This window comes from Kogia breviceps, chromosome 17 (genome assembly GCF_026419965.1).
Source record: "Kogia breviceps isolate mKogBre1 chromosome 17, mKogBre1 haplotype 1, whole genome shotgun sequence".
NCBI classification, from domain to species: Eukaryota; Metazoa; Chordata; class Mammalia; order Artiodactyla; family Physeteridae; genus Kogia; species Kogia breviceps.
In genome coordinates this window covers 57,299,674-57,371,762 of record NC_081326.1, presented here as the reverse complement: position 1 = coordinate 57,371,762, position 72,089 = coordinate 57,299,674, and the positions used below count along the sequence as shown (strand labels likewise).

Below are 72,089 nucleotides of genomic sequence, written 5' to 3'. Positions count from 1 at the left end.
TAGAAAAAAAAAAAGTAAAATAAAAATCTTAGATCAGATTTTCACACTACTACAAATATTTTTTTTCTCCAAACTGTTCTGCATTCTCCTTTCCAAAGCAAAATCTGAGAAAATTATCCATCATGTACATTGGGTCAACACTAGTGTATCATGCTACATTAGGTGCCAATGAGTAAACTGACACCATCTGGACTGAAACATTTTGTCTTTGCTTGCTGTCAAAAGAGCAAAGACAGCAGAAGTCATATTTAGTGAGCTGAAAACTTCTTAGTATCAATCCACAGAAGGCTTCTGAGGTTGAAAAAGCAGAATCCTGATAGTCACAAATAGCTGAGAGTCCTGGAATTGGCCAGGAAGCTTGATGGAAGAAATGGACAGAGAACACATCTTGCAGTCTTAGGAGACAACAGTTTCCTACCCTGTAGGCAAGAAGTGGAAAAGCTGCATTTGTCCTCAACCTCTGGCACAGACAGCCTCCAAGTGGAATTTGTGAGACAAGGGGCAAAGTGGAGGCCTGAATTCCCTAGTTATGATGGGGGGGTGTGGGGCATCTAGAGCTTACTTTGGGATTACTGCCACGCTATAATGACTCCAGGCCCCAGTGGGCTTAATCCAGTGTGTAGCAGCTTCTGTTTCCCCATCTTGGTTTGAAATGGTTTTAACCATGTTTTATTGACTTTGTAATAAATAAATAACCTCTTTGGTGTTTATTTTATATGTGAAGAGTGTTCCTCTGTATCAGAAATCTCTGACTTCCAAGAAAGTAACTTCTGAGTCATCAGAATCATGTATCCCACTGAGCAATTGGTCAAACATGCATTAACCTCCCTGAGACTCCCAAGGCCTGTGCTGAAGCATGAACGTTTTTGAGAGTGTCTGAGTTTTTTGTACAGTGGGCAGGTACATACACCAAATCGTAGATAATTCTTAGAATCACAGAATGGAACACACATTAGACATTACTTCTCCAAGCAGCCCTTTTTAATTTTATTATTATTTTTTTAGCAATCAGTAAAAATTTACTAATTATATTACATATTTTTACACCATTAGGAAGACATTGTATGTGCAATTTCATGTCATATTTTCACTTTCCATAGTATTATAATGTATATTTTCCTGTGTAATTTTTTAAATTATAGTTAATTTACAATATTATGTTACTTTCAGGAGTACAACATAGTAATTCAATATTTTTATAGATTATACATCATTCAAAGTTATTATAAAATATTGACTATGTTCCCTGTGTTGTACAATGTATTCATATAGCTTATTTACTTATTCATTTATTTTATTGAAATATAATGATATACAATATTATACATTAGAGGTGTACAATACAGCGATTCACATTTTTAAAGGTTATACTCCATTTATAGTTATTATAAAATGTTGGCTTTATTTCCTGTACTGTACAATATATTCTTGTAGCTTACTTTATTTTATTTGTTTATTTATTTATTTTTGGCTGTGTTGGGTCTTCGTTGCTTCCTGCTGGCTTTCTCTAGCTGTGGCGAGCAGGGGCTACTCTTCATTGCGATGCGCGGGCTTCTCATTGTGGTGGCTTCTCTTTTGCGGAGCACAGGCTCTAGACGCATGGGCTTCAGTAGTTGCGACACGCAGGCTCAGTAGTTGTGGCACACAGGCTTGGTTGTTCTGCAGCATGTGGGATCTTCCTTGGTTGTTTTGCGGACCAGGGATTGAACCCATGTCCCCTGAATTGGCAGGTGGATTAACCACTGCACCACCAGGGAAGTCGCTGTAGCTTATTTTATACAGTACATGATAGTTTGTACCTCTTCAACCCCTACTCCTATATTGCCCCTCCCCCTTCTCTCTCCCCACTGGTAACCACTAGTTTGTTCTCTATATCTGTGACTCTCTTTCAGCTTTGTTATAGTCATTTGTTTCATTTTTTTAGTTTCCACATATAAATGATAACAAAGTATTTGTCTTTGTCTATCTGACTTTATCTCTATTTCACTAAGCATAATACCCTCCAGGTCCATCCATGTTGTTGCAAATGGCAACATTTCATTCTTTTTTATGGCTGAGTAATATTCCATTGTATATATGTACCACATCTTCTTTATCCATTCATCTGTTGATGGACAATTAGGTTGCTTCCATATCTTGGCTATTGTAAATAATGTCAATATGAACTTTGGGGTGCATGTATCTTTTCAAATTAGTGTTTTCATTTTCTTTGGGTTTACACCCAGGAATGGAATTGTTGGATCATATTCCAAGTAGCCCGTTTTTGAAAGTGGTAGGATTTAAAAGTAATTTTAGTTATTGATACCCACATTCCTCTCTCATTTTACATTCAACATAGTAGAAAATTAAAGGGTTTTGATGATCATCTACCCCACTGACAATTATATTTTCTATCTTGTTTATAGCTCTTTCTCCAAATTTCTATACACCTGTATATATCAATATTGCCACAATTATGCTATAAAAAACTTAGTAACTCGAAACAAGCATTACTATTTCTCACAAGTTTATGGATCATCTGGGAATTTCTCTCTGGGCTTGGCTGATGGCGGTTGGCCTCACCCTGAGTCTGCAGTTACCTGGTAGGTTGTCTGGGGACCTCTGATCTAGAATGGCCTCTCTAACGTGATCAGTGCTTCACTGAGATGACGAGGTTGGCTGTTCTGCTCCGTGTGTCTCATCCTCTAAAAGACTAGCCTGGGGAAAGGAGGAAGAAAGAGAGCAGAAATCCACAAGACCTTTTAAGGCCTAAACTTGGAACTAGCATTTCTACATTTCCAGGACTTTCTGTTGACTAAATCAAGTCATAGGGTCAATCCAATTTCAAGGACTGGTGGAAGAGACTCTACCTCTTCACAGAAGAGTTGGAACATGTTCATTGCAAAGGGCATTGTTATCATAAACCACTGATAGGTGCTACAGTTGGTAATGTTATCCTTTTGTATACTGGAAATCTTTACAACCATCTTTTATTTAGAGATTGAAACATTTTAGCTTATTTTGACTTTCAGAGTGACTTTTCAGAATGGGACTTAACAAATCCCTAAGGCTCACACTTTATTAGATCCCAGAGTGGGGCATACTGATTGTGCTAAGCAAGATTCAGATGAAGCACAATAGATCAGACTGCCAGGGCCCTTAAGAGAGAGAACTTCTCAACCAAACCAACAGCTTCTAGCCTCCAAGTACTACTGTGCTTGAACAAGAGTGCTCATAACAGTACACCCTGACTTAAAAGTTATCTGTAAGCTTAAGTACAAATCAGCATGATGGTGGGAGGGTTAGCAGGGAAGCCCCACAGGTTGATGAGGTAAAGCTGACCCTAACCTGAGTCTCACATCTGGGATAGGTATTCAGCACTTGAGCCAATCACTTTACCATCACACTCATGCCCAACTGAGCAGATTAAAACTTCAAACAAGCCATCCAAGATGGAAAATTCTCTATGTGCCTCTCTATCTTGGAATTCCACAAGAAACACCCTTACTAGTGGGTCCTTAGCTAGGAGCCTAAAGTGCTGCTCGAATTTACCCTGTCACCAAGAGGAAAGTCCTCCATTTGAAAGCCACAAGTCGGGAGTTGACAGGAGGGGGGGGTAACAACCGCATGTAAAGAAGGCCACCATGCCTCTGTCTCTGTTCTCTGCTGGCCCCAATAGTCTTGGGGCAAAGTGGTCTAGTGCTAACAAATGATAACTTAAAAAAATCAACCCCCTTATAGGAGCCTATATATTGATATTTGTACAGAAGGATATATCATATGTGTGTTTATATACTTATGAAATTGTAGTATCCATAAGAAATTCACCAAAATCTTGCTTCCTGCTGACTTGCTAGCTGGTGGAGCTAAGCTTTTTGGAAATTTAAAAAGCAAAGTAATTTTCAAAATAGATACCAAGGGCTTCCGTGTTATTCTCAGGTATAACTTTCAATTTACAAGTCTTTCGTCTGTCCTCACTTTTTATCTGCCCTTCTTCCTTTCAACGTTATTTGAACCACAGCATTTCCATCAGCATGAAGATTCTGAGGAATTGCCTGAAGGCTTCCCTAAGGAGTACAGAACCATCTATTCAGATATTTTAGGGCACTTTTAACTGTAGGACAATGGTCTCTGGACACCTGCCATATGTTGTATCAATCGGTGAAATCCAGTCAGCTCAGGATTAACCTGAAATAATAATAATCATAGTACAGAGTAATAGTAGTAGTAGTAATAATAATAGTTGTAAGGGTAATAATAATAGTAAGAGTAGTAATCACATTCACCACCGTCTTGATCCTTTTATACACATTGTCTCACTAAATGCTTTTGACAAGCTGTAAGATAGCTCTTTTAAAAGCCGATAAAACTGGCTCTGATTTTTCAAAACCATACAGCTAACACATGGCAGAGGCAGGATCGAACCCAGGTTCATCTCACGCTCTTAACTCCTTCTCTGTGTTGTTCCTAGGGAGACAAAAATCACGCTAATTTGCATTTGCACGAGTGCTAGGCTGACATACTGGACCAAGATTATTGGTGGCTTTACCTAAAGATGCTCAAGCTGTGGCTCATAGGGAACGGAAAGGACACAAGGGCAGGCCGAACACGGATAAAGGAGAACCACACACCTGGCAGGAAGCCCCATAATGGAGCATAGATCACGCCTGGGCAGAAAGACACATTGGAGTGTGTGCAAACTTGAGACAGGCTGACTCTGAGCGGAAAGCATTTTCACAGCTACTAGGGCAAAGGAGCAGAACAAAGTGACAGGTGACGTGCCACAGCAGCCATGGCTGCTTATCGGGAATGTGGCGTAGGTAGGTGAGGTGCCACACTCTTCGCCTTGGGCGCTATCGGCACTCAGATAATTGTAAGTCACAACACCCCCGAAGTGTCAACTTCTAATTGAGATCATGCATATTAGACATGCATTCATAGCTGTGATTGTTGTTCACTAGGCCAGGTGGCTGTGTAGAACAAAGCATAACCAACCCTTTTATTATTTTTCGTTAAATACTTTTTGTTAGATTCAATATGTTTCCACCACTGGCTTCTGTCTTTGAAGACTGTAGAATCTACTGGGGAGTTAGACACATAAACAACAACTGGGATCTATAAAGCATGTTAAAAGTATTATAGTTGAGTTTTTTAGAACCATGTTCTTGAGTTATGGTTGACATAATGAATAGCTGTACATATTTAATGGATACAACCTGATGAGTTGGGAGATAAGTGTACACCCATGAAACTATCACCACAATTTATGTAGTAAAGCTATCTATAATCTCAAAAACTTTCTCCAAAGACTTGTAATAACAGACCCATATTGATGAACTGGGAACCATATTTACTATTGCATAACACCAGCCATAGCCAAATAGCATTTATTTATTCATTTATTCAGCCAATACCTATTTCTCAAGCCTCTATTAAATGTCAGATACTATGTTCGTCACTGGTGTATACTTACAGTCAACATAGGGTGGCAGGAAAGAGATATTTTAAAAGTCTGTGTTTAATTATAGATGTGATTAGTGCTGAAGTTCATTAGTGAGAAGTTCAGGATGCTATGGGAATGTAGTGCCGGGGATCTATACCAGGCCTAATTGTGTGTCATTTAAATCAAGACTTGGATGAGAATTTAGCCCTTTTTTGTAAGAAAGAAGGTAGGAATCTTCCAGGCAAAGGAATAGAATATGCAAAGTCCCTGAAGGAGAAAGCTGGGATGAGTAGAAATATGGCTGGAGAGAGGGAAAGAAAAGAGCTGCCAGTTGAGGCCGAAGATATGGGTCATGGAGGACATTGGCAACCATAGTTTATTCTATGGTTGACATAGGACTTTATTCTAAGGACACTTTATATACGTTAACTCTACAGGTGGAAATCTGATCGACCCTCTTTTATACCTGGGGAAGCTCAGACCTTAGAAAATTTCAGAGAGAACTTGGATTCACACCAAGGCAGTCTAGCTCTAGAGCCCAGCTGAACTGTTACCTGACACGGCCTCTAACGATTAGCTTTGTGTTTCAGAGGGGAGTCATTGGTAAGCGTGTTCCATTCGTCAGTCATATCAGTGGGATACATGAGTGAACAAGAGTAGACTAAGATTTCAGGAAGAAATCACTGCTCATCTATCTGCCTTGGGTACATACAGCTGCAGGAGGCCTTTTGACAAATGCAACCATCACTAGCACAAGTACTTTCTGCGCCTATTAGACATTTTGCACTAAGAGGCTCTGCAAAAATGGGAGGTAGAGTCCATATTTCAGCAACTTCCATTAAGCTGTCATATACCTTCCCTGCATTCCCTGCCTTATCACAGACCTTGGATTAATAAGATCTTTTTCACTCAGTAAGAGTTTTCCCCTCTCAGCTGCGCAACCATCGGGCATTCTACTCCTAAAAACAGTCTACTGATTTTAATGTGAGGTGCACAAGGTCAAACCCAGATCTTGGGCCCTTGGGTGACTGTGAATCATTTAGCAACTGTACCCAGTCTTTAATGAAGGCTAGAAAATGTTGAACGTTTTGAGCTTTTCTTTTCCCCCAAATGAACTGTGCACTAGAGCAGTGATAATCACTCTCACAGGCAAACGTGCCTTTTCTGAAATTCTAGGTAAAACTCTGTCCCACCCAATCCCTGAGTATGAGAAACAAGGGGAATATAATAGTAGAAAAAGCTAATCGTTTAATTTTGTTTTGTGTATTTTTGTATACGGAAAGTCGACAGACTATAGTTGTAGAGCTCTACAGATGTAAGTGTATTTTAATTTAGCACTTCAAACTATTGAGAGTGACTGGTTTTCAAAGTTTATTTTTTATTTATTTATTTATTGCGGTACACGGGCCTCTCAGTGTCGTGACCTCTCCCGTTGCGGAGCACAGGCTCCGGACGCGCAGGCTCAGCGGCCATGGTTCACGGGCCCAGCCGCTCCACGGCATGTGGGATCTTCCCGGACCGGGGCACGAACCCGCGTCCCCTGCATCGGCAGGTGGACTCTCAACCACTGCGCCACCAGGGAAGCCCCAAAGTTTATTTTTAAATGAGTAATATATTCACACAAACACAATTTCCCACCCATCTCACTGAAACATTATACGTATATATTTATATCCAAATACATATATATATGTATATACATACATACATAAACAAAATTCTAGTTCTTCATTCTTTAAGTAGAAAAATTGAGGCATATTCAAGATCAGCTGGTTTCTTAGGACATTCAGTGTTCTCAGGACATTGCATGTGAGTTGTATTTATAATTCTATAGCTAATGAACCTTGATAATCTTTTGAGTATTATTCGACAGCTGAGACGATTTTCTCTGAAGCTATGTGGTCATCATCACCGCCATTATGCTTAGTATAATTGCCATTCTCAAATGAGACAAAATTCACTACTCCTCAGGGTAGTGGGTCCAAGAGACAAAATGCAAAAAAAAAAAAAAAAAAAATAGCATCACTTGACTTTCTTCGATTCTAGCCCCCATCTTGTCACCTTACTGAGAAATTTTGCTCCTTTGGTGTCAAATGAGGGAATTGAAGGCCCCCTCTTGACCCTCAAGTCATTTTTCATGTTATTCATGTAGCCATAATGAGCTGGGGTGGGGGGAGGGTTATAAAGTAAAGTTTTAGAGCATGTGTTCTGGAATGTCACAGACCTGGGTTTGCATCTTAGTTCTATTACATGTTAGGTTTGGGAAGGTCACTCATACAGTTTGGGCTGTTTCCCATCTGTAACGTGGAGGTTATCATACATACATCATGAAATTTGGTTGAGGGTCAAAGAAGAAAATGTGTTTACTTTCTCAGCCCAGTACCTGACACCTTGTCAGGCCCTGTTAATGTCATTATCAATATATCACTATTATGATTTTCCTTTATAATGAGGAAAAGGTTGGACCCTATTCTCTCCTTCCAGCCATCAATTCAGTATCTCCTGTCCCCTGTCCAAGACTTTTGAAGGGATATGCCAAGTTTGGGCTGTTATTGCTAGTTTGATTATTTAATATTCACTGAGCACTGAGATGGTGCAGCATTTGTGGGGCACATGAGGAGGTAGGGGCAGCCTCTCCTGCTCTGAGTTGAGCTGGGAGCATGAAGCTGGCTGGATGTGTGGTTGAGGGTGGCACAGCCAAAAAAGACCATCTGGACCAGTGCAGTCAGGGCTCTCAGGAAACCTGTAGGGGCTCTGACTAAGCCAAGTTATTTGGCTTCTAATCAACTTAACATTAACATTCCCCCAGCCCTCCTGTCTAAGATGCTAATTCCTCCTAAAGAGGTATGTGATATATAGACGTGCACATCAATCAGGATGCTGATTTTTCTTCTGCCTCATCTCACTCCTGTCAGCTGGATTGATCCACTGGAAAACAGAGACTTTTCCTTTATAATAAAGCAAAACCCTGACTGAATGAACACCACTGCCAAACTCTTACTTTAAGAGATGCGTTTGGCGGTTTATGGCTTTGTCACTCCAATAATACTTCTCCTGGAACAGATGCCAGATTCTTCTTCTTGTTAGGATAGTGGTCAAGCTTTCTTGAACCAATTGTACCTTCTAGAACCACCCAGCCCTCAACTTCCAACACTTCTAAAAATTGTCTGAAGGCCAAGGGTGTCCTGAATTCCAACGTAACAGTACTACAGAAGCTGTCTCCTCTATCATCTTCATTAGTGATAAGATTCTATTCTAAGTCACAAAATGCATCCTGTAATTGCTTTCTTTACTTCATTACCTGCTTCAGCCAGGTAAATGGCATACAGAGAAGTCTAATTGTGCCAACATGCTCACAAAAAGTTAAGCAGGACCTTCATATTAAAACCCTGTATTATAAAGTTGGCCTACAGTGCTGGGGCAGGGGCGGGGGGACTTGAGATGACTCTGCCTTATTTTCCATTGAATTACCTTGAGTTCCCCAGATACAGTGCAAGGCATATAAAGCTGCTCAGCCCATGTTTGCTGAAATGAGAACAACGGTTACCACCAGAAGAATTCTTTCTCAGACTCCATGGATTTGTGTTTGCAGCCCTCAGTCAAGTACTCTTACAGGAAGATCTCAATAAGCGACTCTGCACAGCTCAGACAAGCAGAAAGTGTGTGTGAGTGTGTGTGTGTTCTCGGTAGTTGAAGGTTGGGGAGGGGAGGCAGCTATACTCTTGTGGACACAGGTAAATCTATTGCATAATTTCGACAATAGAGTGCCATGCAGTAACCACTGCAGTTAATAATCAAAATAAAAATAATAATATCTGCTGATAACAGTTCATAAAGTGCTTTCACCTATGCTATCCCATTTGGTCTCTGTAACAACTGAAGGAAGAGTCTTATTCCCATTTTACTTGTGGGGCGACAGAGCTCCAGAGTTAGCTGTGATTAATTTACAAGGACAGAACTGGCTCTGTTGACACCTGTCCTGTTACACTTCCTATCACCTACTCTCATCTGCCCCCTACACTCCACTTCCTTAAGGGCTTGATCAGAGATCACTAGCTGCTCCTATATTTCAGACGTTGATATATTCCATTATTAGTCATTTGACAAGCTATCCCACGATTACTTAGATGCTAAGCACAATGACAGTTTCTAGGGGAGGAGAAAAAGCTAAATAAGACAAAGATCACTGCTTTTGAGGGGCTCAAAATCTAACTGGGAAAGTCAAAATTTAAATATTTATGTAAATAAACATTTTTTGTGGAATGTCATAAGTTCCTACAAAGTGTTGAATAAACAAGGAAGATGGAGGAACTAACTTCTGAAGGAGGAAGGCAGAGAACCTTCAGAGTCAATCTTTGGCAAGACTTTGGAGGATGAATAGGAGAGTTTTTGTTGTGGTGGTTTTCTTCCAGTTTTATTGAGGTGAAATTGACATACAATATTTTATAAGTTTAAGGTGTATAACATAATGATTTGATATATGTATATGTTGCAAAATGCTCACCACAATAAGTTTAGTTAACATCAACATAGTCCCATTTTTTTGTAATGAGAACTTTTAAGATCTACTCTTTTAGCAGATTTCAAATATACAATACAGTGTTGTTAACTATCGTCACCCTACTGTACATTACATCCCCAGAACTTATTTGTCTTATAACTGGAAATCTGTAGACTATGAGATTTGGGGGGAGGAGGAAAAGGGAAGAGAGGGCAGCTCAGGAAGGGAAATGAGCCAAAGAATAGAGCCGTGAACTGTGAAGGCCTGCTTGTGAACAGGTGAGACTCTCAGTATAGGATCCTTGTGAACAGTGATCATAGATGGAACTGGAAGGTGAAATCAGGCCAGATGACCTCAACTGAGCAGTCTAGCTTTTAACCCTGTGTGTGATGTATATGTTCAGAATGTAATTGTTTAAAAGGCAACAAGGTTTGTAAATAATAAACTTTAAAATACCTTCTCTGGAGAAAGGCCAAGATTGTCCCAGGTCAGGTATGGACAAGATATGGGCCTTGAAGTCAATGGTGGGGATTGTCTAGGTTCCATGCCTTTTCCTTGGTGGCTGCATGAAGGAAAGGGACAGCTCCTACAGACCCAGAGGAGGAATTCATGCCTTAAAAGCCAAAACAAAACAAAACAAAGAGAAAAAGGAAACCAACTTTGGGTTTATTTTATCATAATCTTGTTTAAATGTTGGTGAAGGCAGATAGGAGGAAAGTTTCCAAGGAGAGATGCATCCCAGGAGCATGGAGTTTTACTCCTCATCTCATCATCCTGTCTCCCCCTCCCACCTGATGATTCTCTGCACACTGATCATGCGGTGTGTTTCCCTGAGTGTAGTGTTTCACTTTCTCCGTGTGTGTGTGTGTGTGTGTGTGTGTTTAAAAATGAAGCATTTCTTTACAAAGGATTTTTTGATACTTGGTAAATCTTTGATGAATTTGTCTGAAAGTGTATTTTGCAAAAACACAAAATGCAAAGCTATAGAACTGTAGCAGACCAAGTTTCTGGTGTAGTTCCCCCTTCCATCCAGTGGAGATCTTTGCATTTACTAAAATTCCAGCTTTTTTCAGCACGTCCCTCTCTCCCTGGCCTTGCTCATATGCTTAGGCACACTGACTTCTTTTCTTCAAACATGCCAAGTTCTTCCTGCGTCGGGCCTTTGCACATGCTGCCCTCCCCTTTGCTCCACCACTTTGCATGGCTGCCTCCTTCCTAACATCCAGGCTCAACCCAGATGTCATCTACTCATAAAGGACCTACATGATCACCCTGTATAGATAACTGCCCCCCTCTATGCCACACCAGTCATTACCATATCATCTGCTTTCATTTTCTTCTCACTACTTACCCCTATCTGAAAAATGTCTTATTTAGGTCTTTGTTTATTTCTTTATTGTCCATATCCCCTACTAGGATGTGAGTATCATCATCACCCCTGGATCCCCATGTCTGTCACAGAGCCTGGCACGTATTAACCATTAAAATCTCATTAAATAAACAAGTGGATAAAAAAGCAAAGGCAGTTTTAGGTGACTTAAATTCTGCCCTACATTGGCATTAGTATTTAAAATACCCCAATTTCTATTTGACTTTGCTAAGAATGGAGGGAAACGGCCATCTTTCATTACTTGCATCACATTATTTTGATGTCCTCCATCCAGGATATGTGTAATTTATGAATCAGTTTTACTCTATTATCCTCAACCTCTTACCCTTCTCTCTATCATATCCCATTCTCCACCGCATATCTCCACTTTCCCAGTTTATTCTATTTCTGTGCACAATAGGAAAGTAATTTACACTTATCTTATTATCTGGGCTAGCGCCCTAGCAAAACAGGCACTGTGCTAAGCATTTTAGATGCATTATCTCAATGCAATTTGCTTTGAATACCTTCCAAATATTGTCAGGTCCTACAGATTTGCATTATAACTCCTTTTGAGGTTATATCCAAAAAAGTTATTGCCCAAGCCAATGTCAAGCTTTTTCCCCATGTTTTCTTCAAGTAGTTTTTCAATTTCCGGTCTTACCTCTAAGTCTGTAAACCATTTTGAGTTGATTTTTTACACACTGTGAGATAAAGGTACAGTTTTATTTTGCTGCATGTGAATCTGCAGTTTTCCCAATATCATTAAAGAGACTATCCTTTCCAAATTGTGTGTTCTTGGTACCTTTCCGAAGATCAGTTGACCATAAATGCATGGATTTATTTCCCGGGTCTCTATTCTATTGCATTGGTCAAATGTCTGTTTTTATGCCAGTACCATACTGTTGATTCCTGTTGCTTTGTGATATATTTTGAAATCAGGAAGTGTGATGCCTACAGCTTTTGTTTTGCTCAAGATTAGTTCGGCTCGTTAGGCTCTTTTGTGGTTCCATACGAATTTTAGGATTGCTTTTTCTACTTCTGTGATAAATTGCAATGGAATTTTGATATTAGTTACATTGAATCTGTAGATAACTTTGGGTAGTATAGATATAGTAACAGTGTTAATTCTTCCAATATATGAACACATGATATCTTTCCATTTATTTGTGTCTTCTTCAGTTTCTTTCATCAGTGTCTTATGGTTTTCAATGTACAGATTTTTTCACTTGCTTGGTTAAATTTATTCCTAAGTGTTTCATTATTATTTATTCCAGCACTAACATTCCAAGCCTATCTAACCCTCAAGTCATTGCCCAATAATTGCTATTGTACAGTGAGAGACACTGATATCTCAGTAATTGGAGAAGGAAGTGAAGTGAAATACTTCACCAAGTTTTAGAACTGTCAGTAAAATTTCATTAGGAAATGTGACTAATTTCATGATTTGATTGCACCTGAGCAATATCTTTATAAAATACATTTTTTAAGAGAGAGAGAAGCAATGCAGGTGTGCTTACTTCTCAGAGTTGATGTCTAGCATGTAAGTATTAGGATTTTTTCAGGACCTCTAGGGTTTAGTTATTCAGTCATTTCTTAATCTTTGATATAAATAAAAGTCTTCTAGACTAATATAAATGTATCTGACGAATATCATACTCCCTTACACTGTGCCTGACATGTATTTGATCAATAAGTATTAGTAAAATCAGTTGAAAAAATGAATCACATGAATTAATGAGTTAATGAAAAGTTTCAGGATAGGGAATTAGAAGTTTTCTTTAAAAATCTATATACTGCAGTAAATATTGTGCAATATTTATACCCAGGTAAAACATCCTCCATAGTTGGGGTATAAGTGGTAAAGTCCAGGGTGTTTAAAACCTATCAAAATAATGTTAATTATGAGAAGAAGGAGAAGGAAAATAATTGCATATTCTCATCAGCTATGTTTGATCGTAGTGCCTCCTTCAGAATTTTGTCTTTAGTCAACATTAAAGATGATCTCAATCTAAGATCCTGAAAAACCTTCTTCATGGTTTTCTGTTTATAAAGGATTAGAGATTGAATGGAAAAAGAATCTGCTTCTTATTTTATGAATTCAGGGCTTACTGAGCCAGGGAAATCTGAACTGTCCTTTCCTCATCCAGACTCATACAAGATGCTGAACTCTATGAGAAAGTGGAAACCAGAAAAGGAGGCTTCATCTTTCTGGGCTATTAATTACTCATAGAAGGTATTGCTCTAATGAAATGTCAACACAGAGTACTCATATTTTTCTGGTTGTGACTTCTGCCATGTCAGAGACACATTTGGAGTGGAGAATGGGACAGTAAAAGAAATCCTTGTTGATAAATCCCATGTACAGGCCAAAGAAAATCCCTTATTCATCTCTGTAAAAAAAAAAAAATAGGGGAGGGGATGGAAAAGAAGCAGGGTATTAGTTTATGACGTTCCTGCTGAATCCCATTTGAAGAATTTGGTTCAACTTCAAAGAAGACCCCAAGGTCACATCTGAAGCTGATTCCATTGTACAGGTTAACTCACCATGGTTTACAATACCTTCAGTGCAGCTGGCACCCTTTCTTCTTCTGTAGTACCCCAAAACGCTCCTAGACTCTACAGGTCTAGGGAAATAGCATGTGACGGTGCCATTGGACTGTATACGCCACCCGCGTGGTTTTAATGGCTGCAAATAGGACAATTATGTTTTCAGCAAATGGGTACCCCTTTGAAGAAAGGAAATATAGGGCAATTATACTGATACATTACCTCCTGGGTCTTGCTTGACATACCTGAAAAGAGTGCAATTCAGTTTGACATCTCTCATCACTTCCTGGCCTTTATGGTTGAAGAAACACAAGTGTGTTTGATTTTTCACAACTGTCAAGGGGCCACCGTAGCCTCTGACCACCGTCCTCTTCCCCCACTGGGGTTTCATAGCAATAACCAGGGTGATTTCAGAAGTGCCTCTGATTCTTAGGTCACCTTTGATCTCTCTTAGACTAATCTGCTCCTCAAATGGGTTCTTCCCTCCAATAAAAGACTGAGGGTAGATGTGTGTATTCTCAATACAGTCCTGATTGGTGTCATGAGAAACATTTTCTGTCATGATTTTAGTGATCAAAAGATAATGACTTAACCCCAATTCTCTTTTTCCTCATTTTGTTTTAAACATATATTAACACTTTAAAATAGAATTTAAACAGATGCCCAGTAACAAAATGACAAACATGAAGTGCGAAATCTGAAAGTTAGGAAACTGAACCACATATGATCACTGTTTTTTTCTTAACATCCGCCTGAGCTGGACTATTAAGGGGTTTCATCACTTTCCGGCCACGCAGGACTTGTAAAACTAGGGAGGTGGGTATTCAAAGACAACATTTGCTTGGTGCCTTTAATGATTTCTGTCATTAGTCCTTTAAGCAGATTGCCCTGTGATCCCAAACAGGGAGTACAGGGAGATGAGCTGAGAAAATCATTTCCTTAAGGTACTTGAAAGCTAATTGCAGAAAATGAGGTCTCTCTCTTTGCGGGGTTCTCTGGCTCCCGTTTCATTGGGTGGGGATGGCGCAGGAGAGCAACATTCTCCAAGAATCTATAAAATGTATATGCCCAGGAGCACTTTTTTTTTTTTTTTTTTTTGACACCAGAGTGCTAAAGGCCTTTGTTGGCTTGCAAAATTGAACAGGTAAGTAAATGATCTGAATATGACAATGACAATTTAGAGGCCAGCAGAAGGAAATGCGCCTGGTTCGAGCAAGTCTCAACTCCATGAGAGAAAGAGACACCAAGAAACCAAGGAAGTGATGTTTCATAGGAACAGGGTACAAGGTCTAGGGGGTCTGTGACTCTGCCTGCATTGAACTGGACAGTTAGACTTTGCTAACAAACGCACTTTGAGTGACTCATTCAGCTTTTACTTCAAAGATAAAGGTAGAAGTTTTCAAAGCATGTCAGAAAGGGACTTAACTATCTTAATGAATCCAGGACTCCCTTACTAGGTAACACTCTCTCAGACAAGGCTTCATCTCAGCAAGCCTCAGTCGCTCCCTGTGAGAGAAAGCCCTGTTTAATTCTCACCAATAACTTGGCCATTCTCTTGTGGGAGTGTGTTGATGACTCAAAACCTTTTAAAAGTTGGCATATGATATAGGAGATACGGGGACCGATGTTTACGTAGAGCTGATTCCCTTTGTTGTAAAGCAGAAACTAACACACCATGGTAAAGCAATTATACTCCAATAAAGATGTTAAAAAAAAAATCTCGGTGCACACATGCATACAGACTCATTTTGTATATAACAATAAATAACAGTTAAGATTTACTGAGTGCTAACTACCTACTATGCACAAATGCAACTTCCTTAAGTGTCCTCATTTATTAAATTCTCATGCCTCTGCATAGGGAAGTTTTGCTGATCAGGAAACAGGGACAGAGCATTTAAGTAACTAGCTTGAGGTCACAGAGCTAATAAAGGGAAGAACTAAGATTCAAACTCAGGCAGTTGACAGAACTGCTGTTCAAAGGATGAGCATTCTTTCCTTCATGTCCTTCAACATTCCCATTTTCCATCTCTAACCAAACATACGGAACCCATACATTTCTTTTATGGGCCCTAACATCACCCTAGAGTCCTAGGTAAATCTTGACCGAGTACTGGATAACAGTGAAGCATATTAAGGATGGAGGGGGGTGGCAGTACAATTGGCCTGATTTTAGTATTCTGCTGAATAAAGCATGTTGCTTTGAAAGTCATGAAGGATCATTAATGTTTCAATAGCCAGAGAGAGTACAATGCCACGAAGTAAAGAATTCTACTACACTATTCCAGTAACTTCAATGGCCTGGAGGTCTGACCATGCCAAGGAGGCGGAAAAGGGAGCAACAGACCTTCAACAGTGATGCCTGGCACATGAAGTCCTTTGGCGGCAGCTGCTCTTTCATCTCAAATCCTTAAAATCCCCATTGCAGATTGTCTGACTTTAACACAAAAACGTCTACCATCCAGAGTTTTCAATCTAGTCAACTAAAGAAGCAGAATTTCATGGGAATAGTAGAAATGGCTTGGAGCCATGGGCCATTCCTTTGGTTGACATACAAGTCCATCTCCCTTATGATTACCTGGCATTCAATGTGTTTCTGACATAAAATCGAAGATTATCACGATTTCCAAAAAAAGCAGAGCAGACAGTGCCACTAGAACTTGTGTGCTTGCCAGGTCATCTGTCCTTTAGAACTCTGTCCTGTACAAAATATAGAAAAGCGAAACCATTCAGCGGCCCTTCAGACAGGAGACATGAGTTGGCGTGAACCATCCCTTCTGTTCCGAGAACCAACTGAGGCAGGAGCCACTAGGAACCTGAGTGTCCCTCATTCTGGTTGCCTAAGCGCGCTTCCTGAGGTGTGGGACATGTCTGTCTGTCTCCACTGAGGAGGGCGAGCCGTCAGCAGAATGCTAAGTAGCTCTTTCAGCGGTGCTGATTGATTTGCAGAGATGGCACAGATGTGACCTCCTCAGTCAAAGTCCATGTTTTCTTGGCCCTCAAAGTTTCAGAAAAACACAAATGTAAATGAAAAGTAATGACAAGGCCCACATGTAGCCCCAGAGTCATTGCCTCAGCAATTATTAGTGCCTGCTAGGTTTCCAGCCCCCTGCTAGATGCTGACAATGACATAAAAATCATCAAAGGCAGAACTCCTGTTCTCCTCAATAATAATGACGAAGTAGCAAAAATTACATCGTTTTAAACATCACAGAGTTGATTGTTTTCTTCGCCACATATATTCTGCTTTTCAAATTAAAAACCAGCAGAAAAACACAAGCAGGACTTACACGCAGTCTTCCCTTTGTCTCAAATGCCCTTTTATTCATCTGCCTGGAGGACCTCCATATGTAATTCAGAGTCTAGCATGGCTGTCAGCTCAATGGCATGAAGTCTCAATGGCCGTGTCCACACTGCAATCCTCACCATTCTGTGCTCCCTTCGTACCCCATCCACATGGCTGCAACTTAAGAAATCATCATAGGTATCTGGGTATGTGTCTGAATCCCCCACTTAATGACCTCCTTTGGCTGAGGTTCTTCTAGACTCTGGCTGTTCTTTAGAATCATCTCCGGGTATGTGAAAAAATACAGAAGTTCAGGTTCCAAAGCAGACCCACGGAGGCCGGCACATCTTTATTTTACTCTCCACAGGTGAGAGCCACACAAAGAATACTAGCAGAATACAAAGCAAAATAGTACGTCCTTAATATCTGAGGCAAGATCCAATAACCCAGTGAAATGTTTCCACATTCAGAACACGGTGCTCTAGCCGGAGGCTGAAGGGAGCCTTCCATTTCCTTCCTACTACTTAAATCTAAATCTTGAGACCAGCACATTCAGTTCCCCCTGTGCAAAGACGGGGTGGGAAGGAAAGATGGATGGCCAGATCTGCACAAAAGGCCTTGGCCTATCTTACCCACTCAGCTGTCTGCTCAGGAGAGTTGGAAAGGAAAAGAAGAGAAGCATGCCTGGCCTGGACCAAGGAGACACACTGTGTCTGGGTTTATTTACCATGAGGCAAGGAGAGAAAAAATGAGATCATGTGTGCCCGGCTATAAGACACAGTAATCCTGTCTAGGAGAAGACCACAGCCCAGAGAACGTCCTAGTCTCAGACAAACCATGTTAAATACTCCTCTCCCCTTGTTGGAGGATCTGGAAAGTGAACAGAAGAGGACCTGGAATGTAAGGAGCAGCCTCAAATTACTTCCTCTTATCCCATTGGCTTCTTGTCAAAAGGCAGCCATCCTGCGTGCCAAGACCTCTATGCCCCACTCAACTGCTATATTTTCCCTTTTAGTCTATAAGTGTGTGTGTGTGTGTGTGTGTGTGTGTGTGTGTGTGTGTGTGTGTTGGAGAGTGCTAGTAGTAGCTAGTGGGTAGAGCCCAGGGATGCTGCTAAACATCCTATGATGCACAGAAAAAACTTTCTGCTGTTGTGTTGGAACAGTTCGTCCACAACAAAGAGTTGATCCAGCCCCAAATATCAATAACGCCAAGGTTGAGAAACCCTGGATTGGAAAGAATATCTATGGAGCACTCACTTTTGACCACACAAAGAACCTTGTTCTTTTTTAAAAATATTTATTTATTTATTTGGCTGCACCAGGTCTTAGTTGCAGCACGTGGGATCGTCGCCGGCACACGTGGGATCTTTTAGTTGCGGCACGCGGGCTTCTTAGTTGTGGCACGCGGGATCTAGTTCCCTGACCAGGGATTGAACCCAGGCCCCCTGCGTTGGGAGCTCGGAGTCTTAACCACTGGACCACCAGGGAAGTCCCAAGAACCTTGTTCTTTACATTATCCCGTGTAATTCTAACAGAAATTATCCCATGTAATTCTGACAGAAACCCATTGATGTTTCCATGTGACTTGGGGTAAATACTCTGCCTCCTCGTTTTCTTTTATTATTAGGCCACACCATATGAAAACACTCAAAAAGCAGCAGTGTCATCCTTTTTCATTTGTACGGGTGCCTTTTATACAAGGAAGTAAAATATAATTCAGCAGTTTCAGACATAGCACAACATAGTGAGCAAGCAAGATAAAGAGAGGGAATTCTATCACTATTTAGATAAGGAGTAGAAAGATAAGGCCCCCAATTATATTACAGCTTAGGAGGAAAGTCAAGCTCTAAGGGAGTATTAGACCTCGAAATTCTCTTTTACCCCTGAGTTGGCTCCTGTCATTTTTGCTTTCCATGTTTTGGAAAAAAAGTGTGACTCTTTCCTTGCCACTGATCCCTGGTAAGATTTTCCTGAGTTCAATGTTACCCACTCAGCCTTGGGATGCGTTATTGAAGGGAGGTGAACTTTTCATCACCTGTGGTTACAAACAGCTGTTACTTCAGCCCCATTCAGGAATAATCTATACACACATTCCTGGAATTGAACACAGCTACTGATGGGCTGATAATCCAATGGACCGATGAATCTAAACGCACTTTCATTCATGGTGGATGGAGCTAAATAAAGAAGGATAAAATGTGCATCGAAGTGTATCATGAATTTCTCAAACTTCTTCCTTTGGTTTCTTAGAAACTGCAGAGCAGCACGCAGTGGCCTGTCAAACTTGGGGAGCTGGCGGTGCGACTGAGCTAGTCCCGGGGATCTTCACAGAGAAGGCAGTCGGGGTCTTGGTCGGCTAGAGGTTCCATCTGGATGGTGAGTGAGTACACAGGAAAGCTATTGCTGAGGGCTTTCGCAATTTCTCTCCGAACCACCTGGCTGTCCCGGCTGGCTGCTGTTGATAAACAACCACAGTGAGATTGGCACTGATTGTACACACGGGGGCGACGTCTCCTCTCCGGCTTTTGTCTTTGACCTGGTGGGGTGGGGCACGGGTGGTGCACTCAGGAGGAGCCATGATGGCTCTGACAATCAGCTACATTCACACAGACAAGACAGGGGACATCCTAGTGCTGCAAAGCACCCCGTCACTATGGGAACTCTTCTCGCCCACAGCCTCTCTGGAGTCTGGCACTCCTAGGAGCTGAGTATGAAAGTGGAGATAAGCCATGAAAAAGCCAAGTCAAAACTATCATTTCTTATACAGCCCTGCTCACCAGTTCCCTGGGTTCTCTTGGTTGCCACCCTCATAGCTAATCACAATTTATATCAAGGATCGTGACAAGAGCCAGGAAGCATTTAGAGCAGCAAACCTCACTTCCATCTTTTCTCTTGTCCCAAAAGGTATCAGGAGGCTGTAAAGTTCCCTCCATAGTAACCTGATTGTTTACTAGATTCTTCCATTTGCAGTGAAATATTGGTGTAGTAGAGGCTGTAAATTCCCTGCAGCCAGATCCATGCTTCTCAGAAAAGATGAGGATGTCTGAGAAAGCACAGTCCTCAAATGACTCTTCCTGTTCCCTGCCTCTAAGTAACTTCATGAGTTATTTCTTAGCAGCCTAATATGTCATCCTTAGCCTGAGCTGTCTCCCGAGGCAGTGCCCATTTTCTCAGCCCTAGGATGTACCACGAACAAAATCACCTTCTACTTGAAAAAGTAGTTTTTAGGATAAACCCCAAATCCTAAGAGTTATCTCACATGGTTACAGAATTTCTAACCATTCGGTAAAGGAGCCAGCATTAATTCTGACTAGAATATCTTTTAAGTTTTTAGAACCTTAAGAATGGGACCATCTTTCTCTCTTTGGTGATAGGCAAAGCATCTTACACACCAAAGATACTCAATGAAGATTTCTTCTTAAATTCTTCCTCTTATTTAACCGATAGAACATCAAGTCAAACAGAGTTTAAGGCCTTGAAGTTTGGGTGGCATTGTAGCCTTTTGTTCTACTCTCTGACCCTCTGGAATCAGCCTCCAGGCTTGTCATAAGTATCACTGTTGCCATGACGACGCTGGCACGGGGGATGATTTTCAAAGGCCCTTTTGGTCACACACAACACTTTACAGTTGTTTTGGCAGGGGCAACAGACACTAAGGGCTCCTCTACCAAAAGGAGGGAAACTACGGACTTTACGGGACAAGGACTGGATTTTGTCCAGGGTGTTTACAAAACTCACTGACCTGCAGTAACGTGAGCTGAGAGAATCACTTGGTTCATTGTTAGCGACCAGACGTGCAAGCTGTGCACAGACACCACCCCATCCACCGCTAAAATGAGCTCTTTCACACCATTGTAACTCAGGTTCTTTGGCACACCTGCCAAGAGGACAGAGTGGGAGGCTGCTGTTATTTCACTAAATACAGCTCAGTGCAATGGCCAATCGAGGATGCAAAGTCCTTAGTAAAATATTAACTTGCCCTCTCCATTTATGGTTTCTTATTTCAAATATTTACAAAGCAGATTCACCTGACTATTTCAGAGGTTTTACCGTCAATCACAGGTTCACAAAGAATATTTGCAGATTTTACTAGGCAATCATCAACAACAGTCATCACCCTTCATTTTCAGAGTGTACGGTTTACCCAGTTATCTTTGAAATTATCTGGAAAGCAAAAGGAAATCACATAGGATTTGGTATCACATTATCGTGGGTTGGCATTCTGACTACAACTATTGTGAATTTACCCAACTCTTGGAACTTGTCTAATCTTTAGAACTTTTGTAGTAAAACAGGGATGATAAGAACAATATATAGTTAACAGAGTCCTTTTGGGACTCTGAAAATATCTCAGAAAATATCTGTCTTTGTAAACTCTACTGCTATACAAATGTTAGTTATCCAACAGGTCACTTAGTGAATGGTGTTAAGAGGGGATCCTAATGTTGTAACACCATCTCATTATTCAGTCTGTAGAATTTCTATTATTTTAGGTATCTTAGGGTTTAATATTTGGGCCACAGAATGTAGTAGTTTTGACTTTCATCCTTGTTTCTAAAGGAGCAGTGTGGGACACACAGGAAGGTGGGAAGTCTGGCAGCCAATCAGCTATTCTTTGGGGCTGAAGGAACTGGGGTGTCTCTAGCCTCGAGATGAGAAGGCTAAGGGAAGTAGGATCACTGTTTTCAAACATTGCAAGGATCGTCACATAGAAGATGACAGAATGTGAAAGCGTAAGGGCCTGAGTCAGTGGTTGGTGAACGTCATGGAAGACATCAGTTTGCTATAAGAATTTAAAAAGAAAATCAACTCAACTAGTACAAATGTGGTAGAGCCATTTGATACAGTAGGAAATCCTTGTCTACGAAAGGTGATCCAAAGAGGATGCTGTAGAAGCGATTTCTAAGGATAAACACTTTTTAGCTTCCACTTCAGTTGTATACACACATCACAAACATCTGGTGTGTTCGTTAAAAATAAATATGCCTTGGCTCCGTTAAAATGCTCCTGAAGGAAATTTCTATGGATGAGGCTCTGAGATCTATATGCCTTCATAGTGGTTCTTGACCTTGGATGCATGTTAGTGTCACCGGGGAGTTTAGAAATCCTGATGATTTCTAAAATGATCAGGAAATTTAGAAATTTCTAAAAGGATTTGTTGGGTTACACCCAAGACGGATTAAGTCAGATTCTCTGGGGATAAGGCCCAGCATCAGTATTTGCTTAGCTCGTTTGGTGATTCTGAGTCAAGGTAGAGGACCATTACACTAATATTTACCAGCTACTGGGCAGCTCTACCTTGCAGTGGTTCCCAAGCTTGGCTGCATGTTGAAAAACATCACAGCCAGCCCCTATTAAATCAAAATCTCTGGGTCTAGGGCCTGGGTGCAAGTATTTTTTAAAAGCTTCCCAGATGACTGTAATGAGCAGCTAGTAGAGAACCTCTTACTTAAAAGGAATAGGGAATCCTTAACTCTCCTTCTTCAGCATTTAAGAACCTTGATCATGGGGATTTCCTCCATGAGGCTAATTTAAAATTCGCTAGAGTTTGAGTTTAGTTTAGTCCCACTTCATATTTCATAGAACTTGTCAACATGGTTTTTCACTCTGTGAGCTGCACAAAGCTCAGGGTACCAGAAACAAAGAAATTCTTGTCTCAGATCAGCCGTAGAATGTGCATGGAGTCACGGGTGAAAATGTTACATCATCATCATAATAACATCTTTATTGAGAAGCTACCTGTCAAGGTTTGTATTGAGCACTTTATTTATAGTGATTATTTTATTTAATAGTTATAAGAACCTTAAGAGCTAGTTAATGAGCGTTACAACTCCTGTTTGACTGGAGAAGAAAGTGGGAGTCAGAGAGGTTAAGAAGAATTGCTAAGGCCACATAGGTTAAGTGGGATGTCAGATTCTAAGGTACGTGCTCTGGGCGTGGAGTGTCATGCAAATGCTCGACTCCACGTACTGTAACCCAAAGTTGACTGTTATGCCCAATGTGTCATCTCTGGAGAGTTTCATTTGACCCTTTGAAGACCTGCTGTCATTCATCTATAGGACCCTTGAGATGAAGTCATGATACCACTATACCTCTTTTTCTCTTGCCTCCTTTATCACTTGACTTTTATGAAGAATGCAAGTCCACTGTTACTTATTTTATGCTATGAAATAACATTGACAAGCAAAAGGATATGTTACCATTGGCCTCAATGTTTCATCACACCTTAGAAAGCTTTTTGTTTCTGGGGGAGAGCCTGAAAAAATATTAATGCATCCAGGAAAATACCTAGATTCGTTTTCAAAACCCAGGCTAATAAGTATATGAAAAATCACTCAGTATTCTTCATAATTAAAGACTTGTATATGGAATCAATAAGATAATATTCACCTATCAGATTAGAAGAGAATCAACAGTTTGACAATACCCAGTGATGGTGAGGATGTGAGGAAATGAGCACTCTCGTATGCTGTTGGTAAGAAGGAAATTGATATGGTATCTTTGGTAGAAAGGGCAAAAATATCTATCAAATTTTTAAATGCACATAACTTCTGAAACAGCAATACACTTCTAGGAATTATTCCACAGATATACAAGTGCTAAAAATATAATTGCAGCATTATTTGTAATGTCTGTCAATAAGCAGGTATTACAATACATGCTTACAGTAGAGTAGAATACTTTGTATCCATGAAAAAGAATGAGGTGTTATCTTATGTATGTACGAATATGGAAAGATCTCCAGTTGAAATAAGCAAGGTGCAGAACAAAATATGTATGTAATCCCAGTTTGTATAAAAAAGAACTATACACACACACTATATATATACACACATGTATATATGTATATTACATGTACATATATGTGTAAATGCATAGATATTTTTGGAAAGATATATGTCAACTTATTAGTAGGTGTTACTCCTGAATAATGGGACTGAGAATTCAAAGGTGGAAAAATGGAGAGACTTTTTCTTATCATTTTATACCTTTCCATCTTTTTAAAAAAATTTTACCAAGTATTATTTTATGCTAACCTAATTTGAAAATCTAATTTAAAAATTAAGCACCTTCCAGATAGGAGTTACCTGCCAGTTTCAATAATTAGCTTAAATAATAATTTGCTTAAATAAAATAATTTGCTTAAATAAAAAAAAAGATAATCATGAGAGAAGGTCTGTACTGAGAGGTAAAGTGGAATATAGTCATCTCACATTGTACACACATCTGTCTCTTCTCCACCTTCAAGTCAGTAAGTTCCGTAAGAGCAGTAACAGCTGCAGCTCAGCACATGGCCCTCAGAAAAGGAAATGGATGCATCTGTTACTTGACAAACCAAATATTGTCCCCTTCTGAGCGAGGACATTCACTTGTTACTCAGTGATGTTTGACTCCGTTTTCTGTTTCACTGTGGTCAGTCAACATTATCACCTAACAACGATTATCATGCCCTCTGAGAACAAAACCTTTAAACGTGTACTGGGCAGCGGATGCTAAGCTAGGGAAGGGCGAGCTGTCATGAAGGCAGCTGTACTCTGAGACTGTGTCTACCTTCGGTCAAAATGTGCTGGACAGGAAAGAGAAGCTCAGCCGACGTAGGGCTATTTTTGATCATCTGAATGTTTGATAAGATGCAAACCTCTGGTTGTGATTGACTTTTCTAAGTGCCGCTCCAAGGGCCCTCATGGAAGAACCCTTTCATGGGTATGAAGAGACTAGCCCAGTGGTTCTCAAAGTACGGGCCTCCGCCCAGCAGCGGCAACATCTTGTTAAAATTCAGATTCTCAGGCCTCACCCCAGGCCTACTGTCTCAGGAACTGTTGGGTGGGCCCAGCAGTCTGTGTTTTAACAGACGCTCTGAGTGGTTCTGATGTCACTGTCTGAGAACTGCTGGCCTAGTCTAATGAGCATTTTAGGCGAGTCCTTCATAGTAGCTATAATGCTGCCTGACGGATAGATCTATTCAATATTTCTTAGGTATTTGCCACATATTTTGGGATAAATTTATATTTTTGCTGTATCTCCCTCACTGAATCACTCATTCTAGTGTTTGTACGTATTGTTTTTATACTATGCTGTATCATTTAACAGTTGCTGAAGAAATCAGAAGCCAATCCTTTTTATTTATGTATTCCCATTTGAATAAAAATCATAATTTTTTTCACAAAAATTTCTTGTAAGTTTACACTTTCCCTATAATGCAAACTCACAGTGAGCATGCCTTGAGGCCATTCCCTTTTGTGATTGTAAGGAAGAGAAAACACGGATGCTGGGAATAATAAGAAAAGCATTCCTACCTTCCATGAGTAAGATGGAGAAGTCCTTTAAGATAGTGATGGTGCTGGCCAGAACCAGGACGGAAAAGACAAATGTGCAGATCGGGTCAGCCATTTTATAGTCTGGCTAGAAAATATGGGGATTGCAGTTAATTGAATCCAGGCCTCCCGTGCGGAAAGTCTGACTGATAAAATAAGTAAACCTTCACGCCTGGTTCCCTCCCTGTCACCCATTCACCCTCCTGACACTGAACATCCAACTCAGAGGCAAGACTCCCTGAAGACTCAGTCCTTCTTCTGAGCTTTCAACTCTCAGTGACTCAAGAAAGGGAGACCATAGGACATGCTCTCCCCACAATTTAAGAAGTAAAAAGAGAGCTATCCTTGAGTGCTCTCTCAAAAGGCCTGATTTAACTTCTCTCAAATTAATAGAAGTACAGAGAATGTGATGAAAATATGCACACATCTGTACAACATTCAATGACTTTTCAGCCTTAATTATGATGAAAAGAAAGGATATCATTTGTTCAGAGGTTGCATGTAACCAAGGTATAGCCAGAGCTTGGTCTTGGCAGACTGGGTTAGTTTACTTCTTTCCCTCTTAAATATGACACATACTGAAGGCAACCATCTTTGATACAGTCCAAAGAATATGTACTGAGGCCTCATTCTCGTGTCCTCTCACCACTGGAGCCCTTGGCCTCAGGGTAAAACACCTGCTGTTCTGCCCTTGATGAAGTTTTGTGCCACAGAAAAATGTGTGCCTCATTACTTCCAAGAAACCCGGCGAGAATAACCTTGGTAAGAGTACTCTCCAACTTCACTCACCCTACAATTTTGAACGATTTTGTCTTAAACTTAAAGCTTTTAGTGAGGATTTGCTCAATTGAATTCAGACATGTCTTTGTAATTTTTATTTACATGTTTTCATTTTCCAGTAAAAATAAGAGAGTCCTTGCTAACTGGGCAGTTGTGATGCGAACAGACAGAGCTATATGCTCCTCCCCTCCATTACCCGCCTACCTCCACGCTTACCCAACTCTGTTGGTTCTTGGTATTACCAAAGAGAGATTTGTAGTGAATATTTGTTTGGGGTCAGAGGCCCACTCAGGATCTATTCCAAGTTTCAATTGACACCCTGACTTTTTGGAAATAAGTTACCTGTCTCCCATGGTGGGAGAGTCAATCAGGTGCTCTACCCTCCCCAGCCACACAGCAGATACAAGAGCCAACCTATGTCAGTTGGGCTCCATTTCCCAGAAATATGAATCTTCAGCAGAGTGACAAGAACAGGAAAAAAATTAGTTGAGTCACATTCATTTCAGCATGGTGCCTAGGACAGAAGTTGGATAGTTTCTGAAATCTAGATACCAAAAGTTGCTCTTTATTCTACCTTGATTTCTGTAGAGGAGTACATCCAATAAATTTCAGCCAATGAGTCTACTTTTTGCTTAAGTGAGATAGAGATCTTTTCTGTTGATTACAACCCAAGAACCCTAAGTTATTCATGGTTCCATTGCAATCCATCTTAACCGCAGAACAGAAGGAACCACTTTCTTGAAAGACTGGCAGCCCTACAATTAAAGACATAGCTCTTAGGAATTTGGAAAGTCTAAGGTTTCAAGCTTTGAAAGTTTCTTTGTTTAAACCTTGTAAAGTAGTTTGTGTAGGCAAACCGGCTGTCCACCCTCATTTAAGTTAATAATGGAGGGTCAGCTTCTGTACCACCTAATCTATAAAATCACTAAGACAGTGAGTAAACTCAAACATACTCACCTTAAAGTAGATAATAAGTGCACTGATTAACACACTGATGCTCTGAAATAGATCTCCAAGGGCATGTACAAAAGCAGCTCTGACACTGGCATTAGCTTGCACTTCTTTGTGATTATGGCCAGGGTGTCTCTGGTGCAAAATCACACTTAGTCTGGAAGAGAAAACAATGTCCTTGGCCCACGAGATTAACCCTTAAAAATCTATGCTGCCCAATCAGGGAGCTGACGACAGCACGTATTACCCAAAATGGCAAAGAGTTGAAACATTAATGCTTTATAGTGGACTATTTTGAACTAATTTTGAACACAAGGGTATCATGGAATTTAAAAAATTTCACACAAGGATAGACAATGAAGATTCACCTCAGTTTTCTTTTCCATATAATTAATGCTACTCTGTTTCATTTGAAAACTGGAGGGCTTCCCTGGTGGCGCAGTGGTTGAGAGTCCGCCTGCCGATGCAGGGGATACGGGTTCGTGCCCCGGTACGGGAAGATCCCACATGCCGCGGAGCGGCTGGGCCCGTGAGCCATGGCCGCTGAGCCTGCGCGTCCGGAGCCTGTGCCCCGCAACGGGAGAGGCCACAACAGTGAGAGGCCCGCGTAACACACACACACACAAAAAAAAACTGGAAACCATCACCTCTTAGGTAAATGCCAAGTATTTGACAGTGAAGAAGGGAAATATCATTTATTGAGGGTCTGCTGAATGTCAGACACTGAGCTAGGCTTAAAGCTGAGCTTTGGTGGGAGCTTAATTAAATGTGCTGGTTTCAAATGCAAAAAAGCAGCCGAAAACAATAAAACAAAATAAGTAGTGGATTTCATCAAAGTTGGATTTTTAAATCTTTTATTCTACTTAATTTTGTTCATTTCCATGAGAATTGGAAATTTGAATAATTCCCTAATGGCCAATGATGAGAGTACTGTGCTTATGTATATGTAGCTATTTATCAAGAGACTGAAATATATTAATGTATTACAACGTATATAAATGTTATATGTATATATAACATATTGTAAAATTTAACAGCTCCAATCCAAGTCAAAGAGACTAATAGTGGGCCCTATAAATTATGTACCTGATTCTATTTATCTACAAATTTAGGAGTAATATCTCTTATGTTTTGCCTAGAAACGCTTTCTGTACATTTTGGAACAAAGGTTTAAAAAAATAATTTTTCAGTACTATGTATCCCAGTCTATTTGCAGATACAGTGTCTGTTAAATCTCAGGCCATCATCACAAAGCAGAGAGACTGCTATCCACCAAGATGTGAACATTACATAATTTACAGTTTTAGATTGTCAGTGTTTGGGCAGAAATTCCTCCTCGATGAGGAGTTACCATTTAAAGTTCTTCAGACAACCTAACGTGCCTGGCAGTTAATAGACTTTCTTTCTAGGTCTGCCATGTATGCTCATCACATTGTTATTCATTCTTTTACTCATTTTATATTTAAAAAAAACTTACTTAGGGATTCTTATATGCCAGGCACTATTAAATGCTTGGGGCATAAAGGTGAAAATAGACATAGTCCCTCCCCCATTGTAGCTTTAAGTATGATGGAGGTGGCAGAGAGTTTAGAAAGACACACATAAATGGAAAATTCTAATTATACTAAGTCTATTAAGAACTGGAGCTACAGATAGTACAACAGGGGACTCTGATTTAGTTAGACAGACAAGGCAATTGAGTTGGGTTTGAAAGGTTGTACTAGAGTTAAATAGGCTAGGAAATGTTGCAGGCAGAGAAAAGCTTAGCCTTAAGGCGCTGTCAATAATCTTCATCCGAGAATCCCTTAGCAACTTCTGTTAGAACTTTCTACCTTGATTTGGGGCTCCCAAGGAATAGATTTATTCCCAAATTATGGTTCTGATATCTCTGTGGTCAGACAATGCAGCATCTAGCAGAACTTGAAACCTGTAATCCCGGCTCTGGGAGTAAACATTTTCCTCACCCAGTACCCTTGTCCGTAAATAACTGCCTGCTTACACAGGGAAGGCAATGCGCTTCCATTCCCTGGTCTTCGTAAGCATGAAAAGCACATGCAATATTAGGGTCGAAGTTCGAAAGCAGTTGCAGTAAAAAGAAGATTTGGATGGTATCTATTTAGAAAGTCACACTCGATCATCAAGGTGCCAGATTTATGTGGTAGTTAACTGGGTGCATTCTTCATCTCTATGCAGCGTACGCACAACCTATGTGACATATGACTAAGGAAATTATTAACATTTCTATTGTTCCTGCTGCCTTGGGGACATATTGTTCTTATGCAAAGATGATGATATTGATTCCCAGTCAGCAGGCCATGTGGTCTGGCTTATTTGTCTCCTAGTAGTGATAGATTTGCATTGATCTTCCCATACTTTTTCTCCCAGTCCCAATATGAAACACATTTTCAAGTTAACTGGGTAGAAATAGTGATCCTAGTCCGTGACAGCAGATCAGATACCACTCTTCTAATTGTTTAGCTTAGAGATTTTGAGCAACGGGTCCCAAACTGAGGGATGAGGAACTGAGGCAGGTACAAGCTAAGGACATGAAAGTGCCTGGAGGAACTTATTCAAAGTACATACGCTCAGACTACCCTCTAATTCCAGGGATTCCTTTGTGCCCGCTCTCAAAAAACAAAAACAAAAAAACGCTGTTAAAAACGCTGTTTAAAACACTGTCTTCTTCAACTTCCATTCATGAACCTACCTCATTGAATGTATCACGTTACATCGCAAGATAGACAGACAGGTGATACATAGATGGTTTTCTATTGCTGCTGTAACAAATTACCACAAAGCCGTTGTGGCTTAGAACAACATAAATTTATTATCTTATAGTTCTGGAAGTCAGAAGTCTAAAATGAGTGTGCAGGACTGCATTCCTTCTGGAGGCTCTAGGGGAGAATTCCTTTTCTTACCTTTTCCAGCTTCTAGAGGTCACTTACATTCCTTGGCTCCAGGCCCGTTCCTCCATCTTCAAAGCCGGCAATGCAGCATCTTCTCTCCCCTCGGACCTCATACTTCCCTCTTATAAGGACTTTTGTGGTTACATTGGGCCTATCTGGATAATTCAGGATAGTCTCCCCTTCTCAAGGTCCATCCTCAACCACATTTGTAAAGTTCCTCTTACCATGTAAGTTGACACATTCAGAGGTTCCAAGGATTAGAATGTGGAAATCTTTGAGGGGCCATTATTGTGTCTACCACAGATGATAGGTAGGTAGGTAGATGGATGGATGGATGGATGGATGGATGGATGGATGGATAGATAGATAGATAGAGTTTTAAGTAAGGTTCCCCAAAATCAGACTATCAAATAGGAAAGATCAAATCAACCAGAAAGGATCAAAGCCCTGGCTTCAACTCCACATTGTCATGAGCAATCAAATAGTTCATCTGGGAAGACCAGAGCAGTATGGCGATGATCACATATCCAGCAGGGCATGATCACATTTCCTCTAAGAATGATTTAAGACTGCCTGGATGGGACAATGGACCAAAAGATGGAAACTAAAGAGAGAGTTGAGCTAGCACAGCTTAAGAGTTTTCATGCAACCATAATGATGCAAAGATAAGATAGACTGCTTTTGAGAGAAATAAATTCCCTATTATTCTGTTAAAATATATGAAACTAATGACCTCTTCATGGGGATATTGCAAAAGAGAATTCAAAAGTAGAAAGGGGACTGAAGTAAATAAAATTTATGATCTCTTCTAACCCAGGTCTCTGGGAACTCATAATGTGTTCATGTAACAAAAAGAATAGGAGTAAAGTCACATCCCACATGGAACCATCAATTTGTGTGAGAGAGTGGAATGGCTAGAAGCTCAATTCTGGGTTTGGTGGGTCTATTTTCAAATCCTGCTCTGCACTGCCTCACTGGCAGTTTGTTTAACCTCACTGAGCTCCAATTTCCTAATCTGTATGGTATGAGTGTTGTGAACATTGAGCTTGATAATGTAAATAGGTCAAAAGATCTCAGCGCAGTCTCTGACACATAGGAAGCATTCAAAATGGTAGCTATTAGAAGCCACTATTAAAACACACTGTAACTTAAACTAGCACAACCAGCCCTATTTTCAGTCTTAGAGCCATTTGAACGCTCTGTCAGGTCTCTACCATCCTCACAAGTGTAGGAATTAAAAACAAACAATAACAACAACAACAAGCCCACAAATCTATGTCCAGACAAGCTTCATGGGCGGTGTGTGGGGTGACTTACATAATGTTCGCTGCCACCGCACAGCTCGAAACAATGGTCATCACAGTCGCCTGGATCTGGTAATTGGAGTACAGCAGGCGTTCACACGCTAGGTACACCAACACACCAGTCACCGCCCAGACACATAGGATGGACAGCAGGGCACCAAGGATCTCTAGGGATTCAAGCACACAGACACGCATACACAAAGAATTTGTGAATCACCTTAACCTCCCCAAGAGTCATAAGATATTAATGCTCCATCCCCCTCCCCAAAAAGAGAGGCTTCACACTAGCTCACTCGGTGATTCGCAAAGCAAAAGCGCGGATGGATTTTAGCACTAAGATGAGACACTTTAATGTTGTATTCATAAAACACCAGTGTCTGAGTTCATTATGCTCCATACTACTAAGTAATTTTCAGCAAATTTTTAAAGCATATTAATGGCTGCCTGCCCTGGCTGTTTTCCTGAGGGATTTTAATTTAAGCAGGTGCTAAAATGATTGAAACTTGCTAGGAGATGAAATAATGGGACACAAAGAGTAAAATGTGTTTAGAAACTCTTAATTTTGCCATAAAACATTTACAACTTGCTAGCACTGTAAAATAGTAAAAAGGGAAGGCTTCAGAGACTTAATGAAAATGAGTTTCATATGCCAACCCAACATATTATAAACACAGAGGCAAACTCCAAGGTGTATCAACACTCTAACTGCATTTTACAAGCAAGAGTAAGGAAAAGAAGTGTCAGAATGGAGACATTTACATGAACATTTAAAGATACGATAGTGTTCAAGCTTCCCTCTAAGGGAAGTATGTTTGCTCACTTAGAAGTTCCTTACACCTCACCTTGATCTTTCACTCAACCTTGTAATTAGGTTCTAAAAGCCTACAAGACTCTAGAAACATTCTGTGAGTCAGTGGTCAGACACATTTCATAATTCCGATCTTCCCCCTTTTAAAGCAGAGCAATGTAACATATTATTTTGCAGACTTCAGTCATTTACATACACTTTCATGATTTTTACCATACTCACATGCCCCCTGTCTCATTGGCCACTTAACACTCTATTTTATTTTTTTATTGAGGTGTGGTTAATGTACAATGTTATGTAAATTTCAGGTGTATGAGATAGTGATTCAAATTTTTTAAAGGTTATATTCCACTTATAGTTATTATAAAATATTGGCTAGATTCCCTGTGTTGTACAATATATCCTTGTAGCTTATTTATTTTATATATAACAGCTTGTGGCTCTTAATTCCCTATCCCTATCATGCCCCTCCCCTCTTCTTTCTCCCCACTGGTAGCCACTAGTTTGTTCTCTACATCTGTGAGTCTGCTTCTGTTTTGTTATATTTACTAGTTTGTTGTAATTTTTAGATTCCACATATAAGTGATATCACATAGTATTTGTCTGACTTATTTCACTTAGCATAATGCCCTCCAAGTCCATCCATGTTGTTGCAAATGGCAAAATTTCATTCTTGTTATGGCTGAGTAGGATTCCATTGTATGTGTATGTATACGTATGTATATATGTGTGTATATATATATATATATATATATATATATATATATATATATATACACTACATCTTTATCCCCTCAGCTGTTGGTGGGCAGTTAGGTTACTTCCATGTCTTGGAAACTGTAAATAATGTTGCCATGAACATTTGGGTGCATGTATTACCATTGTCTTTACATAAACTCACTTTTTGTACTTAGCTTCTTCCTAAACAAAGTTATCGATGAATTTACATGTTTGATGTAAACGGACACGTGCTAGTTGATTTGTGCTAGTTGATTTTCACCTATATGTCTATGGAGGTGCTGCCTAATATGGTAGCCATCAATCACATGTGGCTCTTTAAATTTAAAATAAGTAAAATTAAAAATCCAGTTCTTCAGTAGAACTAGCCACATCTAACGTGCTCCATGACCACATTGTATTATCTATTATACAACATTTCCCTTGAAGCAGAAAGCGCTGTTGAACAGCCCTGGTCTTCTACAGTGTCAATGCTCATGGACTTCCATCACCAGGATGAGAAAGTTCAAGCAGCAACCTAAATTCTGAGTCTTCCCTGTGTTTACAAAGCAGCTTTGACCAATGGTATCAGAAAGGGTAAAATACATGGAAAAATTTATGCAGATAAATGATGGGTGCTCGGCCAAAAAAGGTACATGTTTTCCAAGTGTAGCCCTATTCAGGGACTGAAAAGCATCTTAAATCACATTGTCACCAAGTCTTTTTATTGATGTTTATTGTCTCACCTTTCTCTCTCTCTCTCTCTCTCTCTCTGTCTCTCTCACTCAGTGTTAAAGGAAAGGCAATCCAAAACACCTGTGTTGATAAGTTGTTTGACATGAAATTAGAACTTCCTATCATTCTAAACTTGAAAAACCACAGTCCACAATTTTCAGCCTACAAGCTGTGGTCTCTGTCCATTGGCACCTTTCAGTGAAGGCTGGCCGTGTTAGCATGTTGCCCGAAGCTCTGCCCTCAGATCTCCTCCACATTGATTTTCTCAACTGGTGTGAAAATATGGAATTGTAACTCTTTGTACACATGATTTGTACGTTCAGCCAGTAGCTCCTCCAGCTGATATAAGGAATGATACAGAGGAGGAGAAGTGGAGTGACAGTATGTGTTGGAGAGAGGGGTGGATTGTAAAAATGAGCCAAAGTAAAAGCTTCCCAGGTAGTAAACCCTCATCATACCTGGGCCCATTCCTAGACAAGAGCAAGCCATCACTCGTCAAAGAACCAGATCTAAGGAAGAGGAAAAATAAACTTTCATTTCCTCTTCTTCCTCTTCCTTCTCCTTTTCTTGTTGTTGATGGCTGATTGAACAAGATATCCAGCTGAGCCATTCACTGAATGGCTAAATGTTGTGTGAGCAGGAAAGTCCATATTCTATTCCCAGCCCCCCTATAAGAAGTTCTTCAATCTCTCCAACTCTCTTGGGCTCTCTGTGCTTTACTTTGCAAAATGGTAGAAGCTTCACCCCACCCTCTCTCCCAGATGCCGAGTCATTTCATGAATAGTATCATGGCTGTTACTACACACCGAGATTCTTGGACTGGGGTGGTTGCTAAAGTGATGTATGTGTTCCTGTTGTCCCATTGGAGTAGAGGTAGCACCATTAATCTGGCTGTTAGCGGAATTAGCACTGAGAACACACATTACCACGTACACATCTATTTCACTCTGTGAACCAGAGATGTGCCTCTAAGGGATTTTCAGACAAGGCTTTGCACTGTCCCTTCCATTTTTATCCTCGGTTTGACTCTGCAGCATTACTCTGTGTCAGTGCTCAATTGATGAACTGTACCTGCCCGGTGCCATCCAAATGTTAGCCGCTTGGAGGGGGGTTTCGATGACAGCCACAAAGCGAAGAGACTGAGCAGGAAACTGGTCAGGTCAGTTAAGAGATGGGCAGCATCTGTGATGACAGCAAGACTCCCAGCAATGTGTCCACCTAGGGGATGCAGAATAGGATATGGGGTTAGGGCCCCAGAGTGCAACTAGATCACATAACATACTAACCGCAGTTGGTGAAAATGCCACAGGCTCACAGAACTGAAGACGAGAAAGGGTCTTCACTTTGATTTAATCCACCTCTTTTTCCCAATTTGACAAGTAAAGAAACCAAGATCCAGAGAGTGGGTAGGATTTGGACATGTAGAAGTGAATTGCACAAGAGAGGGCCATTCCTGGGAGAGCTAAGGTACAGAGATAAGAAAATGTGGGGAACATTTAAAGAACATCCCAGTTAGACTGGGGCATGAGGATTCAAAAGAAATATAAAAAGAGGGGGCTGGAGAGGTGCAGGCCAGATTGAAAGGGTCTCCAGACTGAGGACCTGGACTTTGGTCTGTAAACCAAATGACACAGTCTGGCCCACTGATGTGCTGTCATTTGACTTGTAATTTTACCATCGTCTTTACCACTTCTTTCTGCCCCGCTAACTTATGTTATCCACCTGGTTTTGAGATCACTGTTATGAATAGTGGGGAGGAGTAAGAAGAAAGGGCAGGTACCTTCCAATGAGATTCTTTTTAAAAAATTTCTGTTTTGTATTGGAGTAGAGTTGATTTACAATGTTGTGTTAGCTTCAGGTGTACAGCTAAGTGATTTAGTTGTACATATACATATATCTATTCTTTTTCAGATTCTTTTTCCATATAGGTTATTGCAGAATACTGAGTAGCATTCCTTGTGTTATACAGTAGGCCCTGGTTACTTATCTATTTTACATATAGTAGTGTGTATATGTTATATATAGTAGGGTGTATATGTTATATGTAGTAGTGTGTATATGTTAACCCCATACTCCAAATTTATCCCACCCCGTTTCCCTTTGGTAACCATACATTTATTTTCTATGTCTGTGAGTCTGTTTCTGTTTAGTAAATAAGTTCAATTGTATCATTTTTTTTAGATTCCACATATAAGCGATATCATATGATATGTGTCTTTCTCTGTCTGACTTACTTCACTTAGTATGATAATCTTGAATGCACCAACAGTCCGGTAAAGCACAGGAAGAGAACCCAAGCCGTAGGACACCTGCCTTGATTTTCTCTCCATTTGGTGTGTTCCCTGTACTTCTGTCTAGTTCTCCTTTGTGAAAAGACCTCCAACCTCTAAAGTAGAAGTCAAAAGGACAACCTTGTCTTTTCCTTCTGGAACAGGGCTTGTTGTTTGAGTGCAATAACCTTTATTGTTGTTACTACATCCTCCCATCAAAGAGCTTCCGCTGACTGATTCGTCCTCCCAGAAGCTGTTTATTGCCTTGTGTGCAACAAAGCCACGGAGACTGTCATCAGCCCCTCCATCATCAGACTCACCTTGTCTCAACTAATGATTTAAAAAAATTGCATATAAGGTTCATAATTGCACTAAGCCCCACAGATTGCTGGCTCTAGCTACAGTGAAATATCTGGTTTGTCAAAGTTTAATGGTCTGAAGCAAAGTAGTCTTTAAGCTTGTTACTGAGCTGTCAGGGCAAAAATCAGAACGATTCATTAGCCAAAAAGCAACATTTTGCTAACAAATCAGCTGTCCTTCCAATTATCCTCTAATGTTGCTCTGTCTGCCAGACTTGGGCCTGATAATAAAGCTGTGTTAATAACGCATTATTTCTTGCCCAGGGAATGACTATATTCAGATAAGCAGCATGCCGCAATCTTAGCAATGAATGATGGTGCTGAATGATGGTTTTCTGGGCTAAAATGGTAGCTTAAGTCAAGGAAATGAAGTCTTACAGGGGTTCTTCAACAGGCTCAGCTGAGTCAGGAGGTAACTGGGAAAGAAAAAGGGCTTGCTTTGGAAGAAGCATGTTTATATGGAGACCCAGGAACTGAGAAGCATTCTGCAACCATCCAAGCTGCTTATAAGAACAATCCAAAAAACTGTGGGGAATCATGCTGAATCCTATGGAGTAAACTGTTTGTAAGAGGTAGCCTGTGACTGAATTTGCATTTGCTTCTGAAAGCATGGGGTATTCTTGACAATTAATTCAATCATCCAGCCAGGATGTATTGAGACCTTACTGTGCACCTCACAGGGATAGGGTATACAAAAATAAACAAAGTTAAACAAAGCACAGCTCCTCTCTTCAGTGATCCCATAGCCTTAACACTCACTGTATAGAAAACAAGCATCATGCGCTAGGCGATCAGAAAGCCACTCTCACTGGGAGCCCTGAAGAACTTTCCACAGCGGGGAGGGTTAAGAATTAGCTAGAAAGGAAGAGTTTCTCACAAAGAGATAAGAGCAAGAACAAAAACAGAGAGAAGTGAAAGAACAGGGCACCTTTGTGGAAAAGTAGGAGGTGTGGTGTGTTGGAGAAATAACGGGAAACGAGACTGGAAAGGTGGCTTGGGGACCCTTGTGTACTGTGTCACACGTAACGCTAAAGGATTTGAATGTTATCCTGTGGGACAAAGGGATCTTTTTGTGATTTTGAGGCAAGGCTGTGACATGTTCAGATCTGGTTTTTTTTTTTTTTGTTTGTCTGTTTTTTTGCGATAACGCGGGCCTCTCACTGTTGTGGCCTCTCCCGTTGCGGAGCACAGGCTCCGGACGCGCAGGCTCAGCGGCCACGGCTCACGGGCCCAGCCGCTCCGCGGCACGTGGGATCTTCCCGGACCGGGGCACGAACCCGTGTCCCCTGCATCGGCACGCGGATTCTTAACCACTGCGCCACCAGGGAAGCCCGAGATCTGTATTTAAGCGGGAGATCTTTGCCAGCAATAGGGAGGATGACTTGGGCTTGGAGGGGGGGGGGGCGGGGGAGGGAGAAGCTGGAGGTTAAGACACAGCAGAAATAGCCAAAGGAAATTGAGATAAAGGCATGAAGTAAGGCAGTAACAGACATGTTCCTGGATTACCTGGCAAAATGCAGAGAGTGATGTAGTTAGAACAAGATAGGGGAGGCACTAAGGACTAAGTCCTGGAAAGAGACTCTTCTAGGGCCTGTGGGATGAAGATGTAGGAAAGTAGGAAAGCAGGGGAGCCACTGGCCCTGGGTCTCATATTCACCCCAGCTTTGGAGAGTTACTGTTAAGTACATGTGACGTTTTCAGTGGAGAACAGACATGCTAACAGGATTGGGAGAAGTAAATATTCATCTGACAATTGTAGTCTTGTGTCCCATTTCTAGACAACCCCAGTGTATGCTATTAATTCAAATTTTTAAAATTCTTTGTTTTATGAAGAGCATTATTACACTACCTATGATGTTATGTCAAAAACTCATGAAGTCATTATTTAACATGTATTTAAAACACACCACAGGGCTTCCCTGGTGGCGCAGTGGTTGAGAATCCGCCTGCCGATGCAGGGGACACGGGTTCGTGCCCCGGCCCGGGAAGATCCCACATGCCGCTGAGCGGCTGGGCCCGTGAGCCATGGCCGCTGAGCCTGCGCGTCCGGAGCCTGTGCTCCACAATGGGAGAGGCCACAACAGTGAGAGGCCCGCAAAAAAAAAAAAAAAAAAAAAAAAACACCACAGTTTGCATTGGCACATTTTGACATTGCTTAAAATTTTAATACCAAGAACCTCAAAAAAATAAGTAGCCTAAGCCACTGAGACGCCCTGGCTCTAGTACAAAATAAGCACCCTTAGCAATAAAGCTTGTGTGGTTATCACATCACTCAGCTTTAGCTTTCTCTTACTAGGAGAGAGGTTTTTTTTTTTTTTTTTTTCCTCTGAGATAATTACCATCTTCCCCAGCCTGCTCCCAGATCTATAACCCTGTCCGGCAAACTAGTGCTTCCTTCATTCTTGCTTAACTCTAAATAGTCCTGCTTCAGGATGTCTTTTCCTGACTACTCTCATGTTCTTCCAGAAATGGCCATACTGGAGCTTGTTTTGTGAGTTCTCGGTTTCTGTATGTCTGTCTTCTTAAAAAGGGATGCATGTTTACATATGTAGTGTAACTCCTCTTTATGGCCTTGCTACAACAGGAATTTTCACAAGCAATCAGAGAGTATCCCAAGTCATTGGTTCAACGCCTTAGCCTTCTTTAATTCCTTCTTCCTATTGTTCTGCACCCTGTGGCCATTTCTTTCTCTAAGCACAGCTCTATGACCTGGTTCTCCCCTGTTCTAAACGTCAGTTACTCCCCAAAGCCTACAGAATAAATCCAGCTTCCCCAGCCAGGCCTCACAACCTCCTAGGACCCTCAGCCACCATTCTAGTTTCATTCCTCACTAAACATATGTTTTATCCCACACCACTGCCTTAGGTTCTTTCAGTTGTTAAGTCATAAATGCACAACTCAAGCTAACTCAAACAACAACAAAATGATCATTTATTGGCTCCAATAACTGAGAACAAATCTGGGTGGGGTTGGATCAGGTTCAGCCTAATCGTAAGGTTCAAAAAATTTTTGTTGGGGCTCTGCTCTGTCTCCAACTATGGCTATTTCTTGTTCTGCTGAAGACAGAACAAGCAAAAAAAAAAGGTGGGCCTCTGAGTTTATATCATTTCAGCATAATATTTTAAAGGAAAGAGAGAAAGCTTTTTTCCCAGTCTCCCTATATAAAGACCCAGAGACTCTTGATTAATCCAGCTTGGTGTCTCACATCCAGCCGTGCCTGTGAACGTGAGGTACTTGGCCAGGAGGACCAGAGCTGCAACCAGGACAGTGAGTATGAGAAAACTTGCTGGGCAGGCAATGCCAATCCACTGCAAAAAGTGTCACCCAAATGTGGCTAACACATCAGAATCACTTGAATTTCCTTCTAAGAATACAGATTTCTTGTCCTATTGCTGACCTAAGAACTCAAAATCTTTCCAGGTAAGGCTGATATTTACTAACTCCTGGACCACATTCAAGCCCCTCCATCTGAAAGGCCCTTCTCATCTCCCTCTTAGTCACCTCTCCATTCCTACTCATCCTTCAAGGCTTTGCTCAGATCCCATATCCTGCAGGAGGACCTCCCAAATTCCCAAAAGTCATCTGAGACTACTACCTGCTTTCTCTGACATGGTCAAAAATGGTTTTAGGAAGGAGGTGAGTTGTGGGTTGGGGTCTTGAATGATGGTCAGGGTTTTGATGACTACGGAGAATGAGAGAGTTTTCCATGTAAATCAAAAGGCATAAGCAAAAGTTACAGAGACCTTAAGGTGCAATGATTATTTTGCATAGAATGAATAAATAGCTGAAACAGAAGAAGAGTCATATAGGAAGTAGTAAAAGAAAAAGATTGATAGTCAGTTTGGCAAGCAAATGGTGGAATAACTTGAAAGCCAAAGTAAGAATTTTTCATTCTGTGCAGGATGCCAGAGTTTTCCAGTATATTGATCTCTCTTCACCTGATGCAGCTGAGTAGGGCCTACCACAGGGAGGGTCCCTGAACCAGCCTCTTTCTGCTACAAGAATGTTTGTCAGTTTGCCGCTGTGCTCAGTAAAATTTCCTATGCTTGACATGATGGGAAAAAGGTTGTGAAGGACTGAAATGGCAAAGGTGAGCCACTGAAGAATTTTGAAAACAGAATTAACACGGTGAGAGCAATGTTTTAGGAAAATTAGCACAACATCAATACGGCTCAAATTCCAAATGATTTTCTGTCAGTACCCACTTAATTCCTTTACTGACAACATCACTTTCTTCTGACCCTAAAGCCAGATTTGAACTCAGAGACTGATTATTAGGAATGAGAAGGAAAGGAGGAGATTGATTTGCTCACTCCAAGTGAATAGCTTCCCATTTCACCTCTAAGAATTTTAGGAACAAATGGACAGGGCAGACGGAAAGGTACAAGGAGAAAACTGAGTTTTGTGAATGGGACGCCATCTCAGTTCAGAATATTAATTAGGTATCAGCTGGGGAGAATATGCGTCTATTCTCAGCATCCACATGATTTCCGGGAAAAGCAAGAGAAGAAAGTTGTGCAGAAAACAAGCCAGTTTATACATCCTGCTGAGCTGTGTTTGCATGGGCTTGTGCCAGTACTTTATTTGGTAGGCTATGAATGTCCAGAACGTCAGCTTTTCAAATCATGTTTCAAATGGATTATGTTTTTTAGATTTTCCGTTCTGTTGATCTCTTACGTGAGCAATTGAAAATTGTCCATAGTCTCGTGACTTTCAATAATAAAAAACAATGCCCCTCTACTATAGATATCAATGGATTTACAGAGGGAGTTTTCCAGATTGGAGCTGCTAAAAGTAAATTCTTTGCAGCTTTATCAAGCTATTAAGTCTTTCATTCAAAAGACTCATCCTGGCTCTGGAAATTGTGTGGTATCAATTTTTCAACTGGAAAAGGTTGGAAGGTTATTTACCAACTCTGGATTCGTCTTGGACTGGATTGGGTCTAAGCTCTCTTCCAGTTTTCAAAAGCTATAAAAGTATATGTGTATAGGTCAGAAGACTCCATAACTTGAAGAAACTAATTCTAATTGCTTGCTATTATAGTGCTAAAAAAGAAAAAGAGCATAACAGATTCTCCTCCACTCTCAGATTATTATTAATTTAGCACTCTATTGGGGTAATAAAGAGAAAATGAAGCCAAAATATTGGTAACAGAGTATAACAAGTTATAGTGGTAAGAGTGGTAGTAGCCTATGGTACTATATAGGTAGCTTATAGTGTTCTTGTTAATTTTTTGGTAAAAAAAATTATAAGTAAGATACCACAGCATACCAAAACCTTTAGATTAAGTTTATAGCTGTACATAGCTTTATTATTAATAAAAAGAAAGGATACAAATATGTTAAATAAGGATATAACTTAAGATATTCAAATATGCAATAAGACTACAACTCTGAGAAAAGAAAGTAAAAATATTTTTAAAGCCAAAATTACGAATTAGAAAACAGAAGGAAAATTAAAATAGTAATATATTCAATTAAAAAATATATATCAATAAAATAAAGGAAAGTTTTATCAAGGAAAAGAAGTAAAAATATACAAACAATATTAAAATGAGAAAGGAGGGCTTCCCTGGTGGCGCAGTGGTTGGGAGTCCGCCTGCCGATGCAGGGGACGCGGGCTCGTGCCCCGGTCCGGGAGGATCCCACGTGCCGCGGAGCGGCTGGGCCCGTGAGCCATTGCCGCTGAGCCTGCGCGTCCGGAGCCTGTGCTCTGCAACGGGAGAGGCCACAGCAGTGAGAGGCCCGCGTACCACCAAAAAAAAAAAAAAAAAATGAGAAAGGAGCTGGAATAAATAAGAGAATACCAATATAAGACAATCATGTTCCATTGTATGATAATAAATTTGACAATTTCAGTGAGATGAATGACTTGGGAGATTTATAAATAACCAAAATTTACTCAAGAAGTAGAAATTTTGAGTATGTCCATGAATGAGGAAGAAGCTAAAATATATGAAAACATTATCTCCAAGAATGTCTCTGAAGTCAGACAATTTATCAGGGAGTTCTTAAAAAGAAAGAATAATTACAATGTCCTATGAACCGTTTTAGCTTTTTTATAGAGTTGGCCAAAAAGTTCGTTCTGGATTTTCCTTAACTTCTTATGGAAAAACCCGAATGGACTTTTTGGCCAACCCAGTATATAAAAAGGAAATTATTAAAACTAAACTTTTCATTTCAATATGCATAACTCGGATTCAAAAACCGAGAAAAGTAGCTCCAAAACAGAAAACTATAGTTAAATTTCAATGATCAGAAAAATTACAATGATTTTTCAATGTAGAAATCCTAACAAAAACATTAGTGACTCAGATTGAGCAATGCCTTGAAAGAATGGCCCCCCAAGGTCTAGTCACCATAGTGAGAGCCTAAGAACATGAGCTCTGGAATTCAGACTGCCTGCTCCCTGATAGGTATGTTGTTAAAGTCGAGTGCTTTACTCTTTGTGCTTCAGGTTTATGGTCTATAAAGTGCAATTCGTAATAGGACCTACCTCTCAGGAATTTCATCAGGATAAAGTAAGGTGATACGTAGAAAGCACTCATCACAGTTCCCAGCACATAGTAAGCATTAAACAAATATTAGCTGTTGTCATCATAATACCAGAAGTGCATCATGATCTCTTAATATAATACACATCAACAATGGGTAAAAAAGTTTTAAAACAGAATGAATTTAAAAGATAAGGTTTTTGATAAAAGTCAACACTCATCCTTGATTATCCATTAACCATTAAAAAACTAGGACAAGGAGAATACTTCATTAATATAATAAAAATACTTAACCCCTCAGGAAACATTTCACTTAACAGCTAAATAGTTGAACATATGATTGATTTAACATATTATTTAACATGATAAAAATATAAAACATACAGAAGAGACATAACTATTGAAAGCAAGGAGAAATATAATTTTTTTGAACAAGAGAGGATTATCTCCTAGGAGGAGAGATGAGAGAGGAACAAGGAAAATTAACTGATATACATTTAGAATGACAATAGTTCAAATACACTGTTGAGTACAAAATGAATATACAAAATGAAAACTTTGCAAAATCCAAAAAGTAACCATTTAGAAAGCAGGACATGAGAAAGGAAAGACCCCACTCACCTCTGGAAAGAATAAAACAAACAAACAAAATAACTATAAATAACTCTAGCAAGAAGTAGGTTGTCCTTGTGTTAAAACAAGCAAACTAAAAACATAAAACCTTAACTTGATGAGAGATGTAGAATATTTGGATAAATGGAGAAACATACTGTATTCCTGGAGGGAAGAACTGAGTATTTTAAGAAGATTTGTGTTCCTAAATTAATTTATATACCAATAAAATCAAAATTAGATTTTGGAGGAAACTGAACAAAATTATTCTCATGTTTAATTAGAGTAATAAACAGGAATGAACAGCCTTTACCTTTTTTCTGTTAAACAAAGGATAATGAGGAAAGAACAACAGATATTATAATATATAAATCTACATTAAATATGTTACTACTGACAGATCAGCAGCACAGATAAAACACCTTAGAACCTAACTCTATTATTTATAGAAATTTGATAAATGATAAAAGTAATATGGAGAAAAATCAATGGAGGAAATAATGAATTATTCCATAAATGATGTGTAAATCTTTGTTAGCTCTTTAGAAAGAGAATTTTCAATGCTAAGAGCATAGATAATTTCACATTGATTTAAAGTAAATGCAGGGCTTCCCTGGTGGCGCAGTGGTTGAGAGTCCGCCTGCCGATGCAGGGGACACGGGTTCGTGCCCTGGTCTGGGAAGATCCCACATGCCGCGGAGCGGCTGGGCCCGTGAGCCATGGCCGCTGAGCCTGTGCGTCCGGAGCCTGTGCTCTGCAATGGGAGAGGCCGCAACAGTGAGAGGCCCGCGTACCACAAAAAAAAATAAAATAAAATAAAAAATAAAGTAAATGCAAAAAATGGAACAAACAACAAAATGATATTTATCTTCTCAGTAGATAGGAAAGGCTTACTAAGCACTAAAATAGTGAAAGAGTAGGAAAAGAAATCAGCTCAAAATGAAATGTTTGATACAATTACCTCTGTAAAATTGGAAACTTCTCTAAGTCAAACCAAAAAGTAAACAAAGACTAAAAAGTAAACAACAAACTAGAGTAGTATTTAAAACAGATATAACAAAAGTTTAATAACTATATAAAGAGCTCCCAGAGATCAATATAAAGAATTACAAATTATCTGAAGAAACAAGTGAGCCACAGATATTAAGAGGCAAATAGGAAATACATTAACAGAGGGAAATACAGATCGTTAATAAACATGCAAATAATATTAATAGTAACAAAGGAATGCATATTAAAATAAAGCATATTCATCTATACATTAGCAAAGATTTTTGAAAGATTAAAATAAGTTCTGGGAAAGATTTGGAGAGAGAATCATTCTCATGTAGAGCTGGCAGACATAGGAATTGTTTCAAGCTTTCTGGATAGCAGTTTGGCAACGTGCATAAAGAAGTAATAAAAATATTCATGTCCTTCAACTAGTTATTTCCACTTTTAGGAATCTCTTTGAAGGAATTATCCAGAAAAGCAAGCAGAGTTTTATTCCAGATTTTTCATTGCAGCATTGTCCATAAGCAGGAAAAAACTCCCTAAATTTCTAACAAGAGAGAGATGGTTATGTAAATCACAGTAGAGCATATTATAGAATATTGTTCAGGCATAGAAAAGTTTTTGAAGAATATTTGATGGCATGGCCAAAAGCATTGTGTGCTCTCAGTTATGTTTTAAAAAATTGTGAGCTATGAATAGAAAAATATAATGTACAAAAATACTCCATAATGTTATTGAAGATTATCACTCAAAAGTGGGATTGTGATGAATTTTATTTTGTTTCCTTCTGCTTTCCAGCTTATCTAAAATGAGCATATTGTTACTTTATATTTACAGAAAATATTCAGTCTTTTTTTAAAAGAACTTAGGCAACTCTCCTGTAATGATGCAGGGTTTTGTTTGTTTGCTTGTTTAATCAGAGAAGTCTTGAGAAATACTCACCAATGACCTCTGCAATCATGAAAACTAAGCATGTTCCTGAAGCAGCACAGAGTTTCCACTTGGCATAGACTTGCTCCTTTGCCCTGTTCTCTGTGGCCTTGGAGTTGCTGTGGCAGTGATACATGGCTCCTGACTCTGGCTCCTCTGGCTTCTCTCCAGGATGTTGATCTTTATTCAAGGGTTTCTGCTGGAGTTCCATGCTGAGGATGAGTTTGACAGAAGCAAGAAGTGAACATGGTTGCAAATAAACCTCTCACTGACAGCCCTATACATTATCAGAACTGCTATGAGGACATTTGCTGACTAGCTAGGAACTTATAATTCATGGCTCCTTCTACAAGAAATATCAAATGTAAGGAACAAGCACGAAATTTCCTTCTGAATTCTCAACTACAAAGAGAGTTTTGCTTTTATTTAGGCAAGCTCTTATTCAGTCTATACTACCAGAGATTAAAAGAAAGTAAAGGAAAAGGAGAAAGGAAGCAGATACATTTTGGTGCATTTCCTTCACAGTCACCTCAATTTGAAAACATTTTGGACACTGCTATAAATTTTTAAAGGGACAGTAATGAGGTTATTATTATTAACGAGTAACGTGGGTATGAGCCAGCCTGGTGATTCAGACACTCACTATTGCATGGCAACACTCTCCCTTTCTTCTGCACAGCAACACTGTTAATAGATCATAGCACTTTTTCCTGCTGAGTCCATATGAACCCTCAGAAACCTTCTTAACACAGCTTTGCAGAAATCTCTACCAATCTATCAAAGTTGTAATGAGAGTTAAACCTACTTATACTTCCCAAAGCAGGCAGTGCCTATCAGTTCTATTCAAATATAAAGCATTTATAGAAATATAGAGCCATTTATAGAAATATAGAATTTCACAAATGCAAAGATTGTGGATAACATTTAGTCCAACCCACAGTTTCTTACCTGAAGTAATTAAGATTCAGAGAGGTTAAGTAATTGCCTGAGGTCAAATAGCCAGGAAATGAGAGAGCTGGGACCCCAAGCCTGTGTTTTCTGCACTATGTCCATACTGCCTCTCTACCTGAACATCGGTACACCTAAAACCAATTTTTACTGATGCCATGATCTTGAACTAATTAGATTTGTATTTTTTAATAAACTTATTAGAAGACATTAATAAGATTCTTAGGAGTAAGAACTTTATATTCATGACTCTGAAAGGTATAAAAATGGAAATAAATTATTTTCCTCCACTTGAAGAGTTACTTTGTCTTATCACCATCCACAAAAAGATGTGATGGTTTTGGCTTAAATGATGATTATTATTACAATTCTAATTATCCTTATATCTGGGGGGTTTTCCTGAATAAAATAACATACATATTCATTATAGAAAACCTGGACTTACAGAAAGGCACAAAGCAGAGGGAAAAAAATCACTAATAAATTACCAGCAAGAGACAACTATTATTGATAATTTTTTGTTTAGCTTTGTAATAAATAAGTACTGTTTTTACTTAGAGTCCATATTAATTAGGTTTTTTTTTTGCGATACGCAGGCCTCTCACTGTTGTGGCCTCTCCCGTTGCGGAGCACTGGCTCCAGACGCGCAGGCTCAGCGGCCATGGCTCACGGGCCCAGCCGCTCCGCGGCAGGTGGGATCTTCCCAGACTGGGGCACGAACCCGTGTCCCCTGCATCGGCAGGCGGACTCTCAACCACTGCGCCACCAGGGAAGCCCAAGGATGTTTTTGATAGCAAGTACAGAAAACAAAGCTCATGCTAGGTAAATTAACAAATGGGAATTATTGGTTCTGCACCTGAAAACATCTAGAAGTATTAGGCTTCAGCCTGATTTATCAAAGCTCCAGATCCATTGCTCTGCAGTTCTCAACTACTCTTCAACCTCAGGCTGGTTTTCCTCATGTAGTGGAATAGTTGCCCTAGATAATCAGGACTGTGTACCTGTATTTTCTTATACAGAGAGAAAGAGTGTTCATTCTCCCAACTGCAAAACAGGAGTCCTGAGTTGCATGCTGATTTGGCCAGCCTCTGTAGCCAGAGGACTATGGATGTGCTAATTGGCTTAGACCTTGTTACAGCCAGAAGATTGGCTAAACCCAACAACGCTGAGTCCTGGAGCTGAGAGCGGGGTAAATGCTACCCAAATCACATGACTGCAACTCAGTGGGGATGGACTGGAATAGACTATGGATGAAATGACAGTGTCACAATAAGATTCCACCAAAGATACAGCTTTGGAACCTAATTTTTAGCTGTATATGTTGTTAACATTTTCTCAATTTATTAAATATTCTATATCATTAGTTTAATATACAGAGAGCATTATATTTAGTATAGATATGTCACAACATAAGTAACTATTTTCTATTATTGAACAATTGACTCTTTTCCAATTATTTGGCACCACTGTGATTCATATCCTTAGAGTTATCCTTTGCTAAATATATTATTATCTCTTTAAAATGCAATCCTGAAAGGGAAATTACTTGGCTAAAGAGTATCTACATTTTGGGCTTCCCTGGTGGCACAGTGGTTAAGAATCCGCCTGCCAATGCAGGGGACATGGGCTCGAGCCATGGTCCGGGAAGATCCCACATGCCGCGGAGCAACTAAGCCTGTGCGCCACAACTACTGAGCCTGCGCTCTGGAGCCCATGAGCCACAACTACTGAGCCTGCATGCCACAACTACTGAACCTGCGTGCCGCAACTACTGAAGCCCAAGCACCTAGAGCCTGTGCCCTGCAACAAGAGAAGCCACTGCAGTGAGAAGCCCACACACAGCAACAGAGAGTAGTGCCTGCTCACCACAACTAGAGAAAGACCATGTGCAGCAACGAAGACCCAACGCAGCCAAAAATAAATAAATAAATTTATTTTTTTAAAAAGAGTATCTGCATTTTTAAGGGTTTTGATGTATATCACCAAATTGTCTTCAGAATGTTTTTGCCGATGATGTTAATAGCACTCAGGATTTTGAGCAATTCTAAGTAATCTTCATATTGGAATAAGAACTATTTGGCAAGAGGCACATAGAGTACTCATAACTATAAATTTTCACTTTTGTAATGTGATACATACCCTGATAATAAACAACCGTATAAGGTAGTAGTGTTAGTCACCAATGGTCATCGACTCAGAGGGGCCAGAGAACTAATAAGAAAACATGGTGGAGGTTTCCTTTTTCCTTTTGCTGAGAAGGCAGTGTGAGCAGGACAGGGTCACCAAATATTCTGGCATTGTTCATATGACCACTCTGGCCATATGAAGCTTTACTTTATTTTCTATTTTTCGTGAATCTTGTGGGCAGAGAAAACCAGGTGGTGAGTGACTGAGAGAGAACTTATCCTGGAACAGTTTAGAAGGCAGACCAAGGCAGGAATTCCACGAGGGGAACAGCCTGTGAACAATGCCACAAGAGGAAAAGTGCAAGGAACCTGGCCAATTTTTACTTTTAAATGTTGCTACCTTGTCCTAGACCTAAGATTAACCAATTTGGATACATCAAAAAGAAAAAAACGGGGAGAAACAGAGAAGAAAAATAGGGAAATATTACAAAAGTTGATGTCAATAGCCTAGAACTTAGAGTTCATCTCTTAAAAGAAGAATTAGAAAATGGAGCTTTATTTTGTGATCTTGGAGAAGCGTTTGTTTTAAAATTTTGTATCTTATTTTTGTCTATTGGTAGAAGTCAAACCCCTTTGGTTCTATATCTCTTAAGTGGAGCTGATAATATTTGTCACACTCTTACTTCACATGTTTACTATATAAAATCAATTTGTTTTTGTACTTTCACATTACCTTTCCCAAGAGCCTTAAATCACTTCTCCTGTTGGGAGAGGAGATAAAATCTTAGGTCCCACCATGCATTTCCAACAATTCATGTATTCATTCATTCAACAAATGTATTGCATGCCTGCACCATCAGAGGTGCTAATGGTACCATGCCTTTGAGACAAGCAAAGTTCTTGACCTAAGAAGCTTATATCCTAGCAGAGGGGAACACAGCAAACCAGCTGATAGTAACAGAGGCTGTGTAGTATCATGGGCAGTGACTGGGAGAGGAAAGGTGAGGCTACCTGAAATAGAGTGGTACAGGAAGGCACCTCTGTAGATGATATCTCAGCAGTAACTTAAAAGATAACCAGGAGCAGACCCACTTGAAGAAGGAACATCACAAGCAGAGGGCATTGCTGATGCAAAAGCCCAAATGCAAGAAAGAACTCGTCTTGTTCAGAAGCTTGTCTTGAACAGAAAGGAAACTACATAGTGGCCACTGTAGCATGAAGAGAGAGGGAAATTGGATGAAGTCAAAGAAGTAGGCAGAAGTCAGATCACACAGAACTCTGTGGGCCATTGTAAAGGGTTTCATTTTCTTCAAAATGTAAAAGGAGAAAGTTGGAAAGTTTTGACTAGGGAAGTAGCATTATCTGGTTCACATTTCTAAAATGATCATTTTGGGTGTTGCTTGGAAGACTAGAGTGTAGTGAGCAAAATATGGAGACCGTTTATTTGATTAAATGTTATGAGGGAGTAGGGAATAGAAATGTTCACCTCACAGGTGTAATTTCTTGTCCCAGACCAGCTATCCAATGTTCCACCCCTTTTTTAAACAGCTTTATTAAAATATAATTCATATACCACAAACCCATTTAATGTATGCAATTAATGGGTTTAAGCGTATTTACAAAGTCCTACAACCATCACCACAATCTAATTTCGAACATTTTCATCACCCCAAAGAGAAATTCCATACCCAGTAAGTCCCCAGTCTCCTTACACACAATCCTACCTCAGGAAATCGCTAATCTTATTTCTGTCTTTATAAGTTTGCCTATTCTGGACATTTTCTATAAATGGAATCATACATTATGTAGATTTTGTGACCGGCTTCTTTCACTTCGTGTAGTGTTTTCAAGGTTCATCCATGTTATAGCAAATATCAGTACGTCAGTACTTTATTGCTTTTTATTTCCAAATAGTACTCAGTTGTATGGATATACATCTGATGGACATTTAGGTTGTTTATATTTTTTCAGCTGTTACGAATAATGCTGCTTTGAAAATTTGTATACAAGGTTTTGTGGAAGTATATTTTCATTTCTGTTGTATGTTTTCATTTCTATTGTTTTTCTATCTGTGGAATATTGAACTCATAGAATAAGTTGGAAAATGTTCACTGTTTTATTTTTTGGAAGAATTGATATTAATTCTATTTTACATCTTTGGTAGAAGTCATCAGTGAGACATCTGGGCTTTCTTTGTGTGAAGCTAATACAATCTCTTTACTTGTTATTGGTCTACTCAGATTTCTATTTCTTCTCGAGTTTGGTAGCTGATATCTTTCTATGAAATTTTCCATTTCATCAAAGATTACATGCATTTTATTTTATGTGATTTATCTTTAAATCAATTAAGAGAAAAAAGGAGGGTAAATATTCTGTCTTTTATAATTATCTACATAATTACCTTTACTGATGCTGTTTGATTTTTTGTGTGTTGACTCCAGTTAATGGCTGGTGTCATTTGTTTTAAGCCTGAAGAATTTCCTTTACTATTACTTGTAAAATGAATCTGCTAGCAAAAAGTTCTCTCAATTTTTATTCATTTGGGAATTTCTTTATTTCACCTTCGTTTTACAAAGATAGTTCTGTTGGATAAAAGTTGATTGATTGGCAGGGTTTGTTTTTTCTTTCAGTACTTTAAATATGCCATCCCACTGCCTTCCAGCCTCTTTTGTTTCTGATAGAAGTCAGCTGTTAATCTTACTGAGAAACTCTTGCTCACGATGAGTCTTTTTTCCTCTTACTGCTTTCAAGATTTTTCTGTGTGTTTTGCTTTCAATATTTTAACTATGATGTGTGTGTCAGAGTATAGATCTGTTTGCCTTGATTCTTCTTAGAGTTTGTTGACTATCATGGATGTATAAATTAATATTTTCACCAAATTTTGAAATTTGTTCCTTTGAATGTTTTTCTGCTCCTTTTCTGCCTCCTCTCTTTCTGGCATTCCCATTATGTATATGGTAGGACATTTAACTATGTACCACATTTCTCTGAGGCTCTGTTAATTTTTATTCATTCCTTTTTCTCTCTGTACTTTATGTTGCATAACTATGGACCTGTCTTCACAGTCACTGATTCTTTCTTCTGCCAGCTCATATCTACTGCTGAGTCCCTTTGTTCCATTTATTGTACTTTTCAACTTCAGAATTTGGTTATTTTTTAATAATTTCTATCTATTATTACTGATATTCTCTATGTGATGAGACATTGTCATCATGCCTTTCTTTAATTCTTTAAACATGATTTCCTTTAATTCTTTGAACATATTTACAATAGCTGCTTTAAACCTTTGAATGCTAAGTTCAACATGGGGGCCCTTTCAAAGGCAGTTTCTATTACCTGCTCTTTTTACTATTTATAGGTTATTCTTTCCTGTTCCTTTGCGTAGGTTGTCATATTTTTCTGGAAACTGGATGTTTTAGGTAATATATTGTAGCAATTCTGAATACCAATCCCCAGTGGGCTTGTTATTATTGCTGCTTACTTGTTTGCTTTTTTATTTGGTTAGTGAATTGGCTTGTCTAGTTCCGTGGAGTACTTTCTTTGACCTTCCCTGCTGTGTAGACTCTATTGCCCTTCCTCAGAGAGTGCAGCCTTGGACATATGCACAGTTATCCTTACCTCCCCCTACCCCCTTTCCCAGGGATGGTGATCATTTTAATCATGTTTGCCTTGACTTTCTTTTTCCATGCTATCACTGTTAAGCTTCTGGCTGCTCTGCCTGTGTTGGTATCACACTCAGCTCTTGTCCTCCTTAATCACTTGCTGATTGCTCTAAAGTTTTCAAAAGTATCCTGAGGCATAAATTACAATATTATCCAATGAAAGTTGGGCCATGTATTAGTCTACTCTAGCTTCTATAGTAAAATATTACAGACTGGGTAGCTTAAACAACAGAAATTTATTTTTTCATAGTTCTAGAGGCTAGAAATCCATTATTAAGGTGCTGGAAAATTTGGTTTCTGGTTTTGGTGGTCCTGGCTTGTAGATGGCTGTCTTCTTGCTATGTTCTCAAATGGCAGAAAGAGAGAGATCTCTGGTATCTCTCCCTCTTTTATAAAGATATCAGTTCTATCTATCAGGACTTCACCCTAATGACCTCATTTAACTTTAATCATCTTGAAGGTCCTGTTTCCAATACAGTCACATGGGAGCTAGGGTTTTAGTATATGAATTGTGGGATGACAAAAACATTCAGTCCATAAGAGCCTCCTTACAGGGATAGTATTTGAGGCTAATCTTTGTGACTTGTGCCAACTCCGGGAGGGCTCTTTTTACCTGTCTTTCCCAAGCTGTTTCTGTTAAATTTCTAACTGGTCTACCATTTAGCTTGTTGCTCTCATGAAGCAACCAGCCTGCTCTTGATTGCTCAACAGCAAAATCCTCATTGTTTTTGACAGTGCTGTTATGCTTGAAATATCCCATGTTCTGTTCCAAGTAAACTTTTAGCTGATGTATCATCAGTCCTCTAAGGGAAAGATGCATCGCTCTCTGTTCTTATAGCCTGATTCTCCCATGGGCAGAACCTCTGCATCACTGCCCCAAAACTGAGAGAAGGAACAGTGACCCACTTATCCTGGAGTGCCACCTCTGCTCCATAAGTGGGTGGTGAAGAACCTCACCCTGTGTGTGAGCCAGGACGTGGGTGTTCAGGAGCTTGCTGCTCCTGGACTGTGAGTAGGGGTTGGGTGAAGGAAGGGGCCTCCAGTCCTCTTGGCCATGTCTGCATTGAATACAGGTTCTGTAATATGCAGCTGGGGCAATTAGAGATTCCAGCAGCCCTTTGCTCTAGGGGTGAACTGTAGCCCCAGTTGGAAGCTGGGAGGAGAGAGATCCCTGTCTTTTGGCCACATCCAACCAGAGTAGAACTTCCATCACAACAAGCTTGGAGGGGAAAGAGGTTAGTGGGGCAGATCATGGCTCAAATGCCACAGACTCTTGCTTTATATTGAGATTTAGTAGATTTTCTTGAATAAATCTCAGTTTGCTGTATGCCCTTAAGACAATTTCCAGCGACTAAACTGTTGGAGTTTTTTTAATATTATTTTTACCAGTAAAATGGTAAAAATGTTTCACTGGGGAAGGAGGTCCATTGAGCTACTTACACCACCATTCCAGAAGTTCTGCCATCCCAAACACACACACACACACACACACACACACACACACACACACACTTTAAGGCCTCACATTGAAAAGATGTCCCTACCATCTGGCCCTGCCCTCACATTCCCTGCACTTCTTTAAATACAACTTGGGAAAAAGAAAGGCTTGTTTCCAGTACGAAGAAAACCATATTGAGTATGTAGGTCAACTTTATACAACTATCTCTTTGCTACCATGACCCCTAGCATTGGGAATCACATCACTGGAAAGGGAATTGGACGGATTGGTGGGGGAGAGATTACACAATAGCACCTACAGGGCCTAATATTACTACTTCCTGTGGTAAAATGTCTCTAAAATTATGTCCAACAATTCCTGTCATCTTATATGCACACGCCAGCAAGAGATGGAATCCACTGTGCCACCCCTTGAATCTCAGACTTGGGACTTGCTTTAACCCATCAAATGTGGTAAAAATGGTGCTGTGCCAGTTCTGGTCTTAGGCTGTCTGGCACCTGTCAGATTCCACTGCTGCCTGGACTGCCATATTAAAAAGTCCAAGCTAACCTGATAAAATGAGACACCACACAGAGAGAGAAGCCATGGGAAGGAGAACGAAGACCAGTCAAAGGCAACACAAAGCCCCAGACAAGTAAGTGAAGCCATCCTTGACCTTCTAGCACATCCCAGACACCAGCAGAATGCAGCCTCACAAGCAAGCCTCGATAACTCCACATGGAGCGAGAACTCGGATTAATAAAATGACTGTTGTTTAAGCCACTACATTTTGGGGGTAGTTTCTTGCACAACAGTAGATAACTGAAGCACTCTTGTTGTGTAAGTAGAGAATACAGATTCCTTCTGGATAAGTTTCTTAACAGATGATGACAACTTAAATAGAAAGCTGATGATAAGTAGAAAAAAAGAGAAGGAAGGAGAAAAGAGAAGGACCTTCAGGGGACAAAGTTACCTCTGAAATAGAGATAGAACAAAATATATGAGAAAGGAGATTGGGAGAGGTGAGGAAAAGTGAATTAGTGAGGGGATCAAGGTTCATGAGAGCTCAGGAGGAAAGAGATTAAGGACCCAGGAGGCCACATGGTGAAAGTGTATGTGCAGGAGACAGGGAGGGGAGCAAAATTCATAAACAGCAGGCATGGTCCACATCCCAACTCTGCCATAATTAGACATCCAACCTTTAAAATGGCATTTATTCTCTCTGGCATTCAGTTTCCTAACTGGTGAAATGAGGGATCAGGATAAATAATCTCATCTAGGTTCAATTGTTTTTATTTGGAAAAAAAATAAAAATTAGTTTGACAGTTTTTATCATCACTGTATCCTGAAAACCATACCAATTCATGAGGTGAATGAGACCCTATAACCATAAACAGTTGGCTTTATTTGCATAACAGAGTGCTAATGGTCTAGTTTCATGAGAAGGGAAATACTGCTATTTTAATAATGTAGAGATGCTCTATTAATAGTGTCCACAGTGTTAACAATTTGTTGTTCAAAATTTCTGCCTGACCTAATGTGAGGCTTTGTCGTTTATGATCTCAATAAATCACATCTAACATTATTTTCTTAGAAAAATAATTCTTACAGTGTGAGATAATAGATGTGCTAGACTCTTTGTCATATATATATATTTTTTAGCAAAGTTATAAATATCCTAAGGAAAAGTCCCTTTGCAGTTGCTTAAACATTCGATGCTATCAAACGCAATGCTGCTACTCTTTGGAATATTAATTTGTTTTCATGAAACACACAAAAACATTACACATATTATTAATGGGTAAGTATTCTCTTAAATTCTGCTTCTAACATGAATTTATTTCAGATTCTCACTCATTTATCCATCTATTCTGAGTGTGTTTCTCTTTGCTCCCCACTTGGATTGAATTCCCCAAATGCACCAAAGTTTCATTCTTATTTGTCTCTGTCTTTACCAGGAAATTATCTCAGTCAGGAAAACTTTCCTAACCCTACTTCCTATGTAGGGTTTCCCTAACCCTACTCTAACTCCTTTTTATTTTTTCAGTTCTCAGCCTATCACTTCTGAAAAGCCCTAGGTTCCCTTGAGGTATTCTTACTGTATACCCCCAGAATAACACACATGCTATTTTGTAATTGCCTCTTTCTTATATGCATTCCACATTAGACTCAGGCTTTCAAGAGGACAGAGATATAGGACTAGGAATATTTTAGTCTCCAGTATATATACACACGTTCAATCAATTATTGGGGGAAATGAATGAATATATTGCACATGGCACTGTGGGAGATAGTAAAAAGAACTAGAACTATGTAGAACATTAAGCTCAGCCATATTTATTATAGGTGTGTATATGTGATAATGATATTATATAATTAAGAAAATAGCAATTAACTTAAGATCAGTGTGACCACAATTTGTCACATAGTTGAAAAGCCTTAATTCTTTCTAAATATAATTTAATAAAATTTACTATCTATCTTAAAAGTGTGAATAATTGAAGAAAAGAAAGGAAAACACATCAGATTGTGTGTGTCTGTTTTTTAGAAGAAAGTCTACAGATGAAAAATATACTAATAAAATATGTCCTTCATACACTCAGGATATTTAAGGAAGCAAATCAACTATACAGAGTATTGCCTTTTTCAGGATAAGAATTATATAACTTGGCCAACAGTTTATAAAAGTTTACAAAACGCCCCCAAGTTGCAACAGCAAAAGTTTCCAATTCTGAAGCAGTAGGATCTAGGGACTTAGTGAATACTCAAGACACAGAGAATTGTGAGGCAGTATCAGATGTCGGTTACCTGTCTAGTGTGAAGGCGTACATCTTGGTGGCTTTGTCATTCACAAGATAAGTTCTTTCAAGAAACTCCATGGTGGCCAGGATAAAAGATTTTGGTGTTGGTGGTGGTGCTGCTGTTATTGTGGCGACAGCTGCTGCTCTGTAACTCACTGTCTAGTTTTGGAAGCAAAACAACATTACGATTATTCACACATTTTCCAAAGAAAAAATGAAAAGGCTTCCGGGATTACAATAACAAGCCTCCCACGTCAATGTTCTTGATAGATCTGCTAAAACTACAGTCTGTTTGGAATGTTACCTGGCTTCATTCTCTCACCCACAGAAACTACCCTCCTGCAGGTAGGATCACATGACGTGTATGTGTACGTGCGCGCACTTCCCACGCCATCTGATCCCACTGTGCTGTCTAGGAGGTAGAGGAGCTCAAGGGTTACCCGCTAATTGCTGATGTAGGGATCTGGTCTTCAGAGCACACTTGGGCGAGCTCAAACAGCTGCCTTTCTGTACACTGATATCTTTTCCCTCCTCTTTAACTTTCCTTTTTTTTTTTTTTTTTTTTTTTTGTCAGTGGGTGGGGAGGTCTGTTTCTGAACCTAAAAGCATTTCTCCTAGGATTTAGTTCTAAAATGCCCTCTAAGCATCTGTCAAGATTTACTTCTCTTGTCCTAGGACCATTTGGGGATTTCACTATTGAAGAGGACATGGATCATTAGTTACTGAAGTCTCTAATCTGAAACAGTTCCTGGTGCAGCAGCTTTGAAACCCTTTTGACAGACAGGAGAAGGGCAGTCTCAGCTTCTAAATAAATAACAGCCGTCAAGCACAAAAGAAACAGAATGAGCTGTGTTCTCCCTGGCCAGGGTACCCTCTGCTGAGGATAAAAGACCAGCCCAAGGAACCCCTACCAGGCAAACCCATCACAACTCTTAGAAATGGGCTCTTCTGAGTTGATCCCAAGAGACCTTCAACCCCCAAACTCCTATGAATTTTATTTCATTACAAAGAACTTTCCTTTTCAAATAAGAGAAAGGACTGTAGTCCAAGGACAACAGCCTCGTCACAGGGCAGGCATTTACATGTGGGCCAAAGAGCATCCAAGACCTATAGAGATGCATGCAGGGGCAGGCGGGTGCAGAGAGGAGAAGAGGGCGTAGACCCTCCACCTCTAAGTCCTCATTTCCTTCTTCATCTGTTGATACTAAGTCCCTAGGGAGAGCACTCAGAGTGGTGTAGTCCTGGAGTAGTCCAGTGGCTCAGCATCTTGGGAATCTGCCCATACGGCTGAGCAGAGATCGCCCACAATGACCTAGTAGAATAAATATTGTCTCCTGTAAGGAAAGTGGGATTCAATGGCAATGGCTGTAGGCAGTGAGAGGAGAAGTCACCTTTGGCTGAGCGTGAGAACACCAGGTCTTCTATCACATCCGTCGTGAAGCTGTACCTCTTGTCGATTTTAAGATTTCAAACACTCTCCTCTGGAACATAAATTCTAAGGTCTTTTCATATGGCCCCATTGCCTACCTGGTCATTAACTTTGCTCTGACAGATGGAAACCGGAGAAATGGCTCTGGGAGGCCATTTTTCTTTGCAGGAGAAATTCTGGGTCTAGTAAAGTATTTCCTTTTCCTATATTCTTCCCCTTAACTTTGCAAAATAATAGGCTATTCTGTGGAGGCAAGAGTAAGAAACCAGACGAGAATTACTAATCTATCGTGTGACGTGTTGCCCTACTTTACAACTTGAATCAATTGTGAGTAGTTTCTAGCACATAATAAGAGAAAAAGAATTTGAGTGAATGAGTGTCAAAAAGTGAAGAAACTACATAAAACCAGGCTGAAATCCATTAAAGATTAGTGCAAAGCAGAGGAGATAAGAATTATTTAAGTGCAGGAAAGAGACTATTTGGCTATAGATTTCAACAGGGGAAAAGCAATCTGGAAGTTTGAGGTTCCACACCGCAAGTTTGGTCGCTAGCCCATATATAGCAGCACATATGATTATGATTCTATGACTATGAAGCTATATACTATTGATAGTTTGTTAATGTGAATTGTTTGTGAGGCGAGGATAGAATGAGGATATATGAGAAGGGCAGGGTAGGGCTTATATAGACGGGGTAAGGTGGAGATGGGAAAAGAGGAAATGGGAACCCAAACAAAAAAGGACAAGAAAAATAAATGTATTCTATGATCTTTCCTGTTTATAAGTTGAAGTATATATATATATATATATATATATATATATATATATATAATTGCCATTTTTGTAGACCCAATATAGTCTAAAATCAGCAATTTCATATGATTCTACTTAAATATATATGCACCATGTATACATACTTATAAAATGTATATGTGTACATGTGTGATACATTTAAAAATAAAAAATTAAGTGTGCATGCTTTAAGACTATAGGGAAATTAGGTACTATTTTCCTCAAAGCTTTGTGAATTTCCAAGTGCTCCCCTTGGAGATAACTACTATAAATCAAAGCTTCTGGTATAAGAGCAGGGAACAGTGGATTACAACAAAGAAAACTTTTATGTTACAGAAAAGTAAGTCTGGCTACTACAAATTTAGATGTAAAGTTATGATAAGAATTGTAAGCATGTCATGTTATGTAAAATATTCATCTGTTGATTAGCTTATCTTATAACCCCCTTTTTAACTGCACCATCATGCCCTTTCCCCCCAGTATTTTGTCAGCACAATGTTTATGAAAAATCTCCCATCCTCCCTGGCTGACCTTTGGCCCACTTTGGCATACACAGCCCACCAAGGGCTAATGGCCCAAATCAGACTCCACGTGGGTCACAAAATACGTATTCAGAAAGCAATGCAGATCAAAAAAGAAAATCCCCTATCTTGTTGACAAGTCAGTTTTGGTGGGCATTTGCTGCTCATCGCGGTTTCCTAGGCAACCAGCTTGCAAACCATCCTGAATTACAGGTTGTCCTCTCTGCCCACTCTCCATCACAAGCTTGTAGCAACTGAAGGGGCAACATACAATTTATAACAGTTAACTCTTGGAATAAATATTCCGTCAGCCACGAGAACAAACTGACACAACCAAAGATCTCGTTCTGCTCCCCAGTGCTGGCTATTGTCGACAACAATTTCTTAATAGGATTTTTTTTTTTTTTTTTTTTTTTTTTTTTTTGCTGTACGCGGGCCTCTCGCTGCTGTGGCCTCTCCCGTTGCGGAGCAGAGGCTCCGGACGCGCAGGCTCAGCGGCCATGGCTCACGGGCCCAGCCGCTCCGTGGCACGTGGGATCTTCCCGGACCGGGGCACGAACCCGCGTCCCCTGCATCGGCAGGCGGACTCTCAACCACTGCACCAGCAGGGAAGCCCTCTTAATAGGATTTTACAAGTGGTAGCTAATACGTGTGCAAAAATAATTTACACACGTCTTACCCGTAGTTTGCTATTTCACTTGGAGAAAGGATGTGTGTATTTATGCAGAACCATTGTAATCATCCCTACACACTAAAGTACTGGGTTCTCACTGTTTGCATTCCCAAAATTTAAACTCGTATTTCAGGAATACTTCATCTTGTCATTGTTTGCATATGACTATTCCTTAAAAAGACATTTGAAAATGTGCTTGTTTTAAATAATAAATGTGGATTTTCATCCTGTTTGTATCTTTCCTGTTTATGTGTAGAGGCCGTGGAGTGGAGTGGTTTAATGTATGGACTTTCAAATGTAGAGACAGACTTAGTTTCAGTTTCTGGTTTGGCCATTTTCTTACATATATGACCTTGAACAAGTTGCCTGACCTCTGTTGTTTTCAATTTCTCATCTGTAAAATGGGGACATTAATAGAATCCATCTTACAGACTTCTTGTGAAGAGTAGAAGAGATATTGTGTATAAAAGTTCTCAGTGTAGTATCTGCCATGTAACCAATTTGATCTAGATGTGAGTTGCTATGTACTTGGCCATGTCTAAGTATAATACCTTGGCTGTCCCTGAGAAATTGACCCCAGCCTTAGTAGAGGCTAAGAATTACTCAAGTAATGGAAGCAGAGGTTTCTGAAACAAGACCTGGGAACTTGAACCCGCCATCAGCTGTGTGACTTTGAGTAGCTGCCTCCAATTCTCAGGGCTCAACTTTCTCAAATAATAGATTTGTGCCTGTCTTATGCTCTACACTTGGTATAGAGTGCCATTCAGAATGTGTCCTTGAGAAAGAGGACACAACAGGAGAGAAAATGCAGACTCAATCAGTATAATCACCTACTAAAGATTCTGGACTTATGTATTCCCACACAGACTATAAAGACATTATTTCTAAGTTGGGTAATGTTTTCTTAGCAAGGTGGCTTTATGGTTATTACTACAGTATGAGCTTTTCAAAAGTTCCATCTAGGAACTTGTAAACAAAGACACTGGAAATTTAATTGGATTGTATTTTAAAGAACATTATGAAATTTTCATTTTAATCTAAAGTGAACATGTATAAAACACAAACCATCTCCTGATGTTTCATACTTTACTTGAATATGGACTGAAAGCCATCTGAGTTTTATTTTCTTCTTGATAAATTGGCACTAACTCTTTTTTTGGGGGGGGCGGCATTTTTATTTTTAAAGAGTTTGAGCTACACAAATGTTCCAGTGCAAATACAGCTTGTATTTGCTGAGAAAAGAAAGACTTGATAAAATATCGATACTAAAATAATAAAAGAAATATTTTATTAAGGCTGATAAATGCAAATAACTAATATAAAAATAAACAAACAGTGTTTTGGTGGGGAGAAATATTGGGGCCAGGTGGTTAAAAAGTTTACGAAGTGTATATTTTATTGATTAGTCTCCATGCTTCATGCTTCCTTTTCCAAATATTCTGCAACTTAAACTAATTAACCCTTAAATGCACCTTCTGAGCTAGATATAGTTGACTGTGTCTTGCAAACTCCAAAGCAGTTTTCTGCTGACTTCATATTCTCACCACAGTATGTGTCTCTCTTTATTTTATTTACATTGGCAAGCAAGAAACGGTGCCAAGGACCTAAGCTATGATTTGAAGGCATTGGAATAAGAAAGGCAGACAAAAACACTCTTCCTAATATTCCAGCTCCTTGATCTATAAATGCACAGAGCATCATTGAAAACCAAAGCACTGAATTCCTGAATTTAAAAGAGAGAGAGAGAGAGAGAGCACCCTCTTGTCATTATCTGGAATGCCACCATTTAATTTTCATAAGTACAGTTTACTTTCCTTTAGTGAAAGTCTTGAGGGGCTGATAATTCATCTTAGGCAAAGGATTTTCACAGCAAGTCCCCAGATGACTGCCAAGAGAGCAAAGGCATAGCTCATCTTCTCCTCCGAATCTCAAAGCCTGGATTTATTTGACTGGAAGCTGACAAGCCTGCCTCTCAGGAGATAGTCCAGGAGATAAGACAAAAGCTGCCTCGAAGCTTTCCTCTGAAAGGCTGAGCCATCACTTTTTATGTCAAACACAAAGTGCATCAGAGGACAGCAGCAGGGTTTTCTGCTTTGGAAGCACAACCACAAGACATCACAACTAACTCATCTCTTCTTTTGGTATCAGTGAATTTGCATCCGGTGAGTCCGTGTTCTTAAATGCCGCTAATCCAACTGTAGCAAATTGTACCACCACCGCCCGGGGATGAGTTCTTTGAATTTGCATCCAGTAAGACAAGTGAGGCATCATATTACCTTTTGCACCCCAAGACTCTCAGTCACCCAGATATTGGTCAGTGAGAAAAAGATGGGAATTTCCATTTCCTTCACAGTTGGCTAACTCTGAAAGAGAAGAACAATATTTAATTATAACCAGCTAACACATAACACATCATTGAAAATATTCTCTTTGGCAAAAGATTTTTTATGTGCCTAATATTCCCCTTTACCCTTCAGAATCTGAAACTAAGATTTTTCTGAGTCTTCACCAGAATTGTGATACTTCATCATTCACTGAATAAGCATTTCATTTTAAACATTATAAACATTCAGATGAAACTGCTACAAAAATGATACCCAAGACACAGACACAGGCAATCAATGTCCTCCTATATTTTAAGTATTATTTATGCAACAAAAATCAACATGACAAAACAGTATGAACAGTTTTTGATACGTTTGCTGGAATGGGATTTGTCATAACCTGCATTTCCTAGTCACAAGTTAGTCTTCAAGAAAGCTGGTAAATAGTAAACTCAGATGCCCCTTGGCCATTTTCAATTGAAGGAAACAGAAGGAGAAATCCATTCTATGATTAATGTAATGTCCCAATGAGTACTAATTCTCCATCACTTCTTAGAATCGTTGTTATTATGGATGTTGCTGTCAGCAGATGGGGACTAGTTCTTTTTTTAATTTATTTTTCACTGACGTAACAATGCTACAGTAAGACATGAAACCATAAAACTCCTAGAAGAAAGCTCAGGCAATACGCTCTTTGACATGTCTTAGTAATATCTTTCTAGCCATGTCTCCTCAGGTAAGGGAAACAAAAGCAAAAATAAACAAATGGGACTATATCAAACTAAAAAACTTTTGCACAGACTAGGGAACCACCAACAAAACAAAAAGACAACCTACCACATGGAAGAAGATATTTGCAAGTGATATATCCAATCAGGGGTTACTATCCAAAATATATCAGGAATAGTTCTTTTTAATCTGCTTTATAATACATAGTCATTTCTCCTTTTTAATAAAGACCAGGCCCCCAACTAAATTGAGGTAGACTGGTTAGACCTAATATTTGAACACACTGGAGTCATTGTCTGCTCAAATATACCCTTTCCACTCTTGGCTGGCCAGATTACAGGCCTCAGGCATTCCACTCTAATCCACATGGTCATTTGCTACTAATTCAAACTCTTTGCTAGGAAGATGCAATTATTTCATTTCTGCCTAATGGCTTAGACAGCACGGTTACTTCCCTGTGTTGAGCTCTTCTCTGAGGATATTGCCCCTCAGGGCTAGCTTATCTGACACCTGGATCCAGCCCAGCTGCCCATTTTTAACTGACGCTGCTGCTACACTGACCACGCTGTCGTGCTGACTGCGCCCAGTTTGTGATTTGGCTGCTGCGAGTTCTAATTCTGTCCTTTTTACAAATTTTCAGTGTGTCAGTGAATACGTTTGCTTCTTTCTGCCCCAATTTCCTATCCAGAAAATGTTGAATGACAGTACTAAGCTACTTCAGAAGACTCTTCTGAGTAAAAGTAATCCCCTTCCTCTTTCAGATATAAAAAAGCACTTCCAAAAAAAAAAAAGCACTTCCGAAGTATTTAATATTGTTAAATACTCACATTAAATATTGAGAAGTCATTTATGTAAAAAAAAAAAATCAAAGAAACATACCTTAAGGTAAATACCACCTACATAAAGATTTTAGCCTATTTTTAATTTTAAAAGTAACATATATCCACAGCAAAATATCTTTAAAATTTAAGAAGGTAGACATGGACAGTAAGTCCTCCTACCTAAGATCCTAGGCTAAGATACAGGGAATAAACCATTTTTAAGAATATCCTGAATATCTTCATGGAATTCTTTTGCATTTATGGGCAGACATACACGAACTTTTTTTTACAGTCCAACTTAATGTGTATTTTAGGAATGACTTATAAGCCTGTCAACAGTTAATTATTTACATGTCATTTCTTAATTATTAATAGACTTTCTTTTCTACAACAGTTTTAGGTTCACAGAGAAGTTGAGTGGAAGGTACAGATTTCCCATATACCCCCTGCTCCCACATACCTGTAGCCTCCCCCATCATCAACATCCCCACCAGAGTGATACATCTGTAGTCCACCCAAAGTCCATACTTTCCATTAGGGCTCGCTCTTGGTGTTGTTAGCTGTCTTGTTGGACAGATGTAGAATGACATGTGTCCACTCCTATAGTAACATACACAGTAGTTTCACTGACCTAAAAACTCTTGCACACACACCTTTATCCACCAGATTTGCCCGACTTTTCTGAGGTTGCTGTCTGGTGAATCCTAAGGTAGCATCAAAATAAAGCTCTTTTCTTTCCTCTGCTCTTGCTGGGAGACTCCCAGGCCTGTCCTCCACCTACTGGACCAAGACGATTTGATGGTTGTGGCTCCTGTCCCCTGGACTCAGCAAGTCCAGGTCCATGTCCCACCTCATGTCTTATTTACCAGCAAATTGAACAGGCTAAAATTCCCAGCGGTTGCTTTTCGTTGGGAGGAAAGTTAAAGAAGAAAGCAAGAAGCCCTCGGAGATACCTCAGCTTTTTGTTCAACCCAACATCTGGCATCCATCTCATCCTCCCCTTCCTCCCAAGCCTTGATGGCATTCCTGCTGCTAATAGCTGAGCTCCAAGCTTATCCTAAGCTCTAGTGAATTAGACAGACATATTACTGCTCTCTGAGAATGTATAATCGAAGGTAGAACTGCCTTTGCAAAGCAACCCATTCGGTACAGTACTGGGTGACATACTATAGGTCATCACAAACCAGCAAACATGTCCCAGGACTGCCAACATATTTATACTTGAAGAATATATATAGCATTTGTTCACAGAACCTGAACAGAGTGAATATTAGAGTGAATATCACCAGCCCCAGTCAGTTTACATGCCAACATTAAAAATTAGAACTCCTATCTTATCCCCTTGGATTATCAGATCTGGCTCTGTCAGTCAAAAACAGTATCACACATCATGCGTTATCTTACAGTTGCTCACGGCTTTAAAAGGAAATCTCACTCTCTAGAGCCTGAAATTACAGACACTGACGCTTATAACATTGTTCTGAAGAGTTAGACAACTTAAAATGAAACGTTTACTTTGACATATGAGTCCAGATATTTTCCTGTCTTTCAGGGAAACGTCACAAGAAGGTGAATCTCGTCTGGCTTAGTCTTATTGCGGAAGTAATGGCGGTGCACAAGATGTGATATCTCTTCCAACACCCTAAGGGCCAAATTATCCTTGTCACTCTACATCGCACATCTCTTTTATGGAGAATTTCAGTTATTACTCTTCAGCATAGTGTTTACAAACACTCAGCAAATTATTATTCAGTAGATGAGAGGAAATGGGAAGGATACCAAAAAAAAAAGTCATTTAACTAAGACATTAAGTGTTGTGAAAAGACTAATGAGAAGTGTGACTTGCCTATCATTTTCCCCAAGAACTTCCACATGAGACTCCTTTCTCCTAAGTTTCAAAAATAAATGTGGTAGGGCTTCCCTGGTGGCGCAGTGGTTGAGAATCCGCCTGCTGATGCAGGGGACACGGGTTCGTGTCCCGGTCCGGGAAGATCCCACGTGCCGCGGAGAGGCTGGTCCCGTGAGCCGTGGCCGCTGAGCCGGTGCGTCCGGCGCCTGTGCTCCGCAACGGGAGAGGCCACAACAGTGAGAGGCCCGCGTACCACAAAAAAATAAATAAATAAATAAATAAATGTGGTACATAAAATAAACAGACTTGAGAGTTATCTAAAATGAACACCTGAAGATGTAATACTGGCCTTAAGGTAATCAACAGAAACCAGAGGACTAGTCCAGTGACCTCTCTTCTAGAAAGCAGCATGGTGTGGTATTGATTGTGGATCATTTCCACTGAACTAGTTACCTGGTTTTTTAAGTACGCACTTAAAAGAGAAGCTTCCATTACCTGGAACTGGCCCTCTTAGGCACCTCCCCGATACTGCACCCTCTTCTTGGGACCCTCCTCCTTCTGGCCATGAATGTGGATGCCACCTTCTCATCTTGAGGGTCTCAGCTCAGATATCCCCTCCTCAGAGAGCCCTTCTCAGATCTTTTTGTGAAAAGCAGTGGGGTCTCAGCCATATCCAGTTTCTCTTCTCCACAGTGCACTCTTCATTCCCTTCAGAGCCCTTATCACGATCTGTGTTACCTTCTTTGTCATTTGTGTCTGGCCTCACCTATTCCTAGAAGAATGTAAGCTCTTGGGGGAAAGGGCTTTGCTGTTTCACACTGTTGTATCCCCAGTTCTTGGTACACAGTATCTGGTATATCATGGGTGAATAATACAATTTTTAGAAATTAATAAATGAAGGAATGATTGAAGGAATGATTGAATGGATGATTGGATGGATGGGTGGATAGAAGATACTAGTAAGAATTACATTCAGAGTAATGTACTTACTAGTGATTCAGAGTAAACCTTTTGCACTCATGTAGACTTGTGTATCTCTCTCCTCAGTAGCTGGGTTATCATAACATTTCTGAACCTGTTTTGTTATCTGTAAGATGGGGATAATTAGATTTTTCTCATAGAACTGTTATAAAGATTAAATGCAATAATTTATATAAAATGAATTTCACATATAAAGCTAATAGTAACTGCTGAGTAAGTAAAGGATATCCATATTAATACTTCATATATAAAACCAGCCTGCAGTCACATAGGAAATTTTTGTCTTATCAAATATGAAAACAAAATCACAAAGTACTTTCAGATCTAGTTGTCAAGTTTCAACTCAGTCGGAGAAAAAGCTATAATAGACTGGACTTCTCCACCTTATTTTTATTTATTTATTTATTTTTGGCTGTGTTGGCTCTTCGTTTCTGTGGGAGGGCTTTCTCCAGTTGCGGCAAGCGGGGGCCACTCTTCATTGCGGTGCGCGGGCCTCTCACTGTCGTGGCCCCTCTTGTTGCAGAGCACAGGCTCCAGACGCACAGGCTCAGTAGTTGTGGCTCACGGGCTCAGTAGTTGTGGCTCGTGCGCTCTAGAGCACAGGCTCAGTAGTTGTGACACACGGGCTTAGTTGCTCTGCGGCATGTGGGAATCTTCCCAGACCAGGGCTCGAACCCGTGTCCCCTGCATTGGCAGGCGGATTCTCAACCACTGCGCCACCAGGGAAGCCCTGGACTTCTCTACCTTAAAAAAAAAAAATTGGAGCTGGCAGGGGTATTAAGCTTGAAATTGCACTGCTAACTGGTTAAGTCTTAGATATATCTATGCTTCCTTTGGATGCGGGTGGAGACAGCAAGAGGGAAGAGAAGATCATGCAAGAACATATTATGGAAGCAAAAAAACACAACTCTGACATTTACTAAATTATTATACACCTAGATCCTATTATAATTATTTTTCTTCTTAAAATTCAGAAACATTATTGCTGATTTCTTTTACTAAAACTTGCAGGGGCTTCCTTGGTGGCGCAGTGGTTGAGAGTCCGCCTGCCGATGCAGGGGACACGGGTTCGTGCCCCGGTCCGGGAAGATCCCACGTGCCGCGGAGCGGCTGGGCCCGTGAGCCATGACCGCTGAGCCTGCGCGTCCGGAGCCTGTGCTCCACAGTGGGAGGGGCCACAGCGGCGGGAGGCCCGCGTACCGCAAAAAAACAAAAAACAAACAAACAAAAAACTTGCAGAATATATTTTATCCCCGTGCTATTTAAATTTCTAAGTACATTTGGACAGTATATATGCATTTTTAAAATGTATGTGGAAAGAGCCAATTTTATTATAAGACGTGAGGAGTTCTGCGTTATTTCTCATTGGTGCAAAACTAATTGGCTTTTCCCATTCATTGCACAAATATTTGTTTTTCCATTTTATCATCCTTATAATTGCATTTGAAATTAAAAGAGGGCACAACCACCCGGCAAAATCTCGAGCAGGAAGCTTTGCACTTCCCAGCATCTCAGCCACACTGGCTTCCCAAGCCTCAAGAACCACTGTGATAGAAGTCATTGCTCTCCATAATGTCACCCCTTTGGTGGCACCAGTTTTCCATGTGCATCTCGAATTATACCAGCATTTGGTGAATTTTTTTTTGAGCTGAAAAGAAATTCCTAAAATATACATGTTATCTAAGACTCCAGAAGTAGAAATGAATGTTGGTGGCATAAACTCTTGGTTCCTCCACTGACCACATTAGAGTCATGCAAATCTGGGCTGGTGTCTCTTCTTGTGAAGTAGAGAAGGAATAATGAAAGTATAGGAGAATGGAAAAATTTAAAGGAAAGAACCAAAACCCATAAGACAAAGTTACATACCCAAATTTGGGGACTAGATTCAAGAATCTCAATAAATGCAACAAAGAACTTTCTTAAACACCTACATTTCTTATCCTGACAAAATCCTGGGTATATACTGATATAACCAATTTGGGATCTCCTGGCTCCTTGAAAGATCTGGCTTTAACCCCAAATTCCATGGCCTATGGACATCCAAAGTCTTCCCTGTATTTTGGCAACTTTCTTGGGCATAAGGAGCAGGAGGGTGTCTGCCTTCAGCTTCTGTTTCTATGTAGCCATGTATTAAACCAGAAAAGAAACTTTCCTTCATTTTTTCACAGAAGAAATCTATGCACACAGTGCATTGATGAATGTAGCAGACTTGTGGAAGATTGCAGGCTAAAATGAAGAAAGAAGTTAAATTGCAGCCATGTAAAAAATCTAAACTGGACCTGTAGTCATCATTGTTCTGAAAAGATACATCAGTTATTCTTACTAAAGGACTTAAGGTTTTCCATGATCTTTTACTCATCTTGTCTCAATCTCTGCATCTTGCTGACATCTATCTCTTTATTCTTTTTCTTTTCTTTTCTCTTCTTCCTCTTGGAATCGCAGCAAATTCTTAAATTTATCACACTCAGAGTAACTCAGGGATAATCTTCTGTTGCCTGATTAGTCAGCTCTCAACCCTCACACTGAGATGCCTATCAAGATATTTTCCCAAATGAGAAGAGTTTTCTCACTGAATATAATTCTGATGCTAGAGTTTTAGTATCACAACTCCCCCCCCTCCCCGTTTCATTAAATAGTGCTATATATGTGTCAATCTTTACTGCCATCCCCTGATTTTTATTCTCCTCTCTTTCTGGACACAGGGGAGGACTTCTCTGCCCTCTTGAGACTGTATGCTAATTCAGCCCAAGGGGCTGAGAGTGAAAGTTACATGAATTACTTTCTGTTTGAGGTATTGAAATGTCAATGTGAGATCCCCCAGTATTGATTTTGCCCTGTGATTTTGACAACCACAAAAATCTGCGTAGAAGTTGAGTCTGCTGACCTGCACTGGACCTGTAAAACAAAGAGAAACAAATCTTCGCTACTTTGAGCATCTAGGATCTGTGGCTTGTTTGTTTTTACAGCATAACCTAGCCTCTTCTGACTTATACAGTGTTCTTATCACAAAGGCTTGACACAAACCTCACTGTCCTCTCCCTGCAGTAAAAGACTTGCATCCCCTTAAACCCGATTTTACTCTCAGGGGAATAAACACTTAAAACAGTTTCTACCTTTTGACAATGTTCTCTCTGAGTCTTAAGGCCTGAAAAGGCATCATTTTTGGAGAATTTGCTCACGGGGATTAGTGGATCTTTTTGCCCATCCACTCCCCGCCGGAGCTTTGCCTCTGCTTTGGACATTGCCTACCAAGAGCCTATCAGGTTGCAACTAACCAAGCGTTTGCTTCTCAGCTGTGAACAGAAGGGAGGTTTCCCCACAGCAAGTCAATATACATTTTTACTGGCCAGTAATACCCAGTGCAGAGTCTTTGCTCATTTTCTTCATCAGTAGTTCCCAATGTCTTAGTGTCCTTTCTGTACCACTACATCTCAAAGTGAATTGAGAAATTAAAATAAGCAACTGTCTTGTATGTGAGGTATGTTAAGAATGACATGTTATGTTCTAAATTAGAAAGTGACGATATTGCATATCTATATAGATGTACTGAAAAGCCTTGAATTGACTACATAAAACAAGTGGTAAATCAAAGCTCAAAAGATCTTAAAAATGACAAAGGGATATATATGATTTCTTTAAAAAAATTATAATTTTAAAAGCCAAATACTGCTTTATGTTATGAAACTTTCATATTACTTTACACACAAAAGATACCATAAACTTTCATTTCAGTATTTCAAGAAATACGCTCATATCCCCCAGGTATTAATGACTAGTAATGAAATTAGTTCAGGTTTCTAATTAAATTACATTTAAAGATTCCATCCATCGTGTGTTATTTTAATATTGATGGCCTATTTATGTAAATGTCATCGTTAGTCTTATTCCGATGTCTGTTTATTCACTGCATAAAATCAGGGAGGTCACATTTTTAAAACGTGAAGGCTTGTGGTCAGGGGAATAGACCTGTAGTCTCTGTGTCATCTGAGTAAAATGGGAAAGCTTAAATATATTAAATATATTAAATATATATTATATTAAATATAATATTTATAATAAGCTTGGCACATTCTGTCTATTGCTGAATTCCTATAAAATTCACAGGAGTAGACATAATTTGGACAAGTCTCAGCATGTCTCTCTGGAGCCCATCCCAAACATCAATAGCAGCCAGGTCTTACCTGGTAAGATTATTAGAATAAAAATATAGGTATCTTACAAGCTATAATGGGGATATAAAATTTTTCAGAAACACTTCAAGTGAACAAAATGCTTTACACTTCAGCTTAGTTTTTCAGAACAGAGAGGGCTTGGAAAAGTCAATAAAGAAAGGGTAATTGTAAGCATCTTAATCACTATAAATGCTGAGCTGGCTCTTCTATGAAGCTGTTTCCTGAGTGGTATCCAGGCTGGTAATTCTTCTTAGATCATCCCCTCAAAAGAATGTCTTCTTTGAATTCTCACTATTTGTCCTTAACAGTACTAAGCCTTTTTGTTAAAAGACTTTTTACCTTGGTAGACAAAGTTGAAAGCATACAAGACTGTGGAGACAGCAATTTTTCAACTTAATAACAGCGTGTCTTCAGCAAACATAAATACAGATGTTGTAGTTTAAGTGAGTGTTTCAGCATTGTCAAATAAGTGGCCATTCACTAAACACAAGTGAACAAACAACTTTTCAGCCAAAATAAATTTGGGTATCAGGTATTTATAAAATCTGATTAGTCACTTCTCTTGTTTTTTCCTATTTGCAGTGGATGGGTTTAATATGTGAATAGAGCACTTTTTCTTAACCTCAATGATCAGTAATGTGATGGATGCTCTGGGAAGATGTTCTCAAGAGCTAGAAGTTAAGGACTTTGTCTCTACCCATCATCACTGTCCTTAGTCAAGCTACTTGACCCCTCTGAGCCTCAGTTTTCTCATTTATAAAATGAAGACTGTTTTAACTGACCTCTAGAGGACAGTTATTGCCTGCCCTTCATTATATCCTCCTTTTTCTGATAATGATACCTTAATTTTCTTTGGAGAATCATTCCTTCCCCATGCTAATGAAATTTATATGGGGCTGTCCCCATACACCCTTCATTTAAGGATAGGTGTATGACACAGGCCTGACCAGTCAGTGTTCAATCCTGCTGACCACTGTGATTGGTTCAGGTATGAGCATATGATGCAGATCAATCCAGTAACATTCAGCCTCAGGACTTCTACTGAAATCATCAGTCCAGACACATCGTCTTTCCGTGCGTTACCCAGTTTAGGAGAACGAAGGCTAGAGCCGTGGGATGCCACCTCATGGAGAGGGCCTGCCAGAGAGTGACACTGACACAGAGGAAAGAAAATTATCAAATAAAATGGTGACACGGAAACCGGAAATGTACATTTCAAATAGCCAACATCCCCTAGATAGGACTGTTCACAGTGGATACTCAATTTGTTAGTGGAGTCGATAAGGACATTTTAAATCTTGTGTTGCTCAACTCTTAGAAATTCTGCTCGACGTCCTGAGAATTGGTTTATCTTGGATGGTGGAGCCAACAGGACTAAAAGCCAGAGGTCCATGCTTATCCGCCCGGCTTCAAGGGTTCTCAGCAACTTTTGGAATCCTCCGTGTGTCACAAAGAAGCTGTATGAGTAAGGCAGGCTACATACCTGACCTTCACTTTGGCTTCATCATCTGCGAAGGAGGG

At 39.8% G+C, this 72,089-nt stretch overlaps 1 protein-coding gene across 1 annotated transcript; it reads right to left on the bottom strand.

The window, feature by feature from the left end:
* Nucleotides 1–19,439: 19,439 nt before the first annotated feature.
* Nucleotides 19,440–56,356, bottom strand: SLC30A8 (solute carrier family 30 member 8). Its single transcript, XM_059042684.2, has 8 exons — nucleotides 56,286–56,356; nucleotides 45,316–45,515; nucleotides 34,718–34,864; nucleotides 31,400–31,553; nucleotides 27,183–27,333; nucleotides 25,428–25,533; nucleotides 20,873–21,007; nucleotides 19,440–19,585 (listed from the first exon to the last, which is right to left on the bottom strand). The coding sequence occupies exons 1-8, from the start codon at nucleotides 56,354–56,356 to the stop codon at nucleotides 19,440–19,442; spliced, it is 1,110 nt and encodes a 369-aa protein (XP_058898667.1).
* Between the last annotated feature and the right edge of the window lie 15,733 nt (nucleotides 56,357–72,089).

Excerpts from the sequence above, each read along its gene's own strand:
- SLC30A8 (XM_059042684.2), bottom strand. The coding sequence starts at position 56,356 with ATGGAGTTTCTTGAAAGAACTTATCTTGTGAATGACAAAGCCACCAAG. Across the intron at positions 34,865-45,315 it reads CATGATTGCAGAGGTCATTG|GTGGACACATTGCTGGGAGT; the intron begins GTGAGTATTTCT and ends TGCATCCCCTAG. Across the intron at positions 31,554-34,717 it reads ATTTGGATGGCACCGGGCAG|AGATCCTTGGTGCCCTGCTG; the intron begins GTACAGTTCATC and ends TTGAATCCCTAG.